At 40.1% G+C, this 72,089-nt stretch overlaps 1 pseudogene; it reads left to right on the top strand.

The window, feature by feature from the left end:
• Positions 1-39,841: 39,841 nt before the first annotated feature.
• On the top strand, positions 39,842-40,419 carry LOC125894213 (peptidyl-prolyl cis-trans isomerase-like; annotated as a pseudogene).
• Positions 40,420-72,089: the final 31,670 nt, after the last annotated feature.

The following is a 72,089-nucleotide window of genomic DNA, read 5'->3' as shown; positions in this document are numbered from 1 at the left end:
CTCTGGCACGGCAGCGGAGCCGACAGGATTCACTTCTAGTCAACGTGTGCGTTTCCACCAGCTGTAGCTGTGCTGTGTTGTGTTACAGCTCCGTCTCAGCTGCGGCACTCCGGAGCCCTCCACAACAGATATGCAGGACTTCTATTTTTGCCACACATCGGAGCACAACGCAGCAATTTAGCACAGAGCAGATCGTGCAGGGCAGGAAGTCATGCACAGAAACAAAATAAAACATCCAGTTAATTTTCAAAATAAAATACACAGTGTTCACGGCAGATCATGTTTCCCTGCACTACACCTTGAAAACTACATAATGGGCAGAGGCAGGCCTGAAGTCAACAGGTCAGAGGTTTTCAAACGTCATTTCACCCCTTTGACACCATGGACGAGGAGATATTAATCATGGCAGTGCACCGAGATGTCTTTCGGTGAAGTTGCACCGCTCCACACAGCAAACGCAGCCAGTGGGTATTGACGGACAGCGGAGCACGCAGCGGATAACCAGCACTGCTGTTCCGCAATGGACACGCATCCAGTGGAAATCCGGCGTAAAGATTACACGCTCTGCTCCCGTCTATACACCTGGCAAATGTCCGCTCTCTGGCAAGTAAGATTGACAAGCTGCTGCTCCTCACTCATAAAAACTTAAGCACATCTGCCACCCTGTGTTTCATCGAAACCTGGCTCAGTGAACACATCCCGGACAGCGCATTACAAGTACCTGGATTCCAACTTTTCAGAGCGGACCGCATCACAGAGCTCTCAGGGAAAACGAAGGGAGGCGGAACGTGCTTCTGCATGAACAAACCATTGTATTCACCGCGGTAGCTCCACCCTCCCCCCTCCCCCCTTTCCTCTAACCCCCCCACCTGCACTAAAGGTCTGTGAAGAGGATGTGTGTCGGCTCTTCCAGAGACAGAAGACCAGGAAGGCTCCAAGACCTGACGGTGTGTCTCCCTCCTGCCTGAGAGTCTGCTCTGACCAGCTGGCCCCTATCTTCACTTGGATCTTCAACTGATCGCTGGAGCTGTGTGAAGTACCCTCCTGCTTCAAATGCTCCACCATCATCCCGGTCTCCAAGAAGCCCTCCATCACAGAATTAAATGACTACATGCCCGTCGCCCTGACATCTGTGGACATGAAATCCTTTGAAAGACTGCTGCTGCGCCACCTGAAGGACATCACAGGCCCGCTGCTGGACCTCCTGCAGTCTGCCTACCGGGCAAACAGGTTGGTGGATGATGCAGTCATCATGGGAATGCACCACATCCTGCGCCACCTCGAATCCCCAGGGACTAACGCAAGGATCCTGTTTGTGGACTTCAGCTAGGCGTTCAACACTATCATCCCTGAAATACTACACAAGAAGCTCATCTAGCTCACGGTGCCTGCCTCCACCTGTCAGTGGATTACCAGCTTCTTGACTGAAAGGAGGCAGCGTGTGAGGCTGGGGAGCATCACATCCAGCTCCCGGTCCATAAGTACTGGCGCCCCCCAGGGGTGTGTCCTCTCCCCACTGCTCTTTTCCCTGTATACCAATGACTGCACCTCAGGGGACCCTTCTGTGAAACTCCTGAAACTTGCAGATGACACCGCGATCATCAGTCTAATACGGGACTGTGATGAGTCTGCATACAGACAGGAGGTGGAGCAGCTGGTCATCTGTTGCAGTCAGAACCACCTGGCGCTGATGCCACTCAAGACTGTGGAGATGACAGTGGACTTCAGGAAAAGCCCCCCAAAACTGCCCTGCCTCACCATCCTCAACAGCACACAGTGTCAACTGTGGACACCTTCAGGTTTCCCGGTACCACAATCTCTCGGACCTGAAGTGGACCTCCCACAAAGACACTGTCCGGAAAAGGGCCCAGCAGAGGCTGTACTTCCTGCGACAGCTCAGGAAGCTCAATCTGCCTCAGGAACTGCTGATCATGTTCTACACAGCCATAATCCAGTCTGTTCTCTGCACATCCATCACCGTCTGGTTTGGATCTGCCACCAAACTGGACAGGAACAGACTGAAAAGGACAATCAGGTGTGCACAGAGGATTATTGGGACTGATCTTCCCTCCACCAAGGACCTGTACAGGTCAAGGGTCAGGAAACTCTTCTGAACTCTTTATTAAATAACAGTATAAACTCCTCATACAATGAAGCCACCTGGGGACTCATGGCCCTTTTTCCAGTGTTTTTTCAGAAGCCAAACGTGGGTTTCTTTTAGTGACCCATCGTTGTTTTGATACTGGAGATAGTGACACAAAAAGCAGTTGTGTTCTACTCAGACATCGCAGGTGTAAGTTTAGGTAACAAAAGCATATGGTTAGGTTTAGAAAAAAAACTTGGTTTGGTGTAAAATTATTACAATTCTTGCTAACGTAATGTCACGTCACATGACATACACCACTAGCATAGCATGCCACACATCCTAGCACACTATATTGTTATTAAAATGACTCCACTGACTTTTGGTTTCACACAGTAAATGAACAGCTGGCTCCCAGGTAAAAGTCCGGTGTTTGTTTGACCCATCCACCACCCCTACCATCTGTACTATATGAACTGTCTAGCTCTTTAGACTCCTGTAGTTGCCAGCAACATCAGAAATAGCTGCCATCTGGTGTTCATCATACAATTGTGAAAGGTGCCACTGTATGTCAATATCAGACACTGAAATCATTGTCAAAGTGGCAGTTTTTGAAAAGTTGAAAGCAAGAAAGGGTTGGAAATGTACTAAGCCAACATTTTTTCAGGCGACAGGGTTGGCAACAAGCCCCCAACAACACAGCTCCATGTTTTAATGCAGGGCTGAATTCAGTCTAAATGCCTGCTTAGCTGATATAATGCTGTCCCTGCTAATGTTTATTGTTATTCATATCATCCGCAACTGATTGACAGTAGTGTACAACAGGCTTTTGGGGTCCTTAAGGATCTAGGGACCTTGGAACGTAACTCTTTTCACTAAATAACATTGCATCAGAAGGGACACATATAGCCTACATACATATTTGTTATATACACACATGCTCAGGTGCCTCTACATGTACATCACTGTGGGGCTAATAAGACCAGGGTTTATGGCTTTTAGCATGACTAACATGTTCTCATTAAGATGTCTGTACTGAAGTCTTTTGAACTAGGTTCACTCATATCTTGAATCACTGGGCTCCTCATGAGTATTTTATATTCCATTTTATTGCATCTGTCCATTGAGTTATGAGGGCGACAACAACGCAACTCCATGCTGGCTGTTTATGTGACGTTTTGTCAAAGGTTAAAAGGCCTGATTTTTATTAGCATTTTATTTTCTCAACCTATTGTCCCTTTTTATACTCGCTACTATACAGAAAGCTGTATTTTTCTTCTGCTTTTCTTGTTTTCTTAAATGAGCTATAACTCAGAGATTGTAAGTCCAAGGGCAACATTTGTAGGAAAAAAAAAGTTCAATTCACCCCACAGGCAACACAAAAATTAGTCAGGAAGGTCACACTGTGCTGCTATTAAACACAGCTTCACAATTTTGACAATAACTCCAAAATCTGAAGGTCTAGTGATTGTAAATCCTCATGGGTTTTTTTTTTTTTTTTTGCTGACAATGTCTTCTTTAAAGTTGATCAAAACTGTGATATTTTACAGTTTTCATATTACAATTGTTGAAGGGGTTTGATGGAGGCAGAGGAAAAGATGAATAGAGGAAATATGGTACTGTGGGACAGCATTATCAATGGACTGCCTCTTCTGCCAAAACTGATCAAATCTAGACAGCAGACATATAGAAAACACTATAGGACAGTCAATCAATCATGTCAATCAATCATTTACAGTATTTGTCACATGGAATTATATAATGTACAGCTTCAGTGAAATGTGATCCAATCAGCTCCTTAACCTTGTGCACCATAATTTTGTCCTGTTTGCATCTTCTTACATTGTTGGCTGCTGCTTTATAATTGTCCGTGTTTGTTGATGGTTCTGGTAATCCATAATTGCTGGTGTGGAATGATTCAGTGCTCCAGAACAATATACAGCAGTGATCCACAGCAGGAACAGGACAGCACCTCATATTCCCACCATCATAGTTCTTATTCACCGTGAAACACACGCCTCCTCTCCTTCTCTGGCAAGAGTCCTCTGCTTTGTCGGACAGGCATGTAGAAAAAGTCACCCGGTTGAATGGCACTGTCCAGAATTTAGCCAAGTCTCGGAGTCAGAGGATATTCCAGTTCTTGATATCCCGTTGAAACTGATGCGGCATGGAGGTCGTTGTTTGTTAAGGCTTAAAGTGACACAGTTTTGCTGCTTTGAGTGACAGGCTGTCTGCTTGTGTCACCTCAGGTTTTCAGTCAGATCCACCCTTCACCTCCCCACTCCACCCTCAAATTTAGTTATGATCACTTCTGGCTCCACATTTGTGCTAGACTTCAAGTCAGCAGGCAGCTTGTTTCAGAGAGCAGGACCATAGTAACTATAGACACCCTGACCAGAACTGGATCTAATTGTGGGTACAACTAAAAAACCTCTGTCTGATGACCTGAGAGTCCTGATGTCGTTATAATCAATGAGCAGGTCAGGTATGCACTGAGAAGTCAAACCATTAAGTGCTTTACAGCAGGATTTTGAAGGTGAGTCTGTATTGTACTGGGAGCCATTGAGGTGATTTAGGTACTGGAGTAATACGTTCAAATTTTTATGTATGTGTAAGAACTCTTGAGAGATGAGCATGAGATGAACATATGAACCAGTTTCTCAGAGTCACTTTTTAATATATTTTTTAAGGGGTAAAATGCTGTTCTTGTAATATTGGTAATGTCATTTTCAAAACTGAGATCAGTATCCAAAGGAATGCCAAGGGTTTTGACTTGCTTACTGTATTTCAGACACAGCGATTCCAAGTGAAATAAATTTTGTATCTCTGATGGAGTATCTCAGTCTTGTCTGTATCCAGTTGTAAAAAGTTTCTTGAAGTCCAGCAATTAAAATATGGAAAGCAATTAAAATGCCCATCCCTAGTTAGAACATCCCCATGATAATAACTGGTTATAAATGTAGCTCAGCCAGCACAGAAATTACACATGGAAGATCAAAAGACAAAGACGTACCTGTACTAAAACCTGAATAATGTTAGAAACCAATTGCAAAACAGTGTGCATGGAGTGCTGCTCACATGTAAAGTAAATATCCCTGTGGTGTTCTTCAGTTTGGGGATCCAAGCAGTTGAGAATTGTTGAAGAAATCTGAGGCAGTCACGAGGGTAACTGTTTAAAAAGCCTTTAATATCTCATTGCTATTCAGTAGTTAAAAATATGCCTATGTGTTGCAGCCATTGAGGCAGTGGTGGTTCTAGCACATTTGGTGCCCTTGGTGAGCCCCCTGTTACCATTGTTTAAAATAACAATTTTTCCCAATAGCTGATACCAATGTTTTTATATTGGTGATTCTTTCATTTTTCTGTTGTTATTTATTCTTCTTTTGTGCCAGGGAAACACAGAAATAAATTAACAGTCATTCCAGTCATTCAGTCCTTCGTTACACTACCTTTGAATGAGCACAAATTCAAGAATCAACATAAATAAAACAACCTTTAACATAACCTTCTTTCACATGAAAAACCTCTTTAAAAAATATGCAAAAAGCCTTTTAACTATATATGATACATCATAATCCCCTCTCTAATATCTGTTTAATAGTGCTGTGAAATTTGTCCTTCAAACAGCTGGATTTATTCAAGTTTCCACTAAAAGCTACATTTTACAAGATTACACTGAAAATTTCATGAGAATTTATCTCTGCCCAATAGTAATTTGGCAAAGGTAAATTTATTGTTATATGGGTACCTCTAAGCAGCTGGTGGCTTATATTTTTTCTTGCCACACACACTCCTATCAGTAGTGGGCACCAGAGAGGTTTTGTCATTTTGACATAATAAAGATACAGCATGTTTCAGGGTCCACAGATTACTCGCCCTTCTCCCCCAGAGAGCAGGTAAAGTGAAAAGAGCTGGGGAGGGAGGCCGGGGGACAGCAGGAAACCAGAAAAAGAGACCTGTCCATTATTTAGTAGGCTTTGCTATGTAGTTATGTTGTTGTGGCTTTGTGTAATATTTTGAAATAATATCTGGGCAAGTATTTTCTTTATCATCTTGAGTGCCTCAGATTTCTTCTCAGACAGTTCTAATGTAAAAAAAAACTCTTTTAATGTTGTTGATGAATAGGTCAAATAAAGCTGAATTAAAGCTGAATGGAAGAAAAATACCACTGAGTTATTTATCTAGAAAAGATGACAGGCCTTGAACCTCTTCATCTTGATGCCAACAAACTGGGAACAGTCATGTGTCTCCATGTGACTGGTCAGTGGCCTTTCATGTCTACATATTACACACTAGGTATCCTGCATTTACTACTGACATTCAGGGATGCTACTACCACTGCTGGGACATCAAGAAAAAGCACATGGTTAGGTTTAGAAAATGACATCATGGTATGGCTGTATATTCAAATGGAAAGCTTACAAGGTTTTATGGACCGATCAACAAATTTTCATAAATTTTTAAGTTGACAGAATTTGAAAAGACAAGTTGAATTACTATTAAGTTACCTCAATTTGTCTTCTCAAATTCAGTCAACTTAAAATTTCAAGGCAGCTGGGACACTAACTTTTTAAGTTAAAACAAGTGGTGTCCTTTTACAGTGCAGTACTTATGTAGCTCCCAACTGAATCTCTGCTTTAGATATCTGCTTTATTTTACCATTACATTGAAGTCGTGTTAAGTTACTGCTGATGAGAACCCAAAGTTTCCTTATTTTGCTGCTTTATAATGAAAGCTTTTAAATAACAAAACAACAAGAATCTGTAGGAAATTTAATGTGTTTATGACCAAATTAGCAGAAGGCTGTTCGAGGCTCTTCTTTAAGAATAACAAGTCTACAAATACTGCAGGGAGGAAGCATTAAAAGCAGAAACAGATGAAGATGAGGAGCGGCTGACAGCAGGCTCTTCCAGCATCTCTGAAAACAGCTCATCTTCAACAGGTAAACTTCTTTTACCTGGCGTGCTGTGTGATGGAAAAACACATGCAGAAAAACAATGAGGGACTTTAGCTGTAGATCAGGCATTTGCTTTTAAACACCATCGACTCAAGACAAACCGTCATGAGTGAAAGACATGCCTCTAAGCAGGTGGCCCTTTTGTAAATGAGACGCGAATCCCTGCTATGTTGGACTGAGTCAAACCAAGTCAAGCCAAGCCAACACGTGTATGGAAAAACACCACAAGAGCACAACCTCCCATCAGCCCCCACCCCTGCTGTGACCAGCTCCGCCCTCCTGACATGGTGTCACTCACTTATTGAGAGATGATGCACCTTTGTGTGAATGCATGTTTGAGGAATGAGGCAGTCAGTGAAAGTAATTGCACAAGCCTGATCATAATTACCATATAAATGCTATTCACAGAGGCTGTAGGAGTAATTGGGTGAGCTTGAATGTACGGGTCTTGTAAGTCTTGTCAGTAAGGGTGGGCAAGGTCTACTAACCGTGAGACCAGGGCCTGTTTGGCTTGTCTGCTGGCCTGTTCATCTGTTTGTGAATGAATGTATTGACACAGTATGGTTTTCAACTTATAACAATATATGATATAGTGTGCAAAGCTCATTGAGGCATGCAGGGAGGGAGTACATCAATAAAATGAATATGAAAGAAAATGGGGTCAGAGTCCACCCAGTCCCAGATCACTATAGGCTTAATATGAGGGCCTAAATGGTCTTGCTCCACATTACATCAGATATACAGTATATTTCGTCTTCACCAGCCAGCATCAAGTCTTTGGACAGTGGCCTCCTCTTCACCTCTCCACGAAAGAAGAGATACTGATTTTTTTTTGGTTCTAGCAAACTGAATGCTCTGCCTAATGATGTGACAAATGCCTTTTTTTTGTGGTTTAGACTGATAAGACAGACATGGTTACTTAAGTTAAAAAGTGTACGGACAGATGTCAATGGCCATCTTTTCTTTTTTTTCCGGGGGGGGGGGGGGGGGGTTTTGGTTATGTTTATTCATGTTTTATCCACTCAAAGAAAAAAAAAAAAGCTGCAGGAGAAAATACACACTGTTACAGGCCTGCACTGCACCAGAAAGACCCCAAAAAAATCTGAAATACTACGACCTAATTGCAACATCCCCAGTTCAAGCACAGAAGAAACCTTGTTGCATACCCCTATAGTGGCCACAGGCAGCATTGCAGATCACAATTTTCGTCTGAAAAGACTTAAAGAAAAAAAAATTGGGGGGAAAACACTTTTCATACTGCACAACCATCACCGAAGAAGCTGCTGGAAAACAACAACAAAAAAAGACAGAGTGAAATCAGAAAGATATTTTGTTCCAGCTATATCGACTGCAAGAAGATTCCAATGTGCATGCTCTACTGGCCAAAAACATGGAAAAGCTTCAGGAGGCCTGAAAAATATGGCGCTGAATGAATAGGGCACCATCTTGGAAAATGACATTCAGTTATCTTAATCATAGACTGTATAAAAATAGTGGATGTAACCAATGTGACATTACTCATTGGATTGCGGACTCCTGTCCTGAAGCCTCAAGTTTGCAAGTTGGTGTGGCTGTAGTATTTACTTACTTTACCCACCAACTACATGACTTGCCAACAATCAGTCCACAATCAACGCCCTTCGCTTCCTGGAAGCAGAAGCCCTGAAGAACATGCTAAGTTAGCATTTAGCTAGCTATTGCACTACTTATAAGGTGATCCATGTCCATCCATCCATTTTTGTAACCACTTATCCTCTGGAGGGTCGCAGGGCTAACACATAGAGACAACCATTCACACCCACATTCACACCTGCAGCCAATTTAAATTCACCAATTAACCTATCCCTCACCTGCATGTCTTTGGACTGTGGGAGGAAACTGGAGTACCCGTAGGGAACCCACGCTGACACGGGGAGAACATGCAAACTCCGCACAGAAGGGCTCCCTCCTGGGATCAACCAGGAACCCTGTGAGGCGACAGTGCTAACCACCACACCAATGTGCCACCCGTGATTCATGTCTTTGTGTATAATTAATAAAATTAATAAATTGGACTACTGCCACATGTGGCATCATATTAAGTCACTACAATTTGTGTAGGCTTCAAATGGAATGTGGCTGCAGCCATATATGTCTCCAAGTTTGGCATTTTGGTCATCGCTTTCTGGGGTTTTTGGAGCCAGAAATGACCACATTTGGACTAGAGGGCGGAGCTAGGGAGGAGCAAGGGGTTGATCTAACCAGTTGAGCTAAGGAAACACCTTACACATGGCCTGTTACTCAAAGCGGCAACACCATTAGTTATGTATAGCTTTAAGCCTTATTAACACGTAAACAAGAAGTTATATAAATATTCACCCCCTGGTACAGCTGTCATTCATATTGGAATTAGATAAAGAGACCATATCTGTCATTAGTCTGTCAGTCTGTAAATATGTTTGTTTCTGTTGGAAAGTTGGGCATTTCTTCACAATGGTCTATGGAGATTGACTTATAGAGCAAGCCTCAAGTGGCGATTAGAGGAACTGCATTGTTTTTATTTTGGCACTTCCACATTGGCCTCATTTTTTAGCCGAAGATGTTCAAGCTCGGATGTTTATATGCACAAAATACTATGCTTTTTTACCTGTTTCCCATAGACAACCTTTTTACTGAGCTGTTGTTTACATGTCTAATAAAACTGAATTGTCCACTAGTATTCCAATTTACATGCAGCCGTGCATACTCCCATGACATTTAAGACATAAATATTGTTTCATAGTTTTCCATTGGTAGTGGATTTGTTGGACCTTGTGAACGCAGCCTGCCTCTGTAGTTCTTTCAAACACCTTCTTGAAAAGGTCAGCATTGCTAATTTGTGCATATCCGAAAACCCGATGATATCCAAGTCTTTGATAATGTTTAAAAGTAGGTATGTTTCACCTGTAACACTTTACAATAAGGTACACAACAAAAGAGTAGTTACTAAGGGACTAATAAGGTACTAACCATTAGTTATTGGTCAGTTCTTGAGTAACTCCCAATCAAATGAGATAGAGAAGTTAATCATCGGTTAATAAATAGTTAATTGATAAGGACTGAGGGAACTACTTATTTTTTGTGTACCTTATTGTAAAGTGTCACTGTTTCTCCTTTTGACGAGATATGTGGACTTTTACACACAGAGCTGACCATAAACAGCAAGAGGCAGTAAAAACCCCTAATAAGATGCATATTCAGTGGGACTATCACTCTTAATATGACAATATTCAGAATTGGATACAAGTCACGTAAACAGCATATTCTGTTTGGATATTCCAAATCAAGCCTATTTCTTAATGTAACATTTTATGATAAACACATGGGATATGCCATTATTTGGTTTTTCATAGCATTCTTTGGATACGTGCACAGCCTGTACATTTCTGGACTGCAGTGCCCAAACAACAACTCTAGGCCCCTTAGATCTGGCTTATTTTGTGTCTTATGTAAACCACCACAGACTACATGCAATACCTGGAATTTCATCACTGGAATGCAAAGACTGTTGATCAAGGTAGTCATCTAAAGTTCATAGCACTGTTAAGTGTACTGCATAGCTAAGCCCAAACCTTGTAGAGTCACATTTTTATAAGGTTTGATCTAACTCACACAAAGCTGTTTAGAAATTTCAAGTGCACTGGTGCATGTTAAAGTGCAGTTACTGACAATACCATTCACTGAACAAATGCACATATTTACAGCAGTGCTGTGAATGTAGCAAAGGCATTTGCTGAGCGGAGCATTTGTTACTGATCCTTAACTCATTTACAGTTTATAGTGAAAGGAATAATTGTGATCTTGTTAATCTGGTGATATTATTCACACAAACACCAGAAAGAAGAACCCTCTTAACCACTGTAGCTACATTCATGCTGCATTAATCTCTTTCTCCTATAGTCCATTGAATAGATACACAGTTCTGTTGTTGACCTTGTTGTGTTCAAACAAATGATGAATACAGCGTGCAATGCCATACAAGGGTTTGTTCAGTCTTTTGTGCAAGCTGTTTCCTTTTCAGGGTACTGCGGCTCAGTGAAATGTCTTTTGTTTTCTGGAGGCAAAGAGAAGCTTAGCGTGCATGCCAAACATGCATCTCCAGTATGTCATTGCAGAACATATGATAAGTATCTGCTTTCCAGTAACAAATGAAAATAAAGAGCAGCCTCTGTGGTTCTGCACTTGGTTTTGTATTTTCAAATCGCACCAGAATAAAAACTGACGAAGTGTAATGTGTTGAAAAATCCAAATGGTTATTAGGAGTATTTGTCTGTGTCTCTGAGAGTTTCTGAGCGGGGTCTCTATGCACCCTAACGGTTCCTGCTCTGTGTTGGGGACACAGTGTCCCAAAAAACCAGGCCCATAATCCAATTAGGGACACTTGACTGGTGGAGCTAATTAGGGCTGGGGTCATTGTCTTCTATCTATGGATCAAGTCTCATGGACCAGTGAGCTAACAGCCTGAGCAGTGGCCCCGACATCTGGACACAACATGGGATCCATAGTCCCTATCCATGGGAATGCTAATTACCTCCTTCAATTCATCCAAGCGTTGACCCGAACTTGAGTTGTGTCTTTTTATTATCCTCTTTTTTTCATCTTTTATGAACAGGGGGCCCAAACCTCAGACGATGCTTTTCTGTTGCCTCTCAAAAAGTGAAAGGCCTGGATTTCTACTCAATAAAAAAAGCATGAAATGAGCTTGATTGTTTTCACTGAAGTGGCTTGGTCCTAAAGAGTTTTCTGGAGCCATGTACTTCTGTATTTTTGCTTTCCAGGGTCAGGGCGTCCTGTATGAAAAGAGCTCATCAAGGAAGCAGGGCCAACCTTTGTACCTCACACAAAGGTAATTGGAGTCTGACAGAAAGATGAGGCATTCAAATTTGGAGTGCGAGAGAGAATGACGATTCTTTTGGACTTATTTCCAACCTGCTCTTGCTTTGCATAGCTGTGTTGATCAAGTCATGACAAAAGCTGCAGCAGATGCATAATTCCTCAGTGTGTTACCAATGTGCGCATGCATTAACATGTGGAGGGGCAAAGTTTAAGAGTGAGGCAGGGAGTGAAACAAAGGCACTCCCTCTTTCTCTTGCCTCCAATCTCTCCCTGGAGTTCCAGCCGGCAACTACAATCCAGCCTTAGAGAAATGTGGTCCAGTCAAGCAGCATAAGAGGATTGGAGCTCAGATACCACTTGATTAGGCCACAGTGAATGGAGCTATGTGCTCAGTCCCAACGGGATTTCCATGGCACTTGACTGAGGACATACAGACTTTAACCCTACACAGAGAAACATCCCACGATCCACTGCTTTTCTTTTTCTGTGCATGTGTTCAACATGGGGAATAAGAACACCCAGACAGCTTTAAACCCACTCACTTTGTCTGCACAGAAAAGCAGAGTGCATGCCATGCCTAGTGCTTAAATGAGTTGTACCCGTGGAATGGGCATGGAGCTTACACTAACCTAATTACTGTATGATAGAGCCGAGTTAGGAGCCACTCTAATTAATGTAAGCTTAGAAACACAATGGTTGTTGTTTTCTCAAGTGGACAGGGAACTGCTATGAAATGCAGATAACATATGCAAACATTATGGGAGCAGTCATGGATAATTTGCACTTACAAATCCACCTCTCAGTACTATAGAAGTGTTTAAATGTAAAAAATGACCTTCCCTCTGCTTAGGTTTCCTGGCCTTTCTGTAAATATGTGCACTTGACTTGCCGTGTCCTCGCAGACAGCCATCTTTGTAAAGCTGCAGGGTTTTGTTGCACTGTTTTGAAAAGCTGGTGAAGTTTGACAGCTCTGCTTGCTAAAAAGCACATAAATCTGTCAGTCACCACTATGTAAAACACTGGCTGGGAGAGCTGGAGTGGAACCTTGAGATGGAACAGGAACACACACTGTAGATTGAGTTTGAAGATTAATTTTTCTAGTGGTTAAAATCTCATTGTAACTTACATCAATCCGTCAAGTATTCACATGACATGTTCACGTCACGTTATGTTCTTACCAACTTACCAAAACCATTATGTTTTTTTTTTTTTCAGAACTAACACCAAGTAGTTTTGTTGCCTCAACTTAACCACAAAAACTTTACCCACTTTATTACAACACATTTCAGCCAGGAGACAGCTGTGCCTCATATTCCCCTGTTCCACCAAAATTATTGCAAGTGCCAGGTTTTTTTTTAAAACATGGTAAAGGCCACTCAAATGAGCTACAGACTCCTTTCCCATTGCAAATAGACTAGCAGACAAACATGTCTTTCTGGGTTGTTTTTTTTCCCCCACTGGTGTCAGGAGCGTAAATATAGATGGTGCAGGCAGAGCAGTTGTACTGTGGCCCCGGGAGTGGAGGGGCCTGTACAGAGAGTGGGTCCTTGCAAGTGACTCAGTTGCCTAGTTGAATATGCTGGGATTCACTGGACCACAGATGATTTGTCATTTGTTAAAATCTAAGCTGGACATTTGAAGGCTTCTCCTCTTGCCATCTGAAATGGTGAGAGACCTCATGTTCTTTGTTCTTCAAATAAAGAAAAGTCATTTAGCCCTTATCTCCACAGGATGCCACCTCAGACCAGTCTCCAAACTTGATTGGACAGTACGTTGTGACTCTGTGATATCACCAGGCAAACTGAATGAAAAGTTGTGCTCTCTCACACAGTCTTCCTCTTCCCTGCAGAACTGCTGACCACCTCAGAAGCCCTTGCTCCTAAACCACCAAAGGGAGACAATTGCTCAAAGACTCTCTTTCTCCCAGACCATGGCTTGCCCTTGCTCATGGCAGGAACCGACCTGAAACCAGAGAAATTAGTGTGCAAACACAAGGTTTGCAACTAACTTTCCAGCAACAAAGAGAACCAAGTTGAGTTGGCACCCAAATGTCTATCTCTGCAAGGACACAGAGCGACCAACTTCCTCGGATCTGCACCTTGGGAACAAGGACACAAGAAAGACTGCTTCTGAAACCACAGCTCTTTCCAGCCTTCCTCTGCCAGCTAACAAAAGCAACATGCCACGAGATGACTCTTTCTTCCATCATTCAAGGATTGATAACATAACAAGTGGGCATAGCTTATCACAGCTTTACAGACTAAGCAAGACTGTTTGATTTGTTGAATGTGATTTAATGCCGTTTACTGAGTTATTGTTGTGATTGTTTGCAGTGAGGTTATTGGTTAGTTGGCTTTGCCAAAGCTAAGTGAGATTAGTTTGCTAATGCTTTTCTCAGACAGAGTCTTGCATGCAACTAAATATCCTCCACACTAATCCAGACCCTTGGCAACACATATGACATTCACAAATTTGCTTTCAACAGAGCCACACCCAAAGAAGCAGCTCAAAGTTCCCGCTTCTTCATCTTGTAGTTCTCTTTTGTCATCCATTTTGTTTTGTAGGCCAAACGGTCCTTTCCACACCGGCCTTTGTCTCACACACACACACACACACACACACACACACACACACACACACACCAAGTTTGTATATAGTTAGTTAAAATTTGTGTGTTTTCTTTTGCTTTGCATCCTTTATGAAAAAATATGTTTTGGGAATCATACCTGCTGTCTGTTTAATGTTGCACAAGGGTGAATGAATAGTCAACCTCTGCTACGTCAAGAACTCCAAAATCCTTCAGGCTTTACTATTAATTTTGGTTATGGCTAGTAATTTAATTATTAATCAAAATTCCAAATTGATATTTCAGTAAACTTTATGAGACAGATATCATTAACTGGCTATCATTTTTCCCCTTTTGGGGAATGGTGGCCCACCAGGTGATTTAATGTAAATTAAGTCACATTATTTAACATAATTAATAACTATTTCAGATAGCCAATTTGATACTTTAACTGGAGATCTATTACGAGGTCAGGCCCGTATTCAGGCCTAAGTCCCAAAAAATGGTGCGGCCATGTAAAACATAGCACTGGTGCCTAGATCACAACATTTTGGTGGCCCTGTGTGACACATAGTATTGTTATAGATTTCCAGCAAATAGTATCCCCGCTTTTTATAATACCCAGTAGATTTCCTACAAATATATACCTGTTTTCAAAGAGGAATGATAAGAAAAAATGTTCCTGATATAAAAATGGTGCCATTTGCTATATGTCCTAAAAAAAGCAAACCCACCTATGTCACTGTTTTATTTTTTTTTAAATGACTTTTTTAAATATTCAGTAGCTATCTAAACACAATTATAGGCTTTTTCTATATAAGCTATAAAATCCATAAATATACTATAAAACTACTCAATTAAATGATCAGTTTCTTACGTTCTTTGTTATTTTTGTCAGAAATGCTGATAATTACTGGGTAATAAGAATGTTAATGTTGTCCAATGTCACATGCACTAGGGCCCATCATGATAGTGTGCACTGGGGTTCATCATAAATGCCTTACGCCACTGACTGGTGTGTCATGTTCAACGTTAGAAATGTGCTAGTAAACAGGTAACAGTAGAAAGCTGCATGGAGGTCAGTGAAAATGTTGCAGTGGTTATTTCTCCTTATCTCAGCATGACAGCTGCGCCCTGAGATAAACAGAGTTTAACTACTGGAACGTAGCAGCACTCACCACATGTCTTGTGACAAGGAACAACCAATCATGGCTAGAAAATATCTTTCCATTCTTCTGTAAATATCAGTCTGTAATGAATATGGAGAAGTTAGGCATTTTAGGGAAGGGCTGCCAGAGCTTTACATATGTACCACGGACAATAGGCCGACACACAAACAGCACCTGGAAGAAGGATATGGGGTAAACAGGCTGTGATACAGTGCTTGTTAAGGTTGCTTAGCAACAGACGCAACCTGCCACCATGCTCAAGTGGCACCCAGCGCCCGACCTCGCGTTTTCCAGACGGTTAAAGACACAGCGTGTGTACTGACCCTTATTCAGTTTTTCTTTTAAACTTGTGCAGACTAATTTGATACAATGTTTGAGCCGTGCTTGCCCAGAGACAGACAGTATTTTGTGGTGGTGCGTCATTGCATCTCACTGGTTAAAGGGGCTAAAATTAACGCATTCACCCAGGTGATGTATTTCCATCACTGCCAGTCAGAGCTGGTAAATACTCGTGACTACTGAAGAGTTATTTGACCCAGGTGTGAATGCCGATTGACACTTTTCCCATTACATACAAAAACAGATGATAGCGGTTGTTGTTGTTTTTTTTGTGCAGTGGAAAAGGGGCTATGGAGACCCCCAAACGTGCCTTCAGCATTGGTATCATATGTTGAGGGGCCTGGGAAAAGACTGTGTTGCCTATTGACATACAGACATGCAGGAACGACCAGGGGCGGAAATCCCGGGGGGGACAGGGGGGACATGACTCCCCCTTCAATAAAGCTGTACCCCCCTAGAATAATTTGAGACACAATTAATAATTTTTGAACAATGCAGTAGTCGTTATTAAAAGCACAATGTAAGCGGTGCTCATTATAAAAGCGCAATAATGTGCTATTTAAATCTTAAAAGATTTAGTCCCCCCCCTCCCATTCCTAGTAGTGGTATATCCCACACTCTTTCCAACAGGCAGGGCTAGCAGCCGTTAGTACTTGGCAGCAGTTGCAGCATGTGGCTGGACCCCACTGCCCACATCGCGCGGGGTAAGATGTACACTCACAGATACAGTTTAACTTACACAAGTTACAACACATCCCATTTACTGTTACAACAAGCCCCAGGCCCAGGCTGATAATATATACTGTCTGCAACATTTCTCCTGCATTGTTCAAAAGCCAGAGTTCAGTGATAGTCAGAGAGGACAGGAGAGAAAGAAGAGGAAGGGGACAGGACAAGAGCAGTCAGTGACGGAGCGGCTCGTAGTTAATATCTGTAGGCTGTCACCTGTCAGTGAGACAAACATGACAGACGTGCAGTTTAACTGACGAGGAGCGGCCATTACGTGCGATTATTACGCACGGTTTTGAGGTGCGCAGTGGCAGATCTCACAGCACACTGTTTATAAACCAGTTCACCAGTTTAATTGCAGGAAATGTTTATCTCACTGCCAGTAAAAAAAAACAAAAAAAACAAACAAAACGGTTTGCTCCTGCAGCCAGCCAGAGACGACGGATCCATTCCACACACCTGAGCCAGATGAAAAAGAGGGAGAGAAGGAGAGAGATCGAGTTTCGGTCTTTGATGAATGAAGCCTTATTGTTTTGCTGCTATTAAACAATGAGACATGTTTTCTCCGTTTACTTAATAGCATAAATATTCACAGTACTGTGCACGGGGAGACAAAGACCTGCTCTGCTCCAGACACACTCAGTACCTTGGACAGCACGGCGCACCTGACTGTTGTCGATGTGTACATGTTAATTTGATTTCAATCATTTTGTTTTAAATCTGGACATGTGCAGGTGGACTCAGCCAGTGCTAAGAAAGGTCCTACGCCTGCCTGTTGCAGAGATAGAGAGATTAAAGTGTAAAATTGCGGTAAAAGATCTTGTATAAAAGACAGGCTACGACTTTTTTTCCTTGTCCCCCCCTGGAATTATTCTATAAAATTTTACTGTTTATTGCCCCCCCCCAACTATGAAATGGGATTTTTGCCCCTGCGAACAGCTAGCTGTTGTTTTACTGGGTGTTATGTGCTGAAACTTTTTCTTGGTTGGGATTGACTTTGTGAGTCTTGTTGTCACCTTGCCAAGTGAGACACCAAAATGTTATACTAATTTAAACTAACCCTCTCCTAGCTCTACCAAGGTTTTGTTTTTTTCTCTTCGATTTTTTTTTTTTTTTTTTACAATTTTTTTTATATATATTCCCCCATCTTTCTCCAATCATTCCATGACAGTTCTCTTCTGTATTCTATCTAACTGAAATAAAACAAGCAGAGATAATACTGAACCGAAATACATTAAATCATTAATGACAAACCCACAGAGAGGTAACTCTTCATCTCTTTGTAGCTTGCTAGCCTCTTTTCCCTGCACTGTTATGGGTTTCAGGTCCAGAAACTCCTCTTTCATCAGCCTGGTCTCTAGCAGCAGGCAGCTGATTTCAAACAAAAAGCTCTGATAAAGCCACTGTACACCACCTGCTCAGCAGCAAACAACAGAGGTAGATACAGTCAGAGACTAGCTGGTGAACATAGTGGAGCATTTAGCAGCTTAAGAGCCAGATATTTGTCTCAGGAGATGGTGAAAACAAAAAACTGACCTAAAAGGAGAGTGGCCTCCTGGTAATTGGAAGGGCCTTTTTTTACACCTGAAAGTCTGAACCAAGAGTCACATTTTTGTTACATTGTATGCATTTGATCCAGTTAGTTTTGGTTTCACATTGCAATTGACCTATGGCTAAGCCACGCCCCCCTCCACTCACTCGGACAAACTATCAACATTCAGTGACCGGCGCTATGGCAGGTGTCACAGTACACGGCATTTCGCAGGAGGCAATTGATGTTTTTTGTGGACATAATGATCAGATGTCATTGAGAAGTAACAAAAGGGCCTAAACTATGCATCGGAGGGATATATTCATCATTTTATTGTTGAGAAGGTCGATGAAAAGCTTAAATTACAAGCCAAAATTTACAGGTCACAGTGTAAGTGTGATAAACCGCATCTCGTTGCCATCGCCATCAAAGACAACAAGTGAAAGTGCCACTGAAGTTAAGGTTTTTGGCTCAGAATATGAGAAGGGGATAACAGCCTTTTTACCATCTTTAACAAGAGTGTCCCTCCGTTAGTTTGGTGCTACAGTATTTACACTGAATCATTCAGCATAACGTTTGCCAACCTTTGTTATCTTATCCTTTGTTTGTTATGTGAGATGTGGTTTAGGAAAGTGTAAAAAATACACCTCGTCACCCAGCCTCTCAGGATACCTTGTGTCAGAGTTGCATGTACCCCATGCACACCATTTGACCATTTTTAAACTTCAAATCTCAGAAAAAGCTCATAAAACCGAACAAAACTGACTTTCTGTAATGAGAGAATGTGGCAATGGCTATACACACTGTGACTGGCTCATCCCATTTGAGGGTGGGGCTTAGCCATAGGCCAATTATGCAGAGTTAAAGAGTTAATGTTCAAGCTATTATGGTTTTTATTTTAGAAACATATGTACATTTTTGCATATAAATATATATGCAAACAAGGACCTCCCATGGCAGGGGGATTACAGGGATATGCCTGCCTAATGATGGCGAAATACCACTTTTGCGTGGCACTTGAGGTAAGGTAACATGAGGTCATGACAGGTAACACAGAAGCCTTAGCTTTCTGCTGCTGAAGGAATGAATGCTCTGGCTGTTTTAGTTTTTATTTTAGATCAATTTCAACAGGATCATGCAAACAATGATCTTCTGCAGCCATCTGTTGTAAACAGGCATTTTGTTCCGCCTCAAAAGTGGACACAAAAATCCAAGGCCATTACCATACTTTTACCAAACTGTAGCTGCTTGTCATGTCCTGTTAAGTCTCCCTCCTGTTAGTTAAGAAAAACATTAGTAAGTGGCAGTCGGAGAATAACTGCCAATTGGCACAAAATGCCGGGGGACGGGACGGGACATATTATTGCTGTCCCCGGTGAGGCATTTATGATTTAGGCAATATTTTGGTTCTGGGTCAACCTGAAGCATTTACTACAGGAATTTATATCTTAAGAAAGTTCTGCTTGCAGGGATGTGCAAAATGCTTTCAAGGGAGGCAACAAGGTATGTTCATACTATTAACACCTCATTGATTATGGAAATCATTTACTGTATGTTTCATATACTTAAAGAAATCATCTACACATATTATTTTTGCAGTAGTTAAATAAAAGAAAGGCTACTGTCTTTCTGTCAGTGACTGAATATTTGCTTGTTCCACAGCTGCACTCTTCAGATAATGAATCCAACTCTCATCTCTCCGTAATTAACTGTTCCAGGTGAAACTGCTCCCAGCTGCTGTGAAGATGCATTTTAACAATCACATCATTGATTCTTTGGCATGTTAATGCACAAGTCCCATTACAGCTCAGATTAATTTGACCCATTTCAGTTCCTAGATTTAACAAAAACTTACTTCACTTTTACTCCATATAATTTAAAGACATCAATCACCCATTAGGGCCATGAACTAACATGTCAGTGCAGATTTTTTACACAAATAGGAATTCAGCAACAACATTTCTTTCAGTCTGGTTTACTACAGTGATGTAGAAAATATTTCAGAAAGAAAGGACACTGCTGTCTTTCCAAGTGATGATGATGATGATGATGATTTTTTTCTGAACCATTCTAAGTTCCAATTTCCAGGGTGAGTTCATTAGTAATACTGAAGTTTTGGCCACATTTTTAATCACTTTGTTAGGCTTGCTGAAGGTTTTTTTTTCCCATGTTCAGTGCGAGTGGGAGCTGTACCTGGTCAAATAAAGACATTGCTCCTAGAAAAAAGATGTTTTTTTTTCTTTTTTTTTTCTTTACTTTAATTGAATAACTTTAAAAACTATGTTCCTTATGTGATGCAATCAGTGTTGTACAAAGCTGAGGTATGTGCAGGATGAGTTTTACCTCTGATTCACATGACTCTTGACATCTCTCACAGTTTTTCATCAAAAACAACTCCATACATGTTGCTTTACAGATTAGAGAACACTATCAATTGATCATTTATTTGTTACATTAAATTATACAAGGTACAACCCCAGTGAAATGTGTTCCCATCAGCTCCTTTGACTTGTGCAATTTAGTCCTTTTTTTGGCTCTTCATACATTGTTGGATGCTGCTTCATAATTGTCCATGTTACTGGATAGTTCTGGAAATCCATGGTTTCTGGTTGTGGGATGATATAGCTGTAGTTTTGGTTTCTAGCTGTTTCTAAATCCTTTACAGACTCGGTGAGTTTATTAATGTCTTTGGTAACGTTGACAGTGGTGCCCTGGAAGGTGCTCCAAACTCTGATTGGCTCCATCTCTCGTGTCACTGGGGGCCTCGTAGTTTGTTTACGTATCTCAACCTCAACAAGATGGCCGCAAAGTCGCACCTTCTGAACACGGGCAGCGACTCCACTCTGCAGCAGCCTCTGAATGGTGTATGGTCCTTGTGGTGGATGGTGAGGAGGAGCAGGACAGCACCTCAGCCACACCAGTCTTTATTCACCATAAAGCACATGCCTCCTCTCCGTCTCTCACCAGAGTCTTCTGTTCTGTCAGATCAGCATATAGAAAACGAGCTCCAAGGTTTAATGGCGCTGTCCAGAATTTGGAGTTTTGGTGAAACAAAGGTTATCACAGTTCCTGATATCCTGTTGAAAACTGATGCTGGTACTTATAAAATGAGTACCGGCTACAGATATTGCAGTATTATCTAAGTAAAATGTGTCAATATCTGTACTTGTGATGACAACAAATCCTCATTTGGGTAGCTGTGCTCAGCTCTCAATGGGAGTTATACTTCTGCATCCAATGGACTCAGCCTAACCCCAGAAATGTAACAGCACGTAACAGCAGTGCAGCACTCCTGTTTTTTTGTTTGTTTGTTTATAAACTTAAAACCATTTTCCACTGTGGAAACAAAACAAAGTTTTTATGTACTTTTATTTCACAGATAAGACACAATAAATTAGCATTTTAGTCATGTGTGACACACGACTTAAAGAGGCTGTCCCGTGTGTGTGTGTGTGTGTGTGTGTGTCTGTCTGTCTGTCTGTCTGTCTGTCTGAGGAGTGTCGGTACGTTAACTTGATAGCCGTAGCCTTGTTGTTTGTCATGTTAATGTTATCGTCGGCAGGCCTGAATAGCTTGTAAAGCTTTAGCATAGTTAGTTAACGTTAACACATTTGTTATCAGCCCATGTGTTTACTGTTGTGTCTCGTCAAGTATGTTAATTTTATTCATGTTCATGTTTAGTGTTTCATATTTTATGTCATGCCTTAGTTTAGCTTCATGTTTAGTCCTTTGTTGTCATGAGCACTTTATGTTCAGTTAAAGTCACTCATGTCCAGTCTCGTCATGCACTTCCTGTTTTATTTTCCCTCTCGTTTCAGACCCTGACTTCCCCCCTTTGAGTGATTTTCCCGCCATTGTGATTGTCTACCCCGCCCCTGATTGGTTTCACCTGTGTTCCCCCACCTCATGTATAAATAGTCCTTGTCTCCCTTTGTCTTGTTGCCAGTTCGTCTTGTTCAGTCTGTGTGATGCCAGGTTTTCATGTTATCAGGTTTGATTCTAAGTCGTGATATTTTTTGATCCTTATTGTGAATGTTTTGTTTTGAACTTTATATATCCTCCTTGAGAGCGCCTTTTGTTTAAATTGATTTTGCCAAGTAAAATACTTTTGTTAAACCTACTGCGAGTCGTGCATTTGAGTCCACCAGTTTCGTGTCTGAGGTCATTACATTTACTGCTACAGAAAATTAATAAATCTTTGGTTTATTTGCACAACGTCGCCTCTCTGCCGTCTTTTATCACGCTTGCTAATGCTAAGTTAACTTTACCAGCAGATCTGTATGAGGCACAAACTGAGGCTCGTTTAGGAACAAGCTCCTTGCTGTCCGGCGCATCCACTCCGCCTTCCGCCATTACACATTGTGGAGTTGGGCTGCAAGTGTGTCGCCCATACTTCATCACGTGCATATGTCATCAATGAGAATTTATCGTTTTAATCGCAAGATGAAAAATTCTTACCGTGGGGAAACTTTTTGACGGTGTATCGCAGACGATAACATATCGCCCATTCCTACCCACCACCAACTAGCATTTTGAAGGTATGACTGCAAAGCAACACAAACACACCACCACATAAGTGTAAGTGCTCACAATGGCATAGACTACAGCGATGCACAACTATAAATTCGCCTTTAGTCTTGTCATCAAAAATGATATGAAGCTCAATCCCAAGTTTGTTAGGTAAATAGCTTTCTCATGAATAATAATAACTTCGGGGCGTCGGTGGCTTAGTGGTAGAGCAGGCGCCCCATGTACAAGGCTGTTGCCGCAGCGGCCCAGGTTCGAATCCAGCCTATGGCCCTTTGCTGCATGTCATCCCTCCTTCTCGCTCTCCCCCTTTCACACTTACCTGTCCTGTCCATTAAAGGCAAAATGCCCAAAAAAATATCTTTAAAAAACAATAACTTCTCAATAATATTTAAGGATTAAAATAACAACTTCTGGTTAGGTCCCACCCATTTCCTGGTTAAACCCCACCCACTCCAAGTACAGATCCAGATCCAGATCATTTACTTGGTTGAACAGATACAGATAGTGGTGTATTTACTCACTACTAGTATGTCAACTTAAAATCGAAACACAATGGTATGAATGCCTTTAAAATCATTTAAATATACCCCTTTAGTTTAAATCCATTTGTCAGAAGGAGACTGTCACTTCACATTCACCTTTTCATGCACAGCACAGCAGTCTGTATGGTGGACAGACAAATGCTTGTATGCTTCAGCAATAGATGTACACACAGGCACAAACACACGCTGACATATACCTTTGACGACATTTGCCTACACACACCAGGCCTGAGCTGCCAAGACCTTTTCAGATCACCCACTGTCCCTCCCTTGCACCCACCACAGACTGTGTGTGTGTGTGTGTGTGTGATAGGTACAGTCTGCCTGTCAGGGTAGCCACAAAGTGCTTTGACATGTCCCGGCTGTGTTCACCGGGCTTTGTGATCCCTCTTGTCCCCCCGCCGTCTCTGTCCTTCCCGTCCCTCCCCCTCCTTTACCTGTGGATAAAGGCATCACATCCCATCATGTCTAACCAGCCACACATTGATTCTGTCCCCCACCTCCACCCTTTCCTTTCTGTACTACTATTAGACTGACAGCTGAGTGTTGATATTTCAGACCACCTTGGATATGATGGGTACTACATGATGAACTGATCTGTGTCCGGGTAACAGATGATGCTATTTGGTGAAAGAATTATAGGTATTTTATAGATGGGCATCCCCTATCTACCAAAATATCAGCACTAGGAGTAAATATTACAGATACTGCTCACCCCAACAAGTCAAAGAGACTTAACTTTAGAAAATCAAACACTACAAAATCCATACACTGCATGTAAGACCAAATATGACAGTTGTCACAATGACAATACTTAAAGGGACAGTTTATCGCAATATCAAAATACATGTTTCCTTTTACCTATAGTGCAATTCATCCGTCTAGATTGTTTTGGTGTGAGTTGCTGAGTGTTGGAGCTGTCTGCCCTCTCCAGTATAATGAAACTAGAATCCACAGATCTTGTTGTGAGCAGTTTCATGTAGGAACTGTTTTCTTTCTATCAAATTACACCAACCAACCATATCACTGCACAAAAGGAAGCGTGCATCTACTCATGGACGAGAGGCTCGTGCTTGTGACAGTGTGTGATGTAAACATTAATTGCATCCTCCTCAGCTGAGCTGTAACGTTAGCTAGCTCAGTGGTGTTAGGTGAGCTAGCAATAGATGCACGCTTTCTGTGTGGTGATATGGATGGAGGGTGTCATTCTGCATAAAAGAAAAAAATTCCTACATAAAACTGTTCACAACAAGGTCTGTGGATTATCTTGAATAACCGTGTCTTGATTTATTGGTTTATTGACTTTCACTTAGAAAGGTCAATGGATACTGTCATGCTCAGTCTGCAACAGCACCCGAGCACACCAACAGAAGGAACCCTTGCAACCACACCCAGTTCCAGTCTTGCCCTGGTCTACAGTTGCCACTGATGTGTTCGAGTGGCATGGACAACGATATATGGTGCTGGTAGACTCATACTCAGGGTGGTTTGAGATTGACCTCCTCCGTAACGCATCTTCAGCTGCTGTGATCACAAAACTCAAGCAACACTGTCCATGGAACACCTCACACCCTTATCACTGACAATGCAAGGTATTATACAAGCCAGCCTTTCAAGGAGTTTGCCAAGCAGTGGGACTTTGTTCATGTTACCAGCACCCCAGAGTACCCACAGTCAAACAGACTAGCTGAACGGGCAGTCCGCAGTGCCAAGCAGCTGATGGAGCGGCCTCACCGAGATGGAACTGATGTTTTCCTGACCCTGCTGAATATCAGGAACATCCCCCGTGACAAAACATTGGGCTGGCCTGCAGAGAGCATCTGATGTCACAACAGACACGTTCAACTTTTCCTGTCAGCAACAGACTGGTAGCACCTGCTCCCAAACACAGAGCAGGTCACTGCCCAGCTCCAAAAGAAAAGACTCATCCAAAAGCAATACTATGATGCTTCAAGTCACCTACTAGAGCCACTGGCAGAAGGACAAGTCATCAGAATGCAGACAAACAAGGGACATGACCGCATAGGCATCGTGAAGGAAGTGTGCAAAGAACCACGCTCCTACATCATCCAATCTGATGTAGGCATCTACAGGAGAAATCGTCGCCACATCCTTCCTGTTGCTGAGCCACCACCACAGGTTGATGATGCAATTTCTGATCACCAGTCAGCCGACCCAGCTGTGCCGGACATTCCCCCTCTTACACCGCAGTAGGGCTGTACCCAAATATTCGAAAATTCGTTCCTATGGGTAGGTATTCGTTATGAAAATTTGGTATTCAATATTTGTGTTTTTGATTATTTGTTTTTGTTTTTTGTTTTTTTTTACATATTTTTTTGGTGCTAAATTTAGTATTTTTTTTGTTGGTAAATGTAGGTTAGAAATAAAAATCAAAACTTTTTAATTGTATTGTTAAAATGTGAAAATGTAGTATAGCCTACCAACAGAGCTTGTGTGCACGGCACGCTTGAGCGCATCCGTCTGAGGCTGTGAATCAATGCCAAGTTTTACCACTTTATCACTATTTCCTCTAACTTGTAGCTGTTAAATTAATTGTGAAAAACATAGCATTTGGTCTCATATGCATTTGGAATATGATGCAGATTTGGTGTTGCGAGTGACTGAAATAGGGAGACAAAACAAGGTTTTGCATAGGGCCCCCAGAAAGCTAGAAACAGCCCTGCTAGCTGGTGTGTCTACTTGACAAGATGCAGTTGTCATGGGGAGAGGAGCAGCATGTTGCAAAGGACAAAATGTGTCAGAGAGATCTTATTGTAGCCTTCAGTGCCTCAGGGGATGAAGAGGAGGGAGTAAGTTAGTAAATGGTTAATATTAGTGTAACACCTGTCCCATGTAGCTATATAATCTGCTAGGTGTAGTAGTACTCTGGGTGGGGCCTGGGTATGGTTTAGAATTTAGTGGCGCTACTACCTGTACTTTTACAAACTTGATTACCTGATCTGTAGTAAGGAAATGACTGGCGGTGCCTCCACTAAGATTTAAGGAAAATAGGAAAAGATATAGGCCTCCTATTATGTTGTAAATTTATGTCCTATCTATACTCTGTACACCCTTATTACCCAAAACTAGAATTTTAACAAAGAATTATGACACAAACACTGTACATTAAATGTAAGAAAATCAAATTTAGTTCTCTTTTCAATCAAAATATGCAAAACAATATTATTTGACAGCATTCAGTAAATGTAAACAAAATCAAAACAATTATTCCCTTCAAATTCAAATTATTTTCTTTCAGTTTTTTTAAAGTGTAACTGTTTCCTCTAATTAAGCTCTATTAAATCCTGAAATACCAGAGCATAGCACTTTTAAACCTGTAAAGAGTCAACAATACTGTGGGCCCACACACACTCACTTTGCAACTCACACCACAATGTCACACAATACCTGCTGCAGGCCTGAGTCGCGGCTTGGGAGCGTTGAAGCCTAAAAACTATAATGGCCGCTTCACTTATAGACACAAGCTATCAAAATAAAAGGACATGCAAGGTTTTATGTTAGTACTCACCAATCCAGGGAAAGTTAATGGGAATAGATGAGGGGAAACTAGGGAAAGGACAACCGGTTGAGGGCAGCAGATCAGCAGCAACAGCCGAGGTCCGAAGAAAACACAGAGACAGCTGAGGTCTGAAGAAACAGCAGGGGCAGCCGACAGCAACACTCCAGCAGGAGGTAACAGTTCTCCACAGTGGTCCAAAGGATGTCCGCTCCTCTCTTACAGTCACAAATGTCCGTCTCCTGAATCACATTAAATCAGCTAAGCAACAAGTCCACTATTTCATGGCGAGTTAGTGTTAACTTGTCTTAACCAACCACTTCATATGCACAGCAAACAATATGGAAGCAAAGCTAAACGATGCTAATGCTAACAGCTACTCGCGATTAGCAACACAACTTGTTTTTTTACGCCATAACATTTAGTCACAGTACAGAAATCATTACAAAACATATTTACCTCTTATAGATCATCAGAAGTCCAAACCATAGGATAACTTGTCGTCAACCGCAGATTTACAGACGTTTATGCTCTCAGGAAAGATCCAATGCTCACTTCATGGAGATATATCACTTCTGCAGCTTTTCCATTCCACAACATGGTACCTTGCAATTTACACTAAGTCCCGCCCCTCTACCTGAGACTTACTTTTGATTGGCTGTATGTTTCTGGACATCCCAATTAAAATAAAGAAAAACAAAGATTGACAATTAGGCTGTTAACCATATTAGGCTATTAACCAAGTTAGGCTCTAAGACTGATTACACGTGCTTGCTCATGTACATACCACATAAACTGTGCTGATTTGCATAAATGCTAAACTTTGACCTATGAACTGTACATATTACAACTATTTTTAAACATTTTTATTCCTATTTATGTATTTTAACCATACATTACTATGGAAGCCCATTTCCGCCACTTGATGGAAAAAAATAAGAAATAATAACTCAAAATAATGAGGTACTAAGTCAAAATAATGACTTACTAAGTCAAAATAATGAGATACTAAGTCAAAATAATGACCCACTAAGGCAAAAATGAGATACTAAGTCAAGACTTACTAAGTCAAAATAATGAGATACTAAGTCAAAATAATGACTTACTAAGTCAAAATAATGAGATACCAAGTCCAATAATGAGGTGAATGAGTAGAGTTTCAGCCTTCAACAATCCATACTCTTCATCTCTCAGTCACAATGGATAACATCATTGAGGGATACTAACTCAAAACAGTGAGGTCATAACTCATGTACATCAGATATGCCACACACTACACTTTGATGTGACGTATGGGGTATGTTTGGCTACTTAAGTAGTCTACAAATTACAAAATGTAGTAAAATAGTGTTGATTTTAAGTGTTCTGTTTGGCTAAGACATAAAGTTAATTATACAACAGTTAGTTCCGACCGAGTAATTTGACTGGACGAGAAGCATTCCGTGAGTGCTGATACAGAGTATAACATCACTGGGACATGTAACAGTAAAATCACTCTGCTCACAGGTGTTAAAAATATAAATACAACCGTTAATTAACCAACTGTCACACTCGCTACACTGACACAAAATGACACTAGTGTTACACCAAGAAGATGGATATTTTCCCCAAAATTACATTTGAATTAAATTATGAGTGCTCGGCAGGAGAGCCAGGAGTCTTCTGTGCAGACCTCCAGGCAGGGGCGTCATTTCAGCAAAAGCTAAGGTATGGCAATATGACATGACGTCACAGAGCTACTGATGATGGAGTTTCAAAAATATGAACTTATATAAAACTTCACTTTGGTCTTTGACCTGTCAGAAGTAGATACTATGCTATTGAAAACTGTTTCAAAGGGCATGAAGCTGTTTCTCACATTCATAATACCTCATGTCTGCATGTAATGCACGACTTGGTGAGAGCAGTGAAAACATCGGACCTGTTTCGGTGCATATTTCAGCACCATGGACAGCGAGCCGACTTTTAATTATCATTAGTCAGGTGTTTAACTTCACAGAAAATAAAGAAAATAAATTAATTACAAGCTCATTTCTAGAAGATAACCAAGGGGTCCGGTGTATGAAACACAGTAAAACAAAGGCCAATTTGGTACAATACTGTAGGCCTATAGGCGAATTTAGTGGAGTGTCTCCAGAGACCGAAAATACAAGCTTAACATGCCGACATGAAGGAAAAAACCTACATACAATCAGACAGGCTTCAAGACATCATTTAGACAGGCTGTCTACAGCAGCAGAGCAAAATGCTTTTACAACACTAGATACCGTATTTTTCCAAATAGCAGCCCGGGCGTTTATTTCACAAAATTGATTTTGACCCCAGGCGTTTAAAAGAACCAGGGGCTATTTGCTCAAGGCTTTTTTAGGCCATTATTTGGTTACAGTTCCTGTCCAGTATGTTTTTAGTGCAAAAATACTGTAAGGTAGGGGTGAGTTCTTGCACAAAAATCTCTAAACATTTAGAGTGGGTCATTTTTTTCGTGTACATGGGTTTCACCGCTGGGTGGAGCTATTGCATTATATAAAGCCCCAGTTATCTGAATACCAACCAAACGGGCCATTTAACCAACGGTTACAGGCCGCCACACCAAAATATCGCCATCCCGATGGTCCGCCATCACAAATTCTGGTCCCTGAGTCCTGACAGTAAGCTATGGCGAGCCTGTAGAAGCCGTATTCCCCATGCATGTCAGCGATTTTCACCGGGGACGCACTCGAGTAATTCAGGCTGACATTACCTGTTTTTCAGTGAACTCCTCTGGTCATTTCATTAAAAGGCATGGCATATAGGTCCACAGTAACTTATTATTATTATTATTGTTATTATTATTATTATTATTATTATTATTATTGTTATTATTATTATTATTGGGTCTTATAAGAGTGGGCTACAATGAGTACCGGGCCATCAAATCACAGCATCCGCGGTGAGAGGACACGGAATTGTGTGCGCTTTTACGCACATATCACGGATATTTGATGTGGGAAAGATGTAACCAGATGTATTACCTGTTTTAGATACATGGCTGTCTGTCTGTCTGTCCGTCCGTCCGTCCGTAGCACGAGTCATGTGCACCACTTCACTACCGACCCATGTGTAAAAGCGCAAACAGTCCCTCAAGGAGGGACAGCCATGAGGCAATGAATGAGGAAATAATCGCCCGGGCGTTTAATCGGACAGGCGTTTAATATGCAAAATGGGGTCAAACCCCCGGCGGCTATTAGGTGCCCGGCGGCTATTTGTCACTGGGTGACTATTTGGAAATATATGGTAACTCACATAACTCATAACTCGCGGAGGAGTGGCGAACAATTTGATTCAATAACACTCGTATTCACTAACACTCATATTCACTGATGAGCATATTATTGATCTATTTAAGTGCAACTTAAACTAACTGTTGTATAATTAACTTTATGTCTTAGCCAAACAGAACACTTAAAATCAACACTATTTTACTACATTTTGTAATTTGTAGACTACTTAAGTAGCCAAACATACCCCATACGTCACATCAAAGTGTAGTGTGTGGCATATCCGATGTACATGAGTTATGACCTCACTGTTTTGAGTTAGTATCCCTCAATGATGTTATCCATTGTGACTGAGAGATGAAGAGTATGGATTGTCGAAGGCCGTAATTGTACTCATTCACCTCATTATTGGACTTAGTATCTCATTATTTTGACTTAGTATCTTAGCCGGGTTCCAGACCATAGACCCCGCCCACTCAACTGAGTAGGCTTGCATTACTGGTCTGGCATACTTCAATGAATTTGCGATTTATCTCATCCAAACGATGGACGGACCAATGAACGCCGGGGGTCTAGCGATTAGCCAATCAGCGCCACGCTGATGTCAAGCTGTACGCTGGTGGGTAACTGGTGAGGATAGCAACAATGGCGACCACTGCAGATCCTACAGACCACATTAACGATGCTATCAAGGTATTTCGCCACTACTCGCGTTAATGGAGGACCAAATTAAGGAAGCTGCTAAACTGGATTTAACGGCGATGCAGCTGGGTGTGCATGACGACGGAGACATTTTAAACGGGCAATGCTCGCTTGTTTTCGGCACCCCCGAGGCATGGATACTAATGACGTCAGATTCTGGGTGAGTTGTTGATCTCTACTGATTGGTTAGGGAAAATCAAATTCCCTCCCCCTTGTAAATCGCCTTCAATGGAGGCAATGTCAGACTGAAGGTTCTGGGAGCTTCAGTCTGACACTCAAGCTATTAGTATCTCATTATTTTGACTTAGTAAGTCATTATTTTGACATAGTATCTCATTATTTTGACTTAGTAGGTCATTATTTTGACTTACTATCTCATTATTTTGACTTAGCAAGTCATAATTTTGACTTACTATCTCATTATTTTGACTTAGCAAGTCATTATTTTGACTTAGCAAGTCATTATTTTGACTTAGTATCTCATTATTTTGACTTAGCAAGTCATTATTTTGACTTAGTAAGTCATTATTTTGACTTAGTATCTCATTATTTTGACTTAGTAAGTCATAATTTTGACTTACTATCTCATTATTTTGACTTAGTAAGTCATTATTATTTTTGACTTAGTAAGTCATTATTTTTGACTTAGTATCTCATTATTTTGACTTAGTAAGTCATTATTTTGACTTAGTATCTCATTATTTTGACTTAGTAAGTCATAATTTTGATTTACTATCTCATAATTTTGACTTAGTATCTCATTATTTTGACTTAGCAAGTCATAATTTTGACTTACTATCTCATTATTTTGACTTAGTAAGTCATTATTTTGACTTATTATCTCATTATTTTGACTTAATAAGTCATTATTTTGACTTATCTCATTATTTTGACTTATTATCTCATTATTTTGAGTTAATAGATCTTATATTTTTCCATCAAGTGGCGGAAATGGGCTTCCATACATTACAACTCTTTTTTAAATCTTTTTTGACCATCCATGGGTAATTTTTAACCATATTTTTTAACATTTTAGAAAACTATTTATATCCTGATGTCTAGATGAATTTTAGCCAGGGCTACATAGTTACATGATTTGAGCTGTAGCAGTATTTGACAGTTAACTCATGGTAAATGCAAACGTCAAATGCTTACTTGTCAGTGTTAAATGTAACTTTATCATTGATTTTAAACAGTCTAACATTAGCTAACTGTTACTAATACTAGCAAGCTCACTTCACTGACTTGGGCTGAATTTCTTAATGCCCCTGCGGCTGTCATGAGGTCAAATGCTGGCAGCTCTGTGTGTGTGTGTGTGTGTGTGTGTGTGTGTGTGAGCTTGTGTGTGCTGTCAGTTTCATTTTCATTGCCATTCATTGTAACATTAGCAGGGTATTTTTCTTGACCCTCGAGGCTAATGTAGTTTAAAAAACATCTCAAAATATATTCCAGGAATTCCACGTGGTCAGTGTCATTTGGGAAGTGCAACAAGCATGATATCATCATGTAACTGTTGTCTTTTTTTTTTTTAGAGCAGACTAGTTGTAATGAAGGTATAAATGGCAAATGTGGTAAAAAGTAGATTACTAGTAAAGAATACAAGTACAGTTTGAAAAAAGGAACATGAAAAGTACTTGTTCCATAAAAAACCCCACTTTTTATTCATGTGCATTCTTTGTAGGACATTACTATCCACCCATGTCTAAACCTTTCTTGATCAGTAGGTTTTTCTCTTCCAGATCATCACTGTAAGATGAGGTGATCAGTGCACTGAAAGATTTCTTGTGGACACATTACGGTTTACTTTTGGGTTTTTTGGCTTACAGCAATTATCAGTTTTATTATAGACTAGGCAGAGAGAGCCATAGCAATAATGACAGCTGGGGAGAGCATAAAAAACCAATGCAGTTAAATACAAATATATCATATCTACAGTAGTTCATGCACATCTGGACAATAATTATCCACAGCAAAGAATAAGAAAAAATGTGTGTTGGAGAGTTTCAGTGGACTATATGCTGTTTAAAAAAAACATAAATTAGATCATTCCCCGGATATTTTTGGCTCAGATATAAAGTGAGATGTCAGCACAAATTATAGCCCTTTGTACAATTTTTTTTACCCTTTATGGCCTTTGGGATAATTGGCTGTTTTTGACTAGTTTTCATTTTACCTTTAAATTTCACCTTAAAAAACTGTTTACCTTGCCTTGTTTGGTATCATTCTTTTCAGCACAACCTCACCTGTGTGCCTTTACAGTTATTTTTTTCATTTTGACATACTGTATTAACACACTGGACCTAAAATCACATAAAAAACATAAAATCCGAGTAGGAAAAAGTTAGATTTTTTACTGTGAAAACCACAAACATGTCTAACGAACCATTTGTGTAACTTAGAATAAAAATATAAATTGTAAACTTCAAAAACATATGTCCTAATTTAGCAAACAACAACGTTATATATAACTATTTACATTAAAATGCAAGCAATGCCTCAGGCGTTTTTTGAACAACTATTTACAAAACAATCAGATGTCACACAAATTATTTGTCAAAGGGAAAAATGCCAGCACTCACAAATATCCTTTTGGTAAATTTAATAAACCAACTTGGGTGGCAGTACCAGAAACACAGACATTTCGACAGAAAGTCTTCTTCATAGAAGAAGACTTTCTGTCAAAATGTCTGTGTTTGTTGCTGTTTTTGGCCGTGTTTTTGGCCGTTTTGGCCTTTCTAGGGGATTTATTTTGAGAGTGCTTGCTGTTCTCCTACGTGATTTTACACAAATTATTTGTGCCACTCTGAAAAACAGTTCCTGTCCACCACAACCATAGACTGTATAAAATAAGACCACAACACACTACAGGAGGAGGACACAACAGGAGGACAACAGGAGGACTGACACACACTGTGGGGCTCTGCTGCCTGAGCAAACGGAGATCCGGACCTGGTGGGCGTGCTCTGCCACACCGTCCGCTCCTCTGTGCGGACCTTCGAGTACCACTCAGTGCGGTCATCGGAGGCTCATTTTCCTCTCTCCTCTTCCAAAACACACGACACCACACACTAAGTATACACTCCAAACACGCTAAACGTCACAAATCCCAACTCTATCTGTGATCGCGATCGCTGTCTCTCTCAATGCCATCACTCCCACAACTTCCCCTTCTCCCCCAGCAACAAATGATGTGTGTTGCCATACAATTGTGTGATTGCTTGAAATGGTGTATTTTTCAACCAATGGGAAAGGGGGTGTCTTTTTTTTTTTTTTTGTTTTTGTTTTTTTTTTTTGCTGTTGCCTTCAGCACTTTCGTCAGGCCGAACGGCCGTTTTTACCGTTTTTTCCTGCATCAAACGCGGATCAAACGTGACAACAATATTCAGGAAAATCATGGCGTTTATTATTTATCATAAGTCCGGTTTTATATGGCCTATCAAGACGATTTAAAAAGTGGTACAAAGTTTGCTGCTGCTACGTGGTCTCAAATCGGTTACATGATTTTGATGCGCCGGCACAGTTCTGGACCTCAGAGGGTTAAAAAAAAAAGTCTTCCCTCTGTCTTATACTTCTCTACTCTTTCACCTCAATCCCATGTCTTTATCCCCCATATCAGCTAGAAGACTCTTTTTTTATTTCAAAAGCAACCCCATCCCTGTCTTTCTATTTTCCTCTCATTTTCTCTATTCATTTCTTTATTGTTCTCAATTTTCACTGGTTCTCTTCCCTCACTTTCCCTGCTCTTCTTCCTCAGTCTAGTCTGTCACAGTTGGCATCTAGCAATAATGCAATGACATATCATCATTAACAAGGTGCTTGCTGCCAGTGAATAACAATAGATTCACAGTTTTCTCTCCTTCGCTATCACTGTTGTTCTCACCTGAGCTTTGTGAATAACATGTGCTCCACACCTATTTACACCTGTCTTTACACCCTAAACTCTGAAAAAGTGACAGTAGATGAAATTCCTTAGAATACATTCAGTGTTGAATCAGAGGTGAGTGTTCAGGTGCCCTTCTGCTTTAGCTATACATGCCCGTGGCCTACTGTTACTCAAGTCAGTGGAAAATGGGCTGATCACAAATATGGTGGTTGTTTAAATAAGTCCTGAATCTGTACAAACACGGAAAAACATATACCCATTTTGTAAATTAAGCAGCATGGATGTTGATAAGAAATTACCATAGACTGTATAAAATAATGGATGTAGCCACTGTGACGTCTCCCATTGTTTTGTGGACTCTTGTTTAAAAGCCTTAAGCTTGGCATTTTGACTGTCGCCATCTTGGATTTTCAGAACCATGGGTTCAAAAAGAACATAGACCAAATTTTAGAGACGAGATTACATACAAAGTCAATGGAAAGGCGTAATTAGTTGTATTGATGGATGATGCCAGTTGACAAAATAATGCGCCTGTGCAAGTTGAAAGTGGATTAAAAAATGTGCATATTCCTGGGCTTTAACCCACTTAGAACCCAATTATTATAACACAAAAAAAGATTTATTGTAATGGAGGATTTCTAATCTAAATCCACTCATAAATCTTCAGCATATATGTGTATGTATATATATATATATATATATATATACACACACACACACATATATACATATATGTATATATATATATATATATATATATATAATCATCCTCTCAGGGTGGTATCTGTGTCATCCTCAAGCTTGGGTCCACTACCAGTTTGAGAGTTCTGCACAGTATCTTAGTTGTTCCTAGAACTGCACACTTCTGGACTAAGGCTTCAGATTTTGTTCCTGGAATCTGCCGGAGCCACTCTCCCAGTTTGGGTGTCACTGCCCCAAGCGCTCCTACTACCATGGGGACCACGTCAACTTTGACCTTCCACATCTATTTCAGCTATTCTTTCAACCCTTGATACTTCTCCACCTTTTCGTGTTCTTTCTTTCTGATGTTGCTGTCGGCTGGTATCGCCACATCTACCACCACTGCCCTTTTCTGGTGTTTGTCAACCACCACTATGTCTGGTTGGTTAACCAGCAGCTGTTTGTCAGTCTGGAAGCTGAAGTTCCCAACCACCTTTGGTAATGTGTCCCATCGAGATTTGGGTACTTCGAGTCTATACTGGGTACAGATGTTCCTGTACACTATCGCAGCCACTTGGTTGTGCCTCTCCATTACAGCAATCCTGCCTGCATCTTACACCCTGCCACTATGTGCTGGACCATCTCAGGGGCATCTTTGCACAGCCTGCACCTTGGGTCTGATCTGCTGTGGTAGACCCTGGCCTCTATGGCCCTTGTGCTGCTATAATTAGTGCCTCTGTGCTGTCTGTCAGTCCAGAATTCTCCAGCCACTGGTAGGTCTTCTTGATAGCAGCCACTTCCTCTATCTGACGGTGGTATGCACCATGTAGGGCCTATGTTGCCCTCTGGTAGGTCAGTTCCCTCAGTTCTGATCATCTTGCCTCTCTTTGATACCATCTGGCCACACTTGTCTAATCCGAATGACATCCCTATGTCCTTGCTGTAGATCCTGGTGGTGTGGATCAGAGAGTCAGTTTCTTGCTCATTCTTGGCATACAGCTTGATGTCAGCCATGTAGAGCGGGTGGCTGATTGTTATTCCACTTCAGAATTGGTATCCATAGCCAGTCTTCTTGATGATCTGACTAAGGGGATTCAGGCCTATGCAGAACAGCAGTGGTGACAGTCCATCCCCTTGGTATAAGCTGCATTTGATGGTGGCAATCGGCTTTGAATTGGCCTCTAGGGTCGTCTTCCACATTCCACGTCTTCCATGGAGTTCTTTATGAAGGTTGTTAGTTTCCTGTTGATCTTGTAGAGTTCCAGACATCCTAGTATCCATGTGTGTGGCTTTGAGTCGTGGGCTTTCTTGTAGTCAATCCAGGCTGTGCACAGGTTGGTCTTCCTACTCTTGCAGTCTCAGACGATTGCTCTGTCGACCAGTAGGTGGTGCTTGGCTCCTCTGGTGTTACTGCCAATTCCTTTCTGTGCCTTGATAATGTATTGACCCATATGCCTAGTTATCTTAGCCGCTATGATGCCTGACAGGAGCTTCCATGTTGTGGAGAGACAGGCTATTGGTCTGTAGTTGGATGGTTACTGGTTCTTGTTCAGGGAGGTTACTGTGGTCAGCTCTTAGGTTCTCTAGCCATCGGGCATTGTTGTTGTTTGATACATCTCTTTCCTGTATGCCCTTCCACTATGTTTCCAATCTCAGCTCTTGGTGGGTCTGACCTGCTGTCATTTCCCTGGCACTGAGAGAACACTTTGGCTGGTTCAGTGGAGAACATTCTGTTTATTCTTCTGGCTTCTACTGGATGATGACATCCCCCTGTTGACCTGTCGTCCTGGCTCCCCCTTGATAAGTTTATGTGTTAATTTTTTTTTCATCCATTCCAATGGACAAAGATTCTTACTGCAGAAATCAGTAATAATAATAGTGAAAATAACAATAAATGAAAGACCTTTTTTTCAACATAAAGCATGATATTATTTATTTTTAATGAATGGTGAACTTGAATTAATAAAGTAATCTTTTAAAACAAATTGCATATATACTTTGCATTGTTTTTGTCATCACGACTCAAAATATCATTGATTTTTTAAGTATCTCCAAAAGACAGTATGTTGAAAACCTCCTACAATTAATATTGTGTGTTCATTATCAATAAAATGCATTATAAGCTTATGTTTATTAGGAAATCAAATCACAGCAGTATTGCTTTATTCTATCAATAATTCATTTTCAGTTGACTTTAAATGAAAATGAAAAAAATATAGCAAAAGCTATACATTTTTCATACAATTTTATGACATTTAAGAGAAACATAACATCTTATATTTACTTTAAAACGGTTTAAACACAAATTATACACTTTAACAATCTGATTTTTAGACTAAAAGGTGCCTTGCACTTCGTCCTTGCCTCATAGTTGGCAATGCTTGTTAAAAAAGGGGTGTGGCTCTGCTGCAATCCACTCTAGATGATGTTGGACAGTGTGATTGGCTTGTAGATATCCCATCAAATAAGTCTGTGCACTTGGAGTCAGATGACAGTAATCATAGATCTAGACATCCTAGCAAAGTTACATTCATTGGAATGGATGGGGGACTTAAGTGGGTTGATAAATCTCCTTCATAAACATACAGAAATGAGAGGAAAAAGTAGAGAGATTAATTAGTTAATGGTGAGTTCTATGCTGAACATAAACACACAGACACACTCCCACACTCACAGTTGGTGCCTCTGTTGCTGGCTAGCTTACAGCTACCATCTGTAAAAGACTGGACAAAATGAAAAAAGACTTTCAATTTGACATCGACTGTAACACCAATTACTCATGATGTCATTGGACTTGACTCCTTTGACTTGAAAATACTTCATACTTTTCCTCAAACCCAATGATTAAAAATGATGTTGATTAAATAGATGAATGTCATTCATTGAATCAGCAAACAATAACGCTGTTCATTCACAGCAAGTCAACAATTGATTGCCCTGATCCACTTTGTTTTAACCAGTCCAACAGCATTCAATCAAACTGCAGGAGAGAACAATGAAGAACTAATGTTGCATTACTGAGTAGCAGTTGGAAAAAATGATTCCAAAGATAATTTCGGTCATGCGCCAAAACTATGTGTTGGTCAAGAAGAAAAACATTTTTAATAACAATTGCAGGGCAGCAAAACATACAGGTTGAAAATAGCTGACAAAGACCAAACAACTTTCTTTGTTTATCAAATAAATTAAAAAAAAAATCATTATTGTTTATCGGTAATTTGATTTTCTTTATCACTTTGTCATTACAATAGCATTACAGTTGGTGAAGAGTGCATTTTGACTTGTGTAGGACTCCAATCGCAAAGTTAAGGAATTTGGACTTGGATTTTTAGTCTTGACTTTGGACTTGTCAGTTCTGACTTGAGACTTAGCTTTGGACTTGAATGCAAAGACATGAGACTTACTTGTGACTGTAAAGCAATAACTTGGTCCCACCACTGCTGTACACAGATCCATCAAAATACGTAGAGTTAATCAATCATTTAAGCATAAGCTAACTATCAAACAATCAATTTTCTCTTTGACCACTCAATACTGTTTAAGTATTATACAAAAGAAATGCTGATTTTATTTGTTAAGATGGAGGTGCCATTATCCACAGCCACAATTTAACTTAATCTGGGGTGGGTAATAATGTGTTACAAGGAACACAGGAGTAAAAAAGTCTGTTTTTCGAGGAATAAGTACTTTCTTCTTCCTTTAGTGGTGTACATCTTCTTGAGTACATTTTGAAGCCAGTAATCTTCTTTGCCATTTATACCTTCGTAATGACGAGTCTGCTAATGTGAGGATCAAATGCAGAAGGGGGAGAGCTATAGAGAAGCCCCTCTACTGCAAGTAGCAGCATTCTCGGAACCCATCGGCTGTATTCGGCCTCTGACTTCCAGCAGACGCCGATACAGCCTCTGGGGGCAGACCCCTGATTTTTTGGCATTCCGGTTTGATTTGGACGAGGAGGCAAATTTCCGTTTCCGACTTCCGTTTATATATAAGTAAATATGCTGAACCATTGTGATGGATTCAGAGTTTGCAGTGACGCCAATTATGTTCCACCTTGTTGTTCACCGCACAGACCGTTTAACCTGGCAACAACTGCAGCCGGCTCAAATGTGATTGGTCAATATCAGGCGGACTACAAACAGCCTACAACCGGAAACCAGATGGGCTCTTCTGCTCTTCTTCCGGAGGCAAGATCTCCGGGGTTTGCCTACAGACTCTACATTCACTGAATGTAGAGTCTGTATATAGAGACTACAGTAGCAGTAGCAGATCCTGATATGGGCAGAATGGGCATTTGCCCAGGGTGGCACTTTGGCGCGACGTGTGGCGGGTGGCAGGAGCGGGTTCGGCCCACTTAACATGCTGCTCTGTTGTGCTATGGCCTATTCAAGTGCTGGAATTTGTTATTTACGTGATAACACCTGAAAGCAACACAGGCTCCGCTCCATAGACTGTGTGTCCAGTCCAGAAGATCTCCATCAGATCCACATAACAGGCACGTTTATCAACATGGGGAACCCCAGAGTTTTCTTTGACATCAATATTGATGGAGCTAACGCCGGCAGGATTGTGATGGAGCTGCGGGCGGATGTGGTCCCGAAGACTGCAGAAAACTTCTGAGCTCTGTGCACCGGAGAGAAAGGCTTTGGCTACAAGGGCTCCACATTTTACTGAGTCATCCCTAAGTTCATGTGCCAGGGCAGGGACCTTACCAACCACGATGGAACTGGAGGCAAATCCATCTATGGGGAGAAGTTTGCTGATGAAAACTTCCAGCTGAAGCACACAGGCATGGGCACTCTGTCCATGGCTAACGCCGGGGCCAACACCAAGGGGCCCCAGTTCTTCATCTGCACAGCTAATATTGACTGGCTGAACGGGAAGCACGTGGTGTATGGCAATGTTGTGGAGGGCACTGACGTTGTCAAGGCAATGGAGAGGCAAAGCACAAAGAGCGGCACCCCTAAAGCCAAGGTTGTCATTGCCAACTGGGGAAGTGAAATAGTGCGACAGAGCTCCGTCAGTTCAGTTGGTTCTCCTCAGATGTCCTCTATCATCTACATCCTAGTATATCTTTAAAAATTGTGTCTATCTGGGGGCGGCGCCATAGAGGGGTATTGCCCAGGGTGTCATTTAGGCTAGAACCCCCACTGCTGCCCTGCCTAAATTGAGCCCCCACCTGTAGATGTTTTTAAAAAAACAACTTCAAGAAAAACACTGCTAAAGTTACAATGTAAGGAGATGACACTTAAACTGAATGCACACACACAACACAGAGCTGCCAGCCTCTGACCTCATGAAAGCTGCAGCTAACAGAGAATTGAACCAAAGTCAGTGAGGTAAACTTGTTAGTATAAATATTAACATCACCAGTTACCAGTTAGCTAACATCAGACTGTTTGATTTTAATGTTACAGTTAACAAGTCAGCAGCCAACGTTTGCAGTTGAAGTGTGTGACCTGACATTACCATTATGTTGACTATGAGGAGTCAAAACACCGTAACAAATCATGCTACTAACTTTAACCACTCACTTACTGACTTATACCCTGTGGGACTGAAGGCTCTAATGAGATCTCTCAATTACATTTTGTCCCTGTTAACATGTTTCAATCACTCATGAATACACATCAAATCTGCATCATATTCCAAATGCATATGAGACCAAATACTATGTTTTACATATAAAAAACTTATTTCAATTTAATTTTGCTGGATTACTGGCCCCCATTAAAAAAGAAACTTGTTGTCAAGGTACTTGCCACCTGGCCTAACAAACTTTCCTGAGGGAGACCCTGCGTTTAAGTAAGTAACACATACTGTAGGTGAAAATGACTTAGCTTGCTCACGTTGGGTCCATGTCATTGGTTCGACAGCCCATTGGTTCAACATCCCATTAGACTGACTGTCTGTGGTGCTGAACGGCTCGCGGCGGGCGTATGGTGCGCCGCGACCGGCTTGAGGTGGAGTAGGCTCACAGCTTATGTTTTTGCCACTTTCTTTTTCATTTTAACCCACACCATGATCTTTTCCTGACCCTAACCAAGTGGTTTTTGTGCCTAAACCTAACCAGACCTTAACCACAGGGCATCATGATGATTTTGGAACAGACTTAGGAACAATGAGTTTAATATGGTCGGAAAAATGGGATGTCGAACCAATGGGCAGTTGAACCAATGGGCAGTTCCCCTCACGTTAGCTATGTTAATTTTTCATAAGCAACACTAATCATTGATGTTATGATGAGAAAGAGGGGGTAGAGAGAGAACAATGGAGAAAGGGTGGGGGATTATTTATATCTCAGTTGTATAGGCTATCATTATTTGATTAGCCAATCTACTCATTAGAACAACTGCTGATTTTTCACCTTTTTTCAGTTTTATTTGAGTCAGTTTTTATGGGAGTAATTAGACTTTTACTTGATAATAATAATAACAATAATAATAATAATAATAATACATTTTATTTATAAAGCGCTTTCCAAAGTTCTCAAAGTCACTTTACAGAATAGGTTAAAAACACATAAAAATAAAAAATAAAAAAAAATAAACAATTTACAGTAAAATACATTGAAGACTAAGAGGAATAGCAATGGAAGTGAATGAAGTAGTAAGTAAATAAATAAATGAATTAAAAAAAAGTAGCTAAACATTAAAAGCAGAACGGAACAGGTGAGTTTTGAGTAGTGATTTGAATGACGGGAGGTCAGCGCAGTCACGGATGTGTTTTGGGAGGGAGTTACAGAGGATGGGGGCAACAACGAAGAAGGTTCTGTCCCCCCAGGTTCTGTGCTTGGTCTTGGGGACAGTGAGAAGATTGGCATTGGAAGAGCGGAGGCAGCAGGAAGGGGTGTAAGGGTGGAGCAAGTCTGTGAGGTAAGAGGGGGCCTGGTTGTGGAGGGCTTTATGGGTGAGTAGGAGAAGTTTGAAGTGGATGCGTTGTGGAACAGGGAGCCAGTGGAGGTTCTGAAGGACAGGGGTGATGTGGTCGCGGGAGCGGGTGTGAGTGAGGAGGCGGGCAGCAGAGTTTTGGATGTATTGGAGTTTATTGAGGAGTTTGGAGGATGTGCCATAAAGGATGCTATTGCAATAGTCAAGGCGGGATGTAATGAAGGCGTGGATCGGGGCTTCGGCAGCATTGCGAGAGAGTGAGGGGCAGAGGCGAGAAATGTTTTTAAGGTGAAAGAAGGCTGTTTTAGTGACTTGTTTGATGTGTTGGTCGAAGGAGAGGTTGCTGTCGAAGATGATACCAAGGTTGCAGCAGTGAGGGGAGGGGGACAGAGTGGAGTTGTCGATGGTGAGGTGGAAGTCTTTGGCTGTTTAGGTGAGGGAATTTGGACCAATTAGGATCATGTCTGATTTGTCACAGTTGAGTTTAAGAAAGTTTGCTTGCATCCAGGATTTAATTTCGGAGAGAAAGTTTGACAGGGTGGAGTGGGTTAAATGGGTGATGGATTTAGTGGAGATGTATAGCTGGTCAGCGTACCACTGAAAACAGAGACCATGACAATGGATGATTTGACCAAGGGGGAGGAGGTAGAGGATGAAGAGGAGAGGACCAAGCACCGAACCCTGGGGGACGCCTTGGGACAGGGGTTGTTGATGAAGATGAATTGTTTTCTGTCAGTGAGATAGGAATGTAGCCAGGTGAGAACATTGTCAGTGATGTTGAGGAGGGATTGCAGGCAGGAGAGTAGGATGGAGCAGTTGATGGTGAGACTTGAGTATATATTTTCAGTACTCTACCCATCACTTAACTTATTATGATAAAAAAAAATACTAAAGTGTGTTTGACCACATTCAGTGTTAATTGTAAAAAATAGCCTTTTCAAATCCCTAAGAATGTGACCTGAGACCAACATTTCTTTTCACAGTGATTGTATGAACAGCAAGGCTGCCATGTATTTGAATGTGTGAGATTTCCTGCTCTGTCAGTGAAGTTTATAATGCAATGATGTTTAATCACAAGGTGTCTTTTCATGAATTATTCTACGTCTCTTCTTCATGATTGAAAGCAGTACTAAGCTGAATCCTCTGAGCTGCTGTGTTTACAGAACAGCCAGAAGGATGTTAAATTCTTAAAGCTTTTTTGATTTTATTGCTTTTTACTACTCTTTTTTTTAAAAATTTCATAGCTCTCAAATTGGGAGGGGGGGGGGGGGGGGGTACCTTGTTCTAGTGTGTTTTGAATTATACATTTTGTTTTTATTTGTATATTATGATTACTTTTGATAAATGGTGATTGTGTTTGTTTTAATTGATGTTATCATTCAAATTAAATTTGACATGTGCATGCCTAGTTTTCACATAAAAATAGGTGGAGAAAAATGGGGAGAGAAAATGCAGAGGGACAAGTAATTAATTAAATAAGTAATTAAAACAAGAAGAAATTGACAAACTACTTAATGTTTGCACTGCAAATTGTATTTTTATAATCAGATTTTAACAGATATTATTTAATTCTTTCAACTGAGTTGCATCTGCCTACTATTTGTAGGCTAATATGTATAAAAACTCAAAATAACAAGCCCTAACGATACATCAGACATAAAAGTGGTATCATGTGCCTACTTAAAAACATCATTAAACCTGTTCAAGGATACATCAGACAGAATGTGCTGGGCTCTCTGCGGGGGTTGGGAGGGGAGAGGGGTAACTCTGGGGGTGCTGGAGGGAGGGTGCAGAGTAGGGGGGTGTTAGGGTGTGATCCTCACTGACAGTCCCTGGCCGTGTCTGCAGGCGAGGCCGCGATACCAAAAACACCCCAGCTGCCACACTGACAACTGGAAATGGTAGGAGAGACATCGCACTAATGAGTGTTTTTGTGTGTGTGTGTGTGTGTGTGTTCCTTAAGGCAGGCAGGACAGGACCAGACACCAGTGGATGGCTTGGTTGTCTGGGGAAGGTTACAGCTGTTTATCTGACTAGTTTATATTTATCCCTTTTATTTACATGTTTGATATTTGCGGCGTGCTCTATCAGAATCAGTCGGATATCTCAACAGTTCATTTTTAAGTCAGTATCTTAGTTTTTGGTCATTTGGGGGTGGGGGGTGATTTTAAATAAAACTTGGCTTTCAAAATATGAAACTCTTATCACCAAATTCAGAGAATAACTGCCATTGTAAAGGCACGATGACAAGCTAGCAGTGAACGCATGTCAACCGCCCTCTAGTCCCTCTCACTCCTCCCCTCTTTGTCTCCATGCAATTCTGATGAAAAGGCCTAAAGGACCAGTATGTAGGATTTAGTATCATCTAGAACTGAGGTTGCAGTACAGAAACTTCTTCCATGTACCAAATGTGGATGACAAAAATCCAATGATTTGTAGTTTGAGATGAATACAAATTTTAGGCTATCTACCATTTCTGTCAAAAGATTCCTCTAAATCCTATGGTCCAGACCTTTGATGATATAGTAACAACGAAGGGTTTTGAACAGCGGGTTTTCAACACATTTTCACCCCAACTTGTCCGACATTACCACTTGGTCAGTGGACTGTCATGTCTATCAGTCGCTAAACTCGATGAGCCCTGGTTGATCTTACATGAATATATGTTTAATACAATTTAGATCAGAGACGTTTTTGGCACAGTACACCAGGGGTCGCATTAACTGGATATTCTCAGTCACTGACCGTTTTTTTACAACAATGACCGGAAAATCTGAAGACCGTCGGTCATTTTGACCGGTTGCAATTACCACCCCTGCCCACTTGGCGGCGGAGTGCACAGTCAGTGGTTTAAGTGGCTACCGTTTTCACACTGCAGAGAAAAAGTCATTCATCTGCTTCATGTAGCGTGGTTGACATAACGCCCTGGACACACCGGACGCGGAACACGTCGCCCAGCAGCAGAGGCAGTTTTCAGTCAGCACCCATGTTGACCTATCTGACGCTGAAGCAGCGCTTCAGTTCAGCATCTGGTCTATTTTTTCACAGGAGCCTCGAGCACTTCTGTCAAGCTGGATCGAACGGATCATACCAAACAGGAAGTCGGACACAGAAAAGACGAGAGAATCCAGCCAATTTTCAAAATAAAATAACAACAGAATGCCCTGAGGAATGTGAGGACAAAATACCATGTTTATAATTTAAAATAACACAACAGTGCATAATCGAACACATTTTTCAATACCATAATCACTTCATTACAATTTTAATTTTGTGTAACAACACATTCCTCTAACATTGTAGTCTAAACATTCATAAGGTCTTCACCATACAGTATCTTAACCTTCAGACACTCAAGAGCCTTCTCAAATTCCTGCACACTGACAGTGAAGCACTCTTAGGCTGAAAGGACCTGAACCATGACCCTGGATTATTCATACATTCATACAATTACTATTATGCATGAAGACATTCAAAAACCTTCATATTGAAGATTTTATCTATTAACGAAGTTGGCTTTATGTATCTGTGTCTTATGCAGACATCCACTGACGTAGTGCCTGTATTTGAGGATTTTGGTTAGTGGCCGCTGTGTCAACAACTGCCACCACCTAGTGTGTATCATACCGCTGCAAAAGGTACTTTTGTGCATCAGGACCTAACATCCACATTAGTGACAAAACGGCGGAATCTGGAACAAGAATGGGCAGAAACTACATGAGGGACTCTGTGGAAGAGGACCTGCTCCTATGTTAATATACAGCTAATGGCTCATTCTTAGGTAACAAAAGCACAACAATTCTTAGTTTCAGGTGATATTAAATTTATGAAAACATGGTAATTAAGTTAGGCTATATAGTATTTTTGCCTCTGAATCCTACACACTAAACCTTTAACGTATTAGCAACAAGGGACAGTTGGTTTTCATCCAATTTTAAATAAAATCTTTGCTTTTAAAACGTTAGCATCATGCATGAAACTATGATATTAAATGTTAGTATTGTTAAATGTCCATATTGACATGGTACACATCATGAGCTTGGTTAGATTCTCCACAATTTTGCTCAGTTCAGTTTATGGAAATCATGAGCACCAAAGTATAATTCATTAGATTTACCAGCAGAGTAAAGAAAGAAAAAAACTAGAATTACTGCCTCAGGGTTGTACTCAAGTTGCACTTACAATTTACATCCATGTCTTTGGAAGCACAGAGGGTGATTTTTCTTTACGGCCACCACACTGCAAACTTCAGTGGCCCTTTCTCGAAATTATTGCCTTGTAATCTGACATATTTTGCTTAATAGAGTACAAACAGGAGTACAACAACAATTCTGACATCAATAGATTGCTGAGAATCTCCTCTTTCCAATGGTGTGTAAAACTCAAAATGTCTTTCAGGGTCAATGTGGCTGATATTGATAGAGAAAGTCACATTTTTCTAAAGTTTCCCCAGTTTAATGGGGATAAAGAGAGCCATCACCATCATCATCACCTGGATCATTTTTATATCTATCATCACCATAATCACCAACTCAGTCATCATCATTTTCATTACTATCATCATCACATCACCATCACAGTACAGCTTGTATACAAGTTGAGACACATTCATATACAAAAATGCATTAGTATGCACAAATAAAGTCTACTACACAGATATATATATATAGTATGTACATGCACACATAAACTCCACAACACAGGAGTGTATCAACTGGAGCTTGTCTCTGTATATAATCTAATGTTTTATGAAGCTCCCATCCATTAAAGTAACCCAGGCTGCCATCAATCTTTGCACTTTATCAACAAGCAGTATCAGATTCTTAAAGTGACGCTCAATTAATTTCTAGCAGGACTATACAGGCTCCTACCTCACCACTCACAAAATGTCCTGTATGCACAATTTATGAGGGACCTCCATAAAAGTGGAAGGTATTGTATATCTTTCACGCTACACAACACACAGATGCACAAATTTTCCCGCGCCCAGGATCTGTGCGTCGCCCCTTCAACATAAATATGCAAATCAGCTAATGAGAATGTCATAAAGTAGCATGGCAAGGTGTGGAGCGGGCCAAATGGAAATGAACAGGGGAGGAAGACAGAGTTAAGGTGTCATCAAGAACCTCTTGTCCCACCTCTGTCAGGAAGAGCAAGGCTGCGACTAAAACTGCACATACACACAACAGCACACTTTTATAAGGTTAGGTGGCGGGTTTAACACATACAGCAAATGTAGAAATAATTGCATAAGTGCATGAATAAATGAATGACTACAGATATCAGAGTCACACACTCACAAGTATCAAAATCATTAATGTGGGATACTTTTTCCCTTAGGCTATTTTTTGCATTTAGCTGTGCAGTGGTTAACATATTTGCCAATTTCCAAACATAGCAAGAAAACAAGAAATGCTTACAGTGTGTGGGAGTTCAACTCTTATGTGAGATATTTATTTAAAAAAAAAAAGTATTTAGGGTTTTTTGCCACAGGTTTGCAACGCTATCAGTGTTCAGGGACATTCTTAACCTTCCTCTTAGAAAATGACAACGTAAAACAAAACTATATCAGACTGGAATTACCTCCCAGCGGATGTATGCCTTCGTGCACCAGTCATGTTTCTTTTACAGTTTACATCCATGTCTGTGAAAACAGGGACTCCTCACACATATTTTCCCCCTGCCAGCACAGAATATCTATACAGTCTGATGAAATGTCTCCCCTTCTGTTCCTGAGATATGACATTGAATGATGGCCAGAAAAGTGTTTTATGGAGAACATTATGGTGTCACAGTGAAGCTGGCCTTTGACCTTTTGGATATCATTTTATCCGATTCGACATTTGTGTGAAATTTTGTCACAGTCACTGTGAAAATTCCTAAGTTCTGGCCAAAAACATGTTTTGAGAGGTCACACTGACCTTGACTTTTGACCTTCAACCACAAAATTTTAACTGTGCCCCTGACGCTGCCGGGCACCATTACACAATAATGGCGACTGGTCACATGTCACGCTGACATGAAAGGACGTTCTGTCTGACGCTGGAAGTCACTGCCCAAGCGCTGGTACTCAATGACTTTGTAGTGAGACCGGGTTGGTTAAGCAGTTACGGATAATGAATGAATGAATGAATGAACAACTAATATCCACGCTAAGACACTTCTTGTCTCAGGCAGATGCAGGAAAACATATACATGCATTTATTTCTCGTCAGTTGGACTGTTACAATGCCCTAATCATCACTTATCTAAGAGGACTGTGGGCAGACTGTAGCTAATCCAAAGAGCTGCTGCTAGAATCGAAACAAGAAAGAAGACATCTAATTACATAGACTACAAAATTTTAATATTTGTCTATAAAGCCCAAGACCTCTGATGTCTTTTGTCTCAGGCCTTTCAGTTGTTCAGAGGATTAAATCAAAAGTTAGTGAAGCAACTTATTTGTTTTTTTGTGGTTCCAAGTGAATATTTTAATACATAATACTTTGTTTGTTTTAGATGTGCTCCAACATTAACATACTGAAAATCACTGTGGTTTATCATTTTGACATGATAGGGGAAAGGGCAGTTTTTACTAATTTAAGGAGAAGTCAATAAAATAATATTACTTATGTAGAGTGTTCAGCATTTGCAAATATGAAACACAAGATACAAGCGGTCAAAAAATTTTTTTCCATTGTGTTGTGGGAGTTTTCCTTGAAGAGCACACCAGCAGATGGCCTTTGATACAGTGAAAGTCAGTGGGCTCAGTGCATGTTCATTCTAGCTTTATCCGTCGTGTAGGTTTTGTTTGCTTTGGCCTGTAGTCTCTTGTTTGTCAGGCTGCTGCTCTCTGCTTCTTAATCCACATTGTGCTGTTGCCTTATTTTATTTATTGCCATTGTGAGATATGTAGTTTATATTCCATGCAGATCCAATTAGGGGATAAAAGACCTAATAAAACAGCTGAAATGTTTATTCCATACAAATAGCCACAGGGACCTGCTAGATGTCTGTGTGTAGCCCAACATTTAGGACTGTACTGTGTATGTGTCAGCTGGTTTGATGTTCTTAATCCACCAGTGAACAGAGTGAAATATGGTTAAAAGCTGTAGAAAGCACTTGTAGTTGGACCATATGTAACATTTCTTTTTTTCTGTTGCCAAGTATTTCCATGGACAAGAATGAGCTTTTGCGCTCAACACAAATTTTGACTATTGATTGCATGTTTCTCTCTCTTTTTGTATGACGTTGTCGCTTTGTAAGTTTTGAAGTGGAAAAGTTCAGCAAGACTAAACTTGAAAATGATTTTTAAAAGGGTCTTAAAAGTTGAAAATAGATGAGCAATAAAAAAAACCCCCTCAAAATCCTGGTTTTAAACTCTTCTTCATTTAATTTTATCTCTACAGCAGCAAACACCAAAACTCAGTAAGACCTCTAACTGAAGAGTAACATGATAAGACAACCAAAATGGTAAATAAAACCAGGCTTAATTATGAATTCTGTTTCCCTCTCTGTAGCCAACAGCTGCTGCCTCTCTTAGCTGTCTTCACTCACTGGCTCAGGGGGCGTTCAAGAGCCCTTCGTGTTCCAGGGCACTCACAGAGTTACAAAACATCACTGCAAACCACCCATGCAATGTCAACTTTAGCAGCTTCAGCCAGCGGCTGTGGGGACATCAGACAAATGAAATGTGGAACCTGACTGGGATTTTCCAAATTAAAACTTTTTTTCTTTCTCATTGTAAGAAATGTTTTGTCTTCTAGGACAGGAAATAGTCCCAGGCCCAATATGTTTGTGTGTGTGTGTGCGCGCGTGTGTGTTTATTATCATTTTTATTCATTTATTTATTTTTTACTAACGTTTCTGTTCCTGTCAAAGTCTCATACTTGTTTCACTTAGGGATGTGTTTCACCTTTTCTTTTTTAGGATTGCCAGCTTGATTTGAAATTGCATTTACAATTCATCATGAGATTCATGGTTAATTTACTTAGTCGATACAGGGCGCACTGCAATCAACAAAACTAGACTGTATTTCACCTTTTCACCAGCAATGCACAACCATGTTACAACAAACTGGTTGGTGATGTCACTGGGATGACATCTGACTCAGCCACTATAGGTGGTAATGATGATGATCATGATGTAAGGCGGCTGGGTGTGGCAGCTGGTTTAGGCAAACGTTAGTTTCGTTAGCTGTGACACAGTAAGATTAATATAACGTTATAAGCATCTCGCATTGTTGTTGTAGTCCGACGACTTGATGGAGACAGAGATAGAGCGCATATTTAGTGTGGAGAAGTGTTTTGTGTTCATTGAATGTAACATCAAGTTCAGGCAGCCTCACTTTCAGTGTTGTCGTCCATCTTCATGGGAACGGGCCTTATTACTATATTTGGCTGCACAAAGCTGGCAAAACCTTGAAATACAAACTAGTTTTCTAGCAAATGTAGGTGGATATCAAAATGAACTGCAGTGCCATAACTTGCTTCTGGTAAAACTCAAAAAAACCACAGTTGTATTGGTCGGTGTTTCATCTCTACTTTAAGGATCGCTGGCTATGATTACTTTATTCTAAACTGCTGAACAAATTAAGCAAGTGATTTCACAAGTCATTTTATAAATGACTAACTACTTTTATACATAATTTATTTGGACAAAAAGAGCTTCATACAACCTTATCAGAGCTGAGTATTTGATGACTGTAGTTACATTTTTGGTAGTCTTGATTTGGCTATTTAAAGGTTATTTACATTTATACAGGATGTAAACCTAATTCTGCAATTTCAGCAAACCACAGTCAACTTTAATCAAATAAAACATTGTTTCCCAATCACAAAATTGTGACGAGTGAAAATGCTGAGTCACTGAGCAATGGGATATTGTATCAGTATTGTGTTAAGCTTTAACTTCCTCAGTACCTGCATGTGAGAGTGACAGTATGACAACCTATTTATTCATTGTTTTAAGGGTGGGGGTGTTACAGTTGTGTGTGGTCAACTGTGAACTGTATAGTGAAATAGCCTAAACCTTATTGCAGCTAATATTATTACATCAGGCTGATTAGAGAAAAGAAGAAAATGTTGATGACTGTCACACATTTTAACAGTATATAAACCAAACACACAAAACCGAAAACTCTCATGGTGGGATTCCATAAATGTACAATGCTGCTTCAAGGTAACAGTTGTATTTCAACAATGTTCTAATATTTAATTATCAAATGAAGTACATTAGACAATTAAAAATGAAATTGTTCTTGTCTATTATGTGAATCCATTTATTGTGGAGAATTGATGGCGCTGAACTATGCAAGGAAGGCCCCAAAAAAGGGACTCAACATGGCCTCCAGAGAGTCATGTGACAATATAAACAGTCTATTAGGCTCTGTCTCTTTTCTAAGGTAGTGTAACATAATTGAGGATGTATTGTTTTAGTGTAAACAGACCAAAATGGGTATATTAATTAGAGGCAACACGGTACCATAGATGGCTAAATGATAAAGTGAAATAAAAGTTTTATTGGGGAAAAAAAGTCATTATGCAGACCTTTCAGAAAGGAAATTTTTGAAAAAAAAAATCAAATGGAAATCATTTTCAATTAAACTGTGTTGCTATTAAGATAAGAAATAAGAAATAGTAATTTAAAAAAAAAAAAATCACATTTACAAAAATGAATTGAAAAAAAAAATGAAGGCCAGAAATTATTGATGGGAGCACCGAGTGGACCCTGTGTTGCATATTTATGCTCATGTGGCAGTTTGACAATAATAAAGGATTAACCTTCATTCCTAATGAAGAATTTCAAGTGATTTATTTCAGAATTCACTGGTTTATTTATATTTATTTTTCTTGTTTTATCTTACTATATAATGACAAAAACTCTGCCTGTGTGTGTGTGTGTGTGTGTGTGTGTGTGTGTTCCATGTTTTTCTCCTCACTGACTTGGTCAATCCATGTGAAATTTGGCACAGTGGTAGAGGGTCATGGGAGGATGCGAATGAAGCAATATTACATCAATTGGCCAAAGGGGGGCGCTATAGCAACCAATTGAAATTGCAAACTTTGAATGGGCATATCTCATGCCCCGTATGTCGTAGAGACATGAAACTTTGCACAGAGATGCCTCTCCTCATGAGGAACAGATTTGCCTCAAGAACCAATAACTTCCAGTTATATAGATTTTCCACCATTTTGAATTTTTTGAAAAAGGAAGTTTGAGTGATCTGCATGAAACCCTAATCTAGGGACCAATATCTAAAGTTCCCTCTTGGCAAAAGTTGGAAAACTTACTAAAACTGAGCTTCTATAAGGCAATGAATATTGCGGAGGGCGTGGCTCATCACATAAAGGTGTATAACATCTCAAGGGTTTCACCGATCACCACGCAACTTTGTAGGCATATGACCACACATAATCTGAGGGAACCCCTCCATTATTGACCCCATCAAACAAAATGGGGGCACTAGAGAGCTAATTTCTTAACTAGGCCTAACCGCCATATCGATTTTTACTGAACTTGGTAGATATGTAGAACAGGACGCCTCAAGGTGACTGGAGAAATTTAACTCTATTTGGCAACTGGGTGGCGCTATAACAACAGAAAAATGCTTCAAAATGGCTAAAATGCGACTGATCGCTGTGGCTCCCCCTGTGGCCGAATGTTGTTTTTTTTCTAAAGTCATGCTAAGTCATGGTATGGTATGCTGTACATAATCATGGAAACTGTCAGTGTGTCATTCTGTCAGTCAGTCATTCTGTCTGTCCCACGTTTTTCTACTCACTGACGTGGTCAATCTATGTGAAACTGCACATAGGCATTGAGGATTGGCCTAGGTAGAAGGTGACAAAGCTACCAATGGGTATGGACTACTACATGATTATTTATATGTCCTCCTCCTATTTAATAATTTAATATCATTCAATTTGAGTGCCACTAGAGTCCTGCATTAAAATGTCTCCTTTAAAATATACAGAGATGCACAAGTATCTCTATAAAGACACACACACAAGCACAACCAGTGATATACACAGTCCAACACGCTCTGCCAGCCACCTGTGCCAGATTTGGAAAAGAACAATGATTTCCTCCAGTTGTTTACACGAATGGACTATCAGGCTTGCAGAGGTAGCTGCACATGCTTGGTCCTAATCCAAAGCATGAAACCATGGAAGTAATACATGAAAATTATATTAAAAACAAAGAGAGGGCAGGCGAGGTTAAGCCCCTCTAATGCCCCATGCTCAGCTTACCAATCAGTTTCCCTCTAAGAGAATTAGATTTCATTAAAAGCCAAAACAGAGGGACTGAGAGAAAGATAGTGATAGAGGTAAATCAGTGGACCAATATGAGGTGAAGGGTATGGTGGATTCAAAAAGGTCAGAGGTCAATCTGTGGTTGATTAGATCAACTGTATCATCTCCTCAAGCAAAAATGCTTTTGGATTTGCAACCAGTCTGGATGACTGTCGCATGACAGTCAGCCGATAAAACCCGTGGCGTGTGTGTGTATGTGTGTGTGAGATCACGGCTGGTTTTCATATCCACACGGGTGTTCAATGGTCCCTTAAGTGCTTGTCACGCTCGCGTAGGCGCTTACTCAGGCGATCCCCGAGGGAAAGCACTCAAAAACAAACAACGAACAGTAGAGGAAGAAGAGAGGCAAAGAAGAAAAAAAACACGCATGCACAAAACAAAGTAGAGCAAATGGAGGAGTAAAGTGACGCCATAAAAGATGCATCTTCATCCCCCACCGCCCCTCCATCTCCATCCTGTTATTTTGCCTGGAGGTCTGCCTGCCTGTCAGTCTCCTATGAGTTCTGATGCCTGTCAGTTTGTAAAAAGCTAAATGAAATAAGTGACACCGTTTAATATTCTCACCGCGGCATAAATCTGTACAGCACTTTTATGAGCCTGTGTTGTGTTTCATTTCAATACTTTATTGGCACCAGGCACAGTTTCAGCAGATGCCAGTTATTTATAGCCTCCTGACAACCTCAGTCCTGATGCATTGGTCAGTGGGTCATTTTCTGTTGCCTATAAATCTGCCATGTTGTTCTTTATGCCACAGTGTCTCAGTCCACAACAGATGAATGTAAGACTGAACTCTGTGGTTAATAAACTGTTTGCTATCGGTTTCCTTCAGTCTTACCTGTGTCCTGGACCTGTTTCTAATCCACTGCTATCCCCCTCACTGAAAATCTATGTTTCAATACCAAAGACTCACCCCCTGCATGCTTGAAACAAGGCTAAGAAAAGCTGGTGGCTTGCAATTGTCTTCTTGCACCAATTAATCGCCAAATACACTACTTCTGGCAAAGCTATGAGGAGATGTTTATTTTTCTTGTTGTGGAGAGACTATACATCTTTGAAACATTCTGAGCATATGGCTGAGTCCTGGAAAAGGGAAGTATGCTGGCAGAGTGGTTGAAGAAATTTCTATGGATGTTTGACAGGTTTTGTTGCCATGACACTGAGTCCATTGTAACTGGGTGGGCATTTAATACTCAGTTTATTTCGTGTCTTTGGAACATGCTGAATGTATGGAACAACAGCATATAGCAGGAGTGTTTTCATAAGTTTCTATGGACATGTTTTGACATGTTGAAGTTAGCTATGGAATGCCATTTTAACTGTTGTGAATACAAGATAACATTAGCTGCCATCCTGCCACAGTAGCAAGCTACAAACTTTTTAGAGTCAGCTTTTAAACTTAAAAGGCAGAGTGTTTGATTAAAGACCATAGACAATATACAATTAGTAAAATATGCTATACAATATAGATGTAGTCTCTGTGACGTCACCAATTAGTTGGCATTTTGGCCATCACCATCTTGGATTTTTGGAGCCAAAAGTGACCATATTTGGATGAGCAAGTGGAGATAACCCTACTTAGCTAGATAGCTTGGTTACCATGGTGCATTTCCAGGATTAGAAGCATTAAAACAAAATGTGCTCCAAATATCAAACTCATTAGAGGGTCTTTAAGGACAACCAAACGCTGAGCCAGATTTTCTAGGCAACCATAATGTTACAATTAACTTTAAAGTACAACTTAACTAACTAAAAAGTACACTCAAATAGCGACAGCTACAGCTACCTCTGTACTCTGTGAGTCTTGGATTACGCCACGATTAACATTACGTAACCAATGTTATTAGTTGCGACTTGTCAACATTCACTCAAAGCTGCCCCGCCTTTTATCATGCATAACGTTAAGCCTTAAAGGAAATGGCCAATTGAGAATGACAATACAGGGGCATTGGTGGCTTAGTGGTAGAGCAGGTGCTCCATGTACAAGGCTGTTGCCGCAACGGCCCAGGTTCGACCCCAGACTCCTTTGCTGCATGTCACTCCCTCTCTCTCTCTCCCCCTATCACGCTTGTCTGTCCTATCCATTAAAGGCTAAAAATGCCCCCCAAAAAATAAATATATAGAATGAAAATACAGACAGTACTTACTGACCCTCATGCCGACAAGAAGTCCAGTGTAGTTTTTTTAATCCACAAAACTCGTTCGGGGTATCAGAGGATAACAGCTAGCTGCACTTGAAGTGCATGGAACCCATATTTCAAAATGTAATAAAACTCTGCTACTGCATTTCAAAAACGTCGTAATCAAAGTGCCCTGAAGCTGCGGCATGCAACATTGACTTGAAAAGACGTAATTTACTCCACTTTTATAGCATCACTTCTCAATGTGGTCAGTTAGCCTGCCCTGCAGCAGTGCTGTGTTTGCATGGCAACTCGCGCGAAACTCGAGAACTAGCACCACCACTAGTCATCAGCTAGTCTCGTGTGAGTTGCCATGTAAACACAGCAAGCCTGCATTAGCGGGGTTTTATTACATTTTCAAAATGTGGGTTCCATGCACTTCAAGTGTAGCTGTTATTCCAGCTGGCTGTTAACCTCCGATATCCCAAAGGAGTTTTGTGGATTAAAAAACTACACTGGACTTCTTGTCGATCAGTCAGTAAGTAGTGTCTGTATTTTCATTCTAAAGTGGCCATTTCCTTTAATAAAATTTACACAAGTTGCAAAATTCACTTCCTGTACAGTTATCATGAGGTGGAAATTACCTGCAGATAGATACTTAAAAAGGTAAATTCAAAAAGAATGGATTGTGGCCCCTGGTACCACCATGAATTGTGCATTACTTGCTACTACTGTCTGCCCCATCTCAAGGTCCGATTCACAAAAGATAATACACTTATGAGATGACAGTGCAGATATGCCAAAAAGCTTTTCCAGCTTTTGCCCTTTTTGTTGTGTGACTGCAGTTATCCATGTAACAAAGTATAAATGTTGCCTGTGCCCCAAGAACACAGCAGGCAGAATAATGGCAGAGAGCAACAAAACCCTGAAATTTTCAGACCTGGAGCTAAAGGTCTTGACCGAATGCAGAGGCATTCCTCAAAACTTAAGGCATGCTGGCTGTGACACCCTTTAATAATGTGCCTCTGTTCCCACCAACTTCCTGTAGACGCTAATAATTTCACAGTAGCCCTGATCTTTGGACTTTTTTTCTTTCTTTTTTTTAAATGAGGTTCATTTGCATAGGGAAGGGCCAATTTTTCGCTAAATGTATGTCTGTTAATGAATTTAAATATGTTCAAATAGCACAGGAGCACTGAGATGCTATTTGCTTGGCAGTGCAGTTTGGGGTGAATTTCACACTTTGATGCTTTGAGAATGATACAGTTTCCTTTTGTCTTATCTGTGCAGGTTTAAATTTGCCCCTCAATGTCTCATTCCTTCTGTAAGGTTTCAATCCAAAGTGGTTTAAAGTGTCTACATGACATGACCCAGCACAATGTTGCTATGTCACAGTCATTGCTCTTCCCCATGTCGTTTTCTGCTCTGGCCAGCTAAACTTTGTTCCTTATTTACTGGCTGTAAAGCTGTGGCAAAGCAGCTCCACACTGTTAATACCTGGTAATCCCTGCTATCTCTGATAAACACACATCTGCAGCACTGTCCTTGGTGTAAAGACCTCATGTCCCCACAGATCTTATCTCTTATGATTCTAGAACAATCTCATTGTTTGTTTTTTTTTGGTGGGGGTTGTTTTTTTTACCATGCAACTAAGCAATGACAGTGTGCTTGGCTTTGATATTGGTATAAGTATTATTATTAGGCACAGCAGAGCTTGTGATTTGCAGCAGATTATAGAGGGGCAATCTAATTCTAGTGATATCTATTCAACAAGGAAATCTTATTTGAATAAACCGACTGACAAGATATTAACTGTTCCTGCAGTCAGAGTCATATATGGGACCAATTTTGTCCTTACATGAAAGTAGATTCAGCAAATGTTGTCCCCCTCTGATACACAGACAGTTTGCTGATTACATATTTATAATGTTTATTGTAGCACTACAGAGGACTACCCCCACATTCAGTCTTTTTATTTTTTGTCATATGTAATAAGGATACAATTCTAGTGAAATGGAATCCCATCAGTTCCTTTAATTTGGGGCAGTCCTTGGCATTGTCTTCATTTAGGATTCATACTGAGCCTCTTAGTGATGGCCTGGTGTAACCTCAGCAGGGTGAAAAGGTAGTTATCCAGGTAGTAGGGCTCTTTAATGATTCCCCTGACCTTATTCTTATAGTGCTTGGTGTAAACATCCTTTATGCAGGGTAAAGCAGCACCTATAGTATGTTCATCTGAATGAACCACTCTTTGCAAGGCCTTCTGGTCCTTTTCCGTGCTGATTCCATACCAGGCACTGAGGATGCTCTCAGTGGTGCAGAACTGGAAATTCTTCAGTATTTGAGAAGATACCTGGAAATTCCCAAAAGCATCTAAGGTAAAACAATCTCTGCCTTGCCTTTTCACTGCTGAGACAGTATGCATTGCCCAGGTGAGGGCCTCAGTGATATGGACACCTACTGTAGGTACTTGAAGCTGTCCACCCTCTCAACCTGATGATATTAAAGGGAGTGTATTCCCATTCCCGCGTCTTCCCAGGGTCCACTATCATCTCTTTAGGGGGCTTTCACATCAGCAACCTGAGCCTGAATCTGAGTACAGCTTTTTTTGTTTTTTTGATTAGTGTGAACACTATACTACTACTACCTGGACAAAGTACGATGATCCATTCCTGAATTCACCTTAAAGGCTGGTCTCGAGTACCGTTCATATATGGTATGCATCAAGCTTGAACACCAATTGTACCAAAACACCAAAGTGGTCTGCTATTTAATGCACCTGCAAAGGGGTTTTAAATGGTTATGAAACAGTTTCAATTTACACTTATATCAGATGGCAGCAAAGCCTGCCGTGGACAGACCCAGATCCAGCTTCACTGCCACCTTCAACCTGCAGTTGAAGCTCCTGTGGGAGGCAGAAAGCCTTGTGCCTGACAGCAGTGGCTCCTTCTCTGGCCAAGAGCAATGCTTTGCCTTACCACTCTGGGGCAGCAATGTCCATCTACAGCACCCTTTTCTACACTCAAGCCCAACAAAAATGTCAGGTAGGTGATGACAGTGGTACTCAGGCATGGTACAAATCAGTCAAACCTGATTTGACAAACTCTCTTCAACCAGCAGGTTGGGTCCTCTCCTCCCTTCAGGTAGGCCTTTTCATTGTTATTAATAATCAGGCCCATTACAGCTATGTCATCAGCAAACTTGATGAAGGTGCTAGAGTCAAAAGTGCAGGAGAGGACCCAAAACACAGCCCTGGGGTGCTTCAACGGTAAGGATGAGGGTGGAAGAGGTGTGTCTGCTCACTTTCACCACCAAGGGTCTGTCTGTCAAGAAGTCAAGGGTCCACATGCACAGTGAGGTGTTTAACCCCAGTCCCTTGAGCTCTGTGACCAGCTTTGAGGGAGCTAAAGTGTTATACACTGAAGTGTAGTCAATGATCACCAATCCCACAAAGCTTCCTTTCTTTTCTAGGTGAGATAGGGTGGTGTGGACAATTTGTGCTATGGCATCTTCTGTAGATTGGTCAGAATGGTAGACAAACCAGTGGGTCCAGTGTGCTGGTTAGTGAGGACGAGATGTATAACAGCCAACCAGTCAAAGCTTGTCATTACTACAGAGGTGAGTAACAGTAGGTGATAGTCATTCAGACAGTCCAGTCTCGTTTTTCATTTTTTTTGTTGTTGTTTTGGCAGTGGAACGATGCTGGACTTCTCCCAGCGCATGGGTATGACAGACTGAGCATATCATTGTAAAAGGTGACACTTGTTGGTCAGCACATAGAATCACCCGGCCACTGGAACCATTGGGTTCTGCTGCTTTCTTGGTGCTCACATGCCTGAAAGCCCTCCAAACAGCATGCTCAGAATGGGAAATTGGTGTGAAAGGTGCACCCACCCAGCTATTAACCTCTACTTCAGCTATATTACTGTCAGGCATGGCCAGTAACGGATGTGTCTGGCTCTTTGCAGTGTCCAATCTGTGTTCTGAACTGATGCCCATGCAAATCTGTTGTGGTTAAGGGAATGAAGAACATGCAGTGTGTTTTTTTACTTTTCTCCAAAGGACCAATTTGGGGTACTCATAGCAGAGTTTCCTCCACGCAAGGGGGAATAAGAGGTTGAACGACCATGCCCCTCTTGTTCAACCCATAAACCACTCAGTGTGGTTTTCTGGATTCTGTTTAAACTGTCCAAAAACCCAGGTGCCCCTTTAAAATTTACTGAGTACCAAAACAAGAAAAGTCATTGGCAACTTAAATCCAAGAATGTCAAAAAAAAACTAACTCTAGGTCAAACAGTAGTGATGCCCATTGTGTGTTTCGGACTGAACTTGTTTCTATGTGGTCTGATATCTTGTTAACTGTGCTGACGGGCTGCATGAGTGTTCTGGAAAGTTTCATGGCTGACCAAACTGTCTTAGCATTGATCTCTGCAACCCCAATCGCTTCCATCCCAGTTTCAACAATCAATAAGACTGGCTCAGACACCCCTGATGTGCATAGATGAACACACACATACAGTACACCCACTTGCTCTGACACATGCTGCATTTCTCTGCACACTGTTTTAAAATAATCTGTCATTTGGCTTTTCTTTCTCCCATTCTGTCTCGTGTTTTCTGCTGATTGTTTAACAGGAAACAAAGACAGCAGCCACTGGGGAGGCGGTGAAAAACAACCGCTCTGCTCTGCACTCAGTTATCCACAAATGTACTTTTCATTTCATCTCTCCCCCTCAAAAGACTAAACTCACGGTTTGTTGCTGTTTTTTTAATGTCTGCCTGTTACTATACTCCCTCTTGGCACAGAGCAAATGCCAATCCAAATCCAACAATTTTTATTTACTTTGCTCAGCAGCGGGGGAAAAAAAAAACAAAAAACAAAAAAAAAAAAACGACCTCTGCTCTCCTTCCAGTACAATTGGATTTGAGCCAAAGAGCTCGACACTCAGCTCTCAGGACATTACCAAATCCCAGCAGCTAGAAGGAAATCAGTTTGACCATGGAAAGCAGTGTGGCAGCCAATTGGACAGCCATTGGCTTACACCCCTAGGGAGAGAAGATCTTTATCAGTGGCAGGGAACCACTGGCTGGAGCTGGGGAAGAGCTTTGGATTCTCTGCTAGGGGCCAGACAGATTAGCACTCTGGGAGATGTGAGGTTTTCTATCCACACAGACTTTGGGAACTATATGTTATTTGGGGGGGTAAAAAGATGTGGTCAACATGGATGAGGTGATGGGACATTCTAAATATACTGCAGTCATGAGTAAGAAATGTCTTATCTTTTTCTTTCCCTGTAAATGTTTTAGTTATACCTGCTTGTTTTCACAGTGGAGTATGTATTTAATTTATGACAAAAATGTGCACTTAGCTGAACTAACATAGAAAACAAAATGCCATACTGTCAATGGCTGCTGTGGATGCCATATAGACATGCAAAACACCCCTCACCACCACAGGGCTGTAGGCTACATAAGAGTCTTATAATGTCATCTTGTTGTGTTATTGGGAGCCAGAATAGAAGGAGTCATGGATCAAAACAAAAGGACCAGACAGAAGCAATCATCAAAAATGCTTGCATGTGCAGCGCACACTTCATATCAGGTTAGAGAAAAAGTATTAACTGTTTTGGGATGAATAACGTTATGCGTATTAATCATGTTAGCAACTGATTAATAATGTTATCATGTCCACCTAGTCAGAAATTGGGCAGGTATTAGGAAGAAGGTTAGGAGGAGAGTGCCCAGAGTATACTCTGCCTGTCTAGGAGTGTGGTGCTCTGGCACAAACTGGACCGATTGTAAATTCGTAATGCTGTCGGAATGTACTGTTCAGTTATCCAAAGTGCACCCCGGCACCCGGAATGAACATTTCTGAATGCACCACTCGCATCATCTTCCTCCCTTGTCTAAAACAAGCCAACATAACTTGCCAACTTGCACAAGCTAATGTCTGCGGGGAACTGTTTTGCCTCCAGCTAAGCCCCGCCCACCAAAAAATATATTAACAATAAAAGGGTTTGTTTTACTCTATATACCTTTCTACAAAATAAATGATGAAGCAGATGTGTTTAAGAACTGTTTCTTATATTTTCCCAAGTTACAAGAGAAAGTTATACATTCCTGAAGGACCCTGTCTCCTAATTATTACCATATGCAACTGCAACAACATCACATTCTAAAAGACACATATTGCTACTCAGATTGCAGTATTTTGGAGAATAATGAGGAATCATTTTTGATTAACTTACCCAAAAAGTGCCAAATGTTGGTACTGAACGTATCAACAATACATTCTGTGATACTATATTTCCTTTGTTTTCTTACAATATCCACTTGTTGCGACAAATGCCTGATTAGCAAATGTAACTGGTTGAATTCTGAAAAAGTCACTTGAGATATAAGACAGGAAATTTTTTTGTATTTAACCAAATCATTACCTTTCTCAGTGGTCGTAAATATCGTATTACATTTATTGAAGACATGTACATATGTAAAAGCTTTGAGGTAATCGAGTATTTCCACATTTTACTGCAGAACAAAAATCATCATCATCATCATCTTCATTAATGCTAATACCACTGCACAAACAAGTCCAAGAAGCAGTAAGTTGTTTCTAAGCAGTGTGATGGTCATTGACAGATCACCAAATTGCTTATTGTTTCCCTCCTCTCTTTATGTTTCTTTAGATCATTTGCTGTAGATAAACATGTTTCATTTGTTTTGTATAAACTGTTACAAATAACTTTGCTTGTCCGCTGTGGTCTGAACTGAGGAGCAGTCCCCTGACACAGACAACACTTTTCTAGCTTATTAAATTGATTTTTAAAGATATTTAGTATTTAATTTACAGTAGCAGTCTTGCTCTGGTCCTGTGTTTAGCATCATGACCATTGTCATCTTTTTATGGGACTTTTTCCTGATTGTTAAAAAAAAAAAAAAAGTCATGACATCATCAGATTATTTCCCATTATTTCAAACTATTCCTCAGAACATAATCTCAATTTTCCCCTAAATTTAAAGATGCAGTAATGCATATCTTCGGGGCGTCGGTGGCTTAGTGGTTAAAGCAGGCACAAGGCTGTTGCCGCAGCGGCCCAGGTTCGAATCCAGCCCGTGGCCCTCCACTGCATGTCATCCCCCCTCTCTCTCTCTCTCCCTCCTTCACACATACCTGTCCTGTCCAATAAAGGCAAAAATGCCCCCAAAAATATATTTTAAAAAAACCCAAAACATATTTTCATATTAATAATAGATGGCAGGACCACTTGGTGTCACTAATTAACAAACACACGAACTTTGTAGTTTAGCTCTATTGAGCCTCAGAGCATCTCTCAGCAGCAAACAGCAGACAGACACAGTTAGAGATTAGCTGGTGAACAGAGTGAGGCGTTTAGCAGCTAAAGAGACGATGGGTCATTAAGGTGTCAAATCAGATAAAGGTTTTGGTTTACATTTTAGATTTTGTTAAAACTTCTTGTTTTTACTTCTCAACAAAAAAAGAGAATACAAGAAGCCATTTTTTGGGTTTTTCAGAAATATCAATTTTTTTTATTATTGTCATTATACAATACAGGTTTGCAAAAGTAGCACTACAGGGAGAAATAAAAAGGAACAGGAACATAACGTCCCACATAACGGTGCCCTTTCACACAAATTTTAATGGTCATAAGAATGAGTCCATATTTCCACTTTGACATCAACAAATTTCATCCATGGCTTTTCATACTTGCATTTTATATCAGATTTTGTTCATGTAATTTGGTATTACATCCATCAAATACTTTATTTATTGCTACAAATATGGAAATGTCCATATTTTGAGGTCCTACTGGAGCTGAAGACAAACAAACAAACAAAAAACCCCCACCAATTTAGAACTTTTTCTGTCCATTTCCAAGAGCCAGTTATAAAAAATGTGACATCTGCTTGTGCCTTCCAGTCATTCAGATCTATTGTACACTGTTTTGTCTGTGCCTTTACCAGATTTCATGGCTCTAGGCATTGCATGTCTGAAGATATTGAAACCTAAAGATTGTTTGCCATCTAAGATATTTTTAGGAGGCAAAAATGACCACATTCCCAGTGGCAAAAAACAATGCAATTCTCAAAATCCAGCTTAATATATTTCACATGGCTTATATTTTTATGACAAATAGCATATACATGAGGTTTAAACTAAATCTAAAATGTAAACATAAAACTCTGATTTAACATAGAATGACCCAGATAGTTATCTTAGGAGTTGGTGGAGATCCCAGGTAAAGCTTAAAGTAGGTGAATATTGAACTTACATTCATTAGGTGGATATAAAGACTGCTCTAAAAGCATGATAATGTGACTCTCCGTTCACTGTTTGCTGTTTCTGGTGCCAAGTCTTTGCATTTAATACATCCACCTCAACCTTGTCCAACTGCAATAGGATGTCAAACTCCCATGGTTGGACAAAAAAAAAAGTTGCTAGTGAACATCATCCAGAGAACAACTGAGTTTCCTCCAAAACATATTTGGCAAAGCAAATTAATGGGCTATTTATTTTGTAGGAGACTGAAAAGCACCAACCACAATGAAGTACAGCTACTGCTAGAAGGACCCAAATGAAACCATAGAAAACATCTCAAAGACTGGTTATATAAGCTTGGCACATATATAGAAACAAACGGGAGAGCTATTTACTCCACACAGTAACCTTCTTTTAAAGCACAGAGTGGTATGTGCTGTGGAATGGAGGCTTCAGAAAGCTGCTTCAGTTGCTAATAGCCAACCTGAACCCATGAAATATTTTCATGCCAAAAATATGAAAATCTGTTTATTTATTTATTTAACAATCTAAATAATTTATTTTTAAGCTGACAAAAACCTTGAAAATAGCATTTGCTTTATTGTGTAACACTACAATGCTCCATCCACTGGAAGTCAATTTTTTTTTTTTTCCCCAGAGTTCACAGATCATCAAGGCCGCACAGTTGACACAGTTGTCAGTTGTTTTTTTGTCAATATAAATTGGAATGTTAAGTTTATAAGATGTCTGCTGTGTAGCCTTATGCAGATAATTAATAAAAATATTAGCACAGATCATTGGATAACACTGCCTCTTGTATTATTCAGAGGTTTGTATAATCAATGTATAGTCCAATTTTATCATTGTGTTTAATGTGAGGGTTGCCAAAACATGTAGCTTTGATGATGAAAAACACTGGGGGGATAAAAGAACATTTTCACAATTAAAATCCTCAAAAGTTGTGTGACCAGTGAGATCATTAGAGACTATATTAATTGATGTGTGTAAAATATTTGACAACAGCTATTTCTCAGTTGAAGTGTTTTCCTGATGTGGATTGCTGGACAGAATGTGTCAAAACTGACAAACAATTACAGGTCTTAGTAGTATACTAGAAGTGATTCAATACTTCAGCTGAGGTATTTTTTTTGTTGGAGTGTGTTACAGCTTGTAGGACATTCTTGTGTTCAAGTTTCACAACTGAATAAACCTTGGTGATATTCTCTGACCTTCTTTGCTTTCAGTCATTCTGCGAACAAAAAAAAAAGAGCTTAAACACAATGTAGCAATTTACTTACTAGTGCAGAACAAGAATAAAGTAGCAGGAAACTAAAATCCTTTGTAAAATACAAGGACCTCAAATTTGTATTTAGGTACGACAATTGAATCAATGTACTTGTTACAACCCACCATTACAAAATGAAGGCTTATGGGGATAATTAACCCTAATGCCAAGGTAAATTGGAAGAAAGGTACATGATAGAGGCTTGTTGTCCATCTTTTTTATAAATTCTTTTTTTTTCTCCATACTTTTTTTTTTTTTTTTTTTTTTTTTACAATCAATGCACTGAAGAGGTCAAACCCACTGTACAGTGCATTTTTTTCCATTTCCACTATAATTATTACATAAATAATCCTTAAAGGGAAACAACATTTCTAAGACTAAAGAATTCCATTTTTGGAAAAAAAAAAAAAAAAATAATAATTCAGGTAGTGAATGCTTGATGTTGAAAAGCTGACACTACACTGCTGGCTTAAATGTGTAGAAAGACAGGTGAAGCAGTAGAAGTAGCTGGAAAAGTGGGAATAGGTTGAAGTAGTATGTGTGTCATTGAAGAGTTGAATGATACCAATAATGTAAAAATAAATGTGGAAAATTTTTAAGCGCTGATGCTACACTGCAATGCTGTTATTATGTGTAAGACTAAGGTAAAGTAAATGTGCAAATGGGTTTAATTAGTATGCATATATTTGAAAAGTTGAATAATAACCATAATGTATAAAATATGTGGAACACTCTTAGATCTGGACATTCAGTCCAAAATTTCCTAAAAAATGTTGAATTATTCTTTAAGTATGAAATATATGAATCATACAAATACAATTACACATGATCTAATTGAGCTGAATAGTTTTGATGTTTGAATAAAGATTATATGTTGAAAAAGCATTCACCATTTACTGGTTGCTTATAAGCATTCATACTGGTAGTATACTGACTTTTTATTAGTTACTGTAAGGCACTTATTAATGCCTTATTCTGCATATTTGGCAGGTGATAAGGTAGTACATGTTGGTCCATTAGTAAAGGAGATGTTTCTACTTATTCTGACTTTGTTCTTGTTCTATCTCTAAATGGGAATAGAACCTGTGAATCTCAGTAGGCCTCCTTTTTTTAAGGTGTAGCCCATCACCTAAGAATAGGCTCTGTTAGGTGCAGTAGTTGTGTGCTATAACTGGTTTACTATGTGTGACAAGGAGGCAACTTTTATAGGAAGGGGGAATATGATTTTTTCCAAAGACTCTGTAGATTATTTTCATAAATGTTACCAAAAAAATACCAACTGTAGCTTCAAGTGATAGTAAGAGAAAATTATCTTGTGGTGTTATCACCCTATAAGGCCCATATTGAGCATATTAAGATTATAATTCATGTACAACAACGTCCTTACTTACTATCAATAAGCAGTAATTAGGAGATTATTGATGGAAAACTCTTATGGTCATGCATAATAGGGCATAATAAATGCTCAATAATGATTTATAAACAGCCAATATTCTTCTATTATGTGTGCTGATAAGCAACAAGTTAATGGTGAATATGTGTAGCTTAATATAAAATGCTACCATAATTGTTTACAAAGAATGAGCGATCTTATTCTTCAATCACAGGTTTCATTTTGACTTTCACGTCCATTATAGTTAAAAAAAAAACATTGGTGTGTAAACACACCAAGGACTTGGCTTTGATCACCTCAGGCTCCAGTTTATGGGATGTAGCTTCATCATCTTCTTTAATGTTTGACTTAACCAGAGTCCGCTTGTTGATCAGACCTCTCCTTCCTGCATCACAAACAGCCACTCTCCTACAGTAGTTTTTCTTCATAGTTTGTCCTTCAGAAACTAACTCCATATGTCTCCCTCTGTAACTGCACACAGGCAGAAGCCACATATGTAAATCAGGCTTGCACACTGCAGAGTGTGAATTGAGATGAAAATAAGATGTGAGCTGTGAGAAGCTGAGAGACACGCACATGTGAAGATGAGGAGATATGAAGTGGAGCAACTGTGCATCTCTATGACTTACTTCCCTGTTAGCTGGGGTTATAGAAAACCTACGTAATACAACTTGTGGCCTTAAATACTTAAGTCCCACCATACTTTATCAGCAAAATTACCATTTGTTTATTAATTCATCACATGCTGTGTGTTCATATTTGTTTAATAGGATAAACCCTTTGAGATGTGCCATCTTGTTTCCGAGTGGGTCCCAACATTTGTCACAGTAACTGCAAAACAACAGAAGAATGACAAAATAAGTCAGTAATTAAAAAGAAAATAGAAAAAACAAACTAACTAACAAAGAAAAGAAAAAAAGGGACAACCACACACACTAATTAATGAAAAACTGCAGATGTTGCAATAACAAAAGGGGGCAATAATAGATGAACAGTAAGATGAGCAGTAAGATATAGACAGCTTCATTAATAACAAGAGCAGCCATCTCAAAGTAAGACAACAGGGCATGCAATACTTAAACAAACCAAGTGTTGAAATGGATCAAATATTGATAGGTAAATTATTCCAATGTGCTGAGGCTCTAAACATAAAAGCTCTTTTGCCAATTGTTTTTTTAGTACGTGCAAAGAAATAGAGCTGAGCAGAGAACTTGGTGTTTGGTATAAAATGTACAAGATGTTCTTGTAGATAGTGTAGATAAATTAAATAAATACATTTAAATTGCAATAAATACATTTAAATAAGTTGAAGCCAGTGGATGTGTCTTCTTACATTTAGACATGGCCATATAAGTGCATCATACTTAGAATGATGATTGAGAAAAGGACGTCCAAGGACAAATCTGCAGTCTGTTATATGCTGTGTAAAGTGCAACAAGGTCTGACTTCAATGTGTTCTGATAGACAACACCACAATGGTCGAAAATAGGAAGTATAAGTTGAGAGGAAAGTTTTTAAACATTGCATGTTAAGCAGTTTTGAATTTGATGTAAAACATTAGGACATAGGACATGATCAGTGAGAGATTTGAATGACAGTTCAAAATCAAGCCATACTTTAAGATATTTAATATCATTACCTTTATGCAGGGCAGTGCCGTCACTGCAGGTTATTTCACAACAACCAGGTTTGGATTTACATTTCTGATGGGTATCAAAGATCATAACATAGGACTTTGTTATGTTAAGCAATAATTTATTATGTGAAAGCCACTGTTGATTACAGATTGAAGAGAAATTTGAATTCCATCTGGAGTCCACAGCCGCGCCGGTGCATCAAAATCACGTGACCGATTCAAGACAACGTAGCCTCGCTGAGCCTTCATTTCATTTTGTGTACAAAGTGGGAACTTCAAACTTTGTACCACTTTTTAAATTGTGTTGATAGGCCATTAAAAACCAGACTTATGTTAAATAATAAACGCCATGATTTTCCTTAATATTGTTGGCACGTTTGGTGCGTGTTTGGTGCAGGAAGAAATGGTAAAAATGGGCTGTTCAGGCTTACGAAAGTGCTGAAAGCAACAACAACAGCAGCAAAAAACCCCCCCAAAAAACACGACACCCCTTTTCCTATTGGTGGAAAAATGCGTCACATCAACCAATCAAAAAATTGGGGAGGAAAGTTGTGGGAGTGATGGGGGCCAGAGCGAGACAGCGATAACGATAGTGAGCATAGAAAGAGTTAGACATTTGTGACATTTAGCGTGTTTGGAGTGTATAGTTAGTGTATAGTGTAGTGTGTTTGGTGTGTCGTGCAGTCGTTTTTTTGTTTTGCGTGTCAAAACAATGAGGCGACTACTAAATGTGGAGCAGGCACTGTATCTCCTCTTTGAGTGGGATGGAGCGGAGTTTTACAGGTGTTAGAAGACAATCAAAAATCCAGCACTGACGAAACATTTGCCGTGTCAGCGGCACTGGCGGAGGAAGTGTTCAGATCCTTTACCTTTACTAAACTCTGCACTGAAAGTGTTATTTAAATAAAAGTATGTAAGTACAAAAAGGATAATATATTAAAGTATTTAAAGTACAGTTACTTATTGCAGAGAACTTTAAATAAATTGAATAAATCAATATATTTGAAAAACCTAATGGTGCAAGCTGGAACCATGAAATGTTTTCTTTTTTATGCATTAAATAATGACTCAAAACAAAATAAATAAAACAATGATAAAAATAGTTGCCAGTTTGTTTTTTTTAATTAATCAATCATTACAGCTGCAGTTGTATGCCTTCACATGTTTTTTGCACAAAAATCTTTATTTGTAAAGGAATTAGTAACTAAAGTTATCAAATAATTGCAATGAAGTAAAAAGAAAAATATTGTCCTCTGAAGTGTAGTGAAGTAGATTAGCATGAGATTAAAATATTCAAATAAAGTTAAAGTAAAGTAAAGTTCCTCAAATTTGTACTTAAGTGCAGTACTTGAGTTAGTTACATGCCACTACTGGTGGCAAATGTGATAATCCAATCATTATAATAACTCTAAAACATACTCTAAATTCAATTATATCATATTTATGTATTTTTTCAATATTCCTAAAATATAAAATGTATCTTTGTATTTTTATAGACCATGAAATAAGAAGAAACTGCTGGTTAATCCCCAAAAAAGTGGGTTCTGACAAATTAAAACAAATTGTAGATTGAGATTGCATGAGGCCCAATGGGTCCAGTTAAGGCCTCACCACCTCTACATAGGAGCCTTCTTTTTTTTTTAGCCTGAATGTCTTTGTAGTCATTTTGCATCCTTTGTAGTAATTCTGTGTCTTTTTGTGGTTGTTCTGTCTGTTTCTGTATTTTTTTTGTGTGTCTCTTTGTAGATCCATTGCATCTTTTTGTCGTCATTTTGGGTCGCTTCCTGGTCATTACATGTTAATTCTAGTGACATTTTGCAGGTCAGGGGGCCCCTGACACTTTGGACCCCTGGGCCTGTGCCAGATAGGCCCGTTCAGTAATCCATCCATGGCTAATATCATATGTTTCAGCTCTCACACTGACAGAGCTATTCTGCATAACTCTATAGTATGATATTTTAGATAAGATTTCATAGAAACCAGCTCAGCTTCATGAGGTTAATGGTGCCCCACACTGAATCTCCTTTCAGCGAGGACGAGGATGAGGACTTCATGCATCTTCATCTGCTTTGTGCTACAGGGGGGGGAAAAAAAAAGAGTTTGCTTTAGGAATGGGGCTCGCAAGCTGCCAACAGTTAACATTCTCCACTCGTTAGACACTCTGATTGGCATAATCAGGTTACATCGAAGCTGAGAGGAAAAGGCCATCAACAGGAATTAGCGTCACCGTGTTGCACTAACGATCAGTAATGTCAACGGGATCCGTATCAGATACGATGACGATGGAGGGAATAAAAAAGCACACATGGCTACGAGTGAGTTTGGGACCCCACCTGATCAACCAGGAAATGGCTGCCTGATGAAATCTTACATTAACAGCATCTTTCTAAGATGAAGCATTGGGGGGGGGGGGGTTGAAAAAATAGCAGTGGCAGACAGATTCGAGGTGACAAGGCGCGTACAAAGCCCTGTCAGGAGCCTGAGATGTGAAGAAAGGCTGTCAAAATGCAGGGGAAGGCAGGCATGCTGTGGTCTTTTGAAGGAGCTTGTCATTACAACAAATTGTGTCTTCAGGTTTGATTTCTAATTTAGCCGTCTATTTACAGCGATCATTTGAATATTCACCGCTGATCACGGCACACAATCATGTTGTGCATGTCGTCTTTTGGAAGGGGTTTGGTGTATTTTTGGAGGAATCACAGCATCGCACCATTTAATTACCTGCCTGGGCTGACTTGTAATTGTAAGTCAGAGCGACAGCGTTGGAGTTGTTAAGTCAGCTTAATTTATAAGTTGGAGTATTGATGTTATGTCATACACTTTGTCTACGCTGTCATTAAGTCAGCCATGGATTTGCAGGTAGAACTAAATCAAGAGTTGTTTGGACCAAAAAAAAGTTCTGACAGTGATTTTATTGAGAGAAACCTATCAGAACTCTTTTTGGAAACAAAAAAATAATAGTTTAGAGAAATGTTCAGAGATGAAAAGAAATGCAACAGAAATAAAGGGGCCTTGTACAATTAGTAATTAGCACAAGTAAGATAAAAAAAAAAAAACACAACTTAGCAAAACATGCCCACACAAAGCCAAGTGTAGAAAGAATGAATGAACAAAAGAAAATAACAAATAAATCAAGATGACATGCTGAAACTCAGCTGGATTAGAATTTCAATATTATCGACCACATGCATGTTCTGGGAAGTGGGAGATAAAACCACAGTATGGTAATGAGTGCCAGTGTGTGTGTGTGTGTTAATCTGTGACACGGCATTATCACATAATCATGATTGCCATCATCATTTATTACAGCTCTGGCTCTTTGAGCTTTTCATGAAAGTGTTAATCAAAAAAAGGAAACACGAATTTTAATGTAATGAACTGTCAGATGTTTCATACATATGAGCAGTCTTATAATCTCATTTATGCCATTTGTAGTTTTATAAATGTATCACTCACTGTATAAATACTTTCTGAGTGAAACAATTCATTTTTAAATACCTTCAGTGATAAATAAATAGATGACTATGTGAAAAGCATGGATAGATGAAAATGTGAGGAGGCAGCTGGACACACTCTTTAGAGGCCCCACAGTCAGTCTATCACTAACCCAATTTATATATATATATATATATATATATATCTCTTACTATATAATGACATGTCTGTTCCACGTTTTTCTCCTCACTGACTTGGTCATCAATTGGCCAAAGGGGGGCGCTATAGCAACCAATTGAAATTGCAAACTTTGAATGGGCATATCTCATGCCCTGTATGTCGTAGAGACATGAAACTTTGCACAGAGATGCCTCTCCTCATGAGGAACAAATTTGCCTCAAGAACCCATAACTTCCGGTTA

The sequence above is a fragment of the Epinephelus fuscoguttatus genome, linkage group LG9 (assembly GCF_011397635.1).
Source record: "Epinephelus fuscoguttatus linkage group LG9, E.fuscoguttatus.final_Chr_v1".
Taxonomy (NCBI): Eukaryota; Metazoa; Chordata; class Actinopteri; order Perciformes; family Serranidae; genus Epinephelus; species Epinephelus fuscoguttatus.
This window is presented reverse-complemented; position numbering and strand designations above follow the sequence as displayed.